Here is a 72,089-nt window from a genome sequence, read left to right on the forward strand (position 1 = left end):
ACAGTGGATGGGCAATGGCAGACATTTAGAGACCACATGGATGAACTACCAGAAATGTACATCCCTGTCTGGCATAAAAATAAAAATGGGAAGGTGGCTCAACCGTGGCTATCAAGGGAAATCAGGGATAGTATTAAAGCCAAGGAAATGGCATACAAATTGGCCAGAAATAGCTGCGAACCAGGGGACTGGGAGAAATTTAGAACTCAGAAGAGGAGCACAAAGCGTTTGATTAAGGCAGGGCAAATAGAGTACGAGAGGAAGCTTGCAGGAAACATTAAAATGGACTGCAAAAGCTTCTATAGATATGTAAAGAGAAAAAGGTTAGTAAAGAAAAACGTAGGTCCCCTGCAGTCAGAATCAGGAGAAGTCATAACTGGGAACAAAAAAATGACAGACCAATTGAACAAGTACTTTGGTTCGGTATTCACTGAGGAGGACACAAACAACGATCCGGATATAAAACGGGTCAGAGGGTCTAGTAAGAAGGAGGAACTGAGGGAAATCCTTATTAGTCGGCAAATTGTGTTGGGGAAATTGATGGGATTGAAGGACGATAAATCACCAGGGCCTGAAGCTCGGCATCCCAGAGTACTGAAAGAGGTGGCCTTGGAAATAACGGATGCATTGACAGTCATTTTCCAACATTCCATTGACTCTGGATCAGTTCCTATGGAGTGAAGGGTAGCCAATGTAATCCCACTTTTTAAAAAAGGAGGAAGAGAGTAAACAGGGAATTAGACTCCGGTCAGTCTGACATCGGTAGTGGGTAAAATGATGGAATCAATTATTAAGGATATCAGAGCAGCGCAATTGGAAAGAGGTGACATGATAGTTCCAAGTCAGCATGGATTTGTGAAAGGGAAATCATGCTTGACAAATCTTCTGGAATTTTTTGAGGATGTTTCCAGTAGAGTGGACAAGGGAGAACCAGTTGATGTGGTGTATTTGGAATTTCAGAAGGCTTTCGACAAGGTCCCACACAAGAGATTAAATTGCAAAGTAAAAGCACATGTGATTGGGTGTAGTGCACTGACGTGGATTGAGAACTGGTTGTCAGACAGGAAGCAAAGAGTAGAAGTAAATGAGTGCTTTTCAGAATGGCAGGCAGTGACTAGTGGGGTACCGCAAGGTTCTGTGCTGGGGCCCCAGCTGTTTACATTGTACATTAATGAATTAGACGAGGGGATTAAATGTAGTATCTCCAAATTTGCGGATGACACTAAGTTGGGTGGCAGTGTGAGCTGCGAGGAGGATGCTATGAGGCTGCAGAGTGACTTGGATAGGTTAGGTGAGTGGGCAAATGCATGGCAGATGAAGTATAATGTGGATAAATGTGAGGTTATCCACTTTGGTGGTAAAAACAGAGAGATAGACTATTATCTGAATGGTGACAGATTAGAAAAAGGGGAGGTGCAACGAGACATGGGTGTCATGGTACATCAGTCACTGAAGGTTGGCATGCAGGTACAGCAGGCGGTTAAGAAAGCAAATGGCATGTTGGCCTTCATAACGAGGGGATTTGAGTACAGGGGCAGGGAGGTGTTACTACAGTTGTACAGGGCCTTGGTGAGGCCACAGCTGGAGTATTGTGTACAGTTTTGGTCTCCTAACTTGAGGAAGGACATTCTTGCTATTGAGGGAGCGCAGCGAAGGTTCACCAGACTGATTCCCGGGATGGCGTTGACTGACATATCAAGAAAGAATGGATCAACTGGGCTTGTATTCACTGGAGTTCAGAAGAAGAGAGGGGTTCTCATAGAAACGTTTAAAATTCTGACGGGTTTAGACAGGTTAGATGCAGCAAGAATGTTCCTAATGTTGGGTAAGTCCAGAACCAGGGGTCACAGACTAAGGATAAGGGGTAAGCCATTTAGGACCGAGATGAGGAGAAACTTCTTCACCCAGAGAGTGGTGAACCTGTGGAATTCTCTACTACAGAAAGTTGTTGAGGCCAATTCACTAAATATATTCAAAAAGGAGTTAGATGTAGTCCTTACTATTAGGGGAATCAAGGGGTATGGCGAGAAAGCAGGAATGGGGTACTGAAGTTGCATGTTTAGCCATGAACTCATTGAATGGCGGTGCATGCTCAAAGGGCCGAATGGCCTACTCCTGCACCTATTTTCTATGTTGCTGTGTTTCTATGATTCCAGCCCAACAAGGTTGGAAGCAATGCGGAATCTGTTACCGGGGCATGGAATGGGGCGAATGCAGTATTATTCAGACAGAAAGCATTTAGGAAACAGAGATAACAATCTTATTAGGGGTAAAGTAGTTATGGAAATGGACACAGAACAATCAAGGAAGAAAATATTCAACTTGTGGAGGGTTAAAATCAGTGATTTTAATGGGATCGGGTCCAGGTGGACTGGAATGAAAGACTGACAGGTAAATCAGTAACTCAGCAAGGGAAGGCATTCAAATAGCAGGCAGCAAATGGTGGGGTGCCGCAGGGCTCAGTGCAGGGACCCCAGCTATTTACAATATACATTCATTATTTCGATGAAGGAATTGAGTGTAAAATCTCCACGTTTGCGGATGATACTAGGCTGGGTGGCGGTGTGAGCTGTGAGGAGGATGCTAAGAGGCTGCAAGGTGACTTGGACAGGTTAGGTGAGTGGGCAAATACATGGAAGATGCAGTATAATGTGGATAAATGTGAGGTTATCCACTTTGGGGGCAAAAGCACGAAGACAGAGTATTATCTGAATGGTAGCAGATTAGGAAAAGTGGAGGTGCAACGAGACCTGGGTGTCATGGTTCATCAGTCATTGAAAGTTGGCATGCAGGTACAGCAGCCGGTGAAGAAGGCAAATGGTATGTTGGCCTTCATAGCTCGGGGAGTTGAGTGTCGGAGCAGGGAGATCTTATTACAATTGTATAGGGCCTTGGTGAGGGCTCACCTGGAATATTGTGTTCAGTTTTGGTCTCCTAATCTGAGGAAGGACGTTCTTGCTATTGAGGGAGTGCAGCGACATTTCATGAGACTGATTCCCGGGATGGCAGGACTAACACCTGAGGAGAGACTGGATCAACTAGGCTTATATTCACTGGAGTTTAGAAGGATGAGAGGGGATCTCATAGAAATATACAAAATTCTGATGGGTTAGATGCGGGAATAATGTTCCTGATGTTGGGGAAGCCCAGAACCAGGGAACAAATTCTAAAGATAATGGGTAGGCCATTTAGGACTGAGATGAGGAAAATCTTCTTCACTCAGAGAGTTGTTAACCTGTAGAATTCTCTTCCGCAGAGAATCGTTGATGCCAGTTCATTGGATATATTCAAGAGGGAGTTAGATATGGCCCTTACAGCTAAAGGGATCAAGGAGTCTGGAAGAAAGCAGGAAAGGGGTACTGAGGGAATGATCAGCCACGATCTTATTGAATGGTGGTGCAGGCTCGAAGGGCCGAATGGCCTATCCTGCACCTATTTTCTATGTTTCTATGTTTCTATTCGATAATATAGGTACAGACTCGAAACATTTCCACGAGGCGGAATGGAGCTTCATCAAAAGCTAGAGCTATGTTGATGACTAAAGATATTGAGATTAAAATGAAGCATAAAAATGAGACTTTGATAAATATTGGAGTTAAAATTCAGTCGAGGAACAGACTGAATATTAAATGTACAGTTGGAACGTGAAACAGGAACTGAAAGGGGCAAAGATTGTGTCTGAGAAAACATTAGCAGCTGATGTAAAAGCGATGTCATAATCATTTATAATCATAAATACTACAAGGGTAGTCAAAGGATGGGTGGGGCCGATTAGCGACAACATTGGACATCTTCTTGTGGAGTCGGATGGGATGGCAGAGGACAAAAAATGAGTACGTTGCATGTCTTCACTAAAGTGGAAGGTGCTGCCAATTTTACAGTAAATGAGGGGGTAGTAGATAAATTGGATAGGATAAAAGTAGATAAATTGGAACTACTTAAAATGTTAGCATTCCTCAAGGTGGAAACATGACCCAGTACTGATGGGACATATCCTATTTTGGTGAGAGATGTAAGAATGGAAATTGCAGAGCATCTGGCCACAATTGTCCAATGCTCCTTCGCTGTGATAGTGCCAGAGGACTGGAGGATTATCATGTTACACCCTTTTCCAAAAAGGGGAGAAGGAAAAAACAGGCAACGATAGGCCAATCAGCCTAACGATCCGGTGGGAAAACTTTTAGAGACCGTATTCTGGGAAAAAAGTAATTGGTGTTTAGAAAATATGGGATAAAAAATGAACGCCAGCGCGGATTTGTTAAAGACAAATCATCTTTGAGTAACTTGATGGATCACGTTGATGATGTAAAGGTGTGGATGATGAAGATGGTGCGGGTGATGTGTTCTTCATGGATTTTCAAAAGAAGTTTCCTAAGGTACAAATAATAGATTTGCAAGCAACATTGAAGCTCATGAAATTAAAGGCGCCATAGCTACATAGATATGGCCTTGGCCAATGGATATAAAACAGAGAGTAGTGGTGAACGCCTGTGTTAAGACAGTAGAGAAGCGTGCAGTAGTGTCTCCTAGAGGCCGATGTTGGAACTATTGCACTTTTTGTTATTGATTGCTTTGATTTAGAAATATATATATATCTATTTGTATATTATTAACGTGGTTGCTGAGAGAAGTAAGGATGGAAAGTGCAAAGCATCTGGGTATAGAAAGAATAATTTCAAAGTTTGTAGATGAGACGAAACGTGGATATGTAATAAACGGTAAGGAGGTTAATAACAGATTTCAAGAAGAATTAGACAGACTGCTGAAATGAGCAGACAAGGCAATGCAGTTCGAGTGATACATTGTGGTATGACGCATGAGAAGATGCGATCTAAACTAAATGGTACACTGTTAAAGGAAGAGAGACAACTAGGGTGTATGCACACGGGTCTTTAAATGTGTCAGAAAATCTTGAGAAGCCGCTTAAAAGGCACAAGGGTCCTTGGCTTTTTAAATAGAAGGGAAGAGAACCAAAGCATGTGAGATACGCTAAACCTTTATGAAACAGCAGGGGTTTATGACCAATTGTGGACACCACACTTGAGTATCCATGTCACGGCCTTAGAGAGGGTTGCCTGTCGATGTACTAGATTGCTAACATAAATGAAAGAAGTCAGTTATGTGGAAAGACTTGGAACTGCGTTTGTTATCCTAAGGGCAGTGGAGATTAATGGGATATTGATCGAGAAATAATTCAGGAGAAACTGTTTCCAGTGGCAGAATGGTCGGTAAGCAGAGGACACAGATTTAAAGTAATTGGCAAAATAAGCAGATTTGAAATGAAAAAGGGAATTGCATAAATATTTGACAGGTAAAAATGCCAGGCTATGGGGAAAGAGCAGGACACTGGGATAAATTGTATAACTCTTTCCGGCACAGGCAGGTTGGCCCGAATGGTGTGCTTTTTGACTGTATCGGTCCAGCATTTTATGATTCTCGGATTGACTACATTTGGACAGAATCATAGTAACATACCAGTCCCTAAATTAAAGGTTTGCAGTATGTCCTTCTGTTTATATAATACTTTGATTTTATATCACTATTTATAGTTAAGTAGAAAAAACGCAATTGTGGATGCAGAGAAGTAGCTCTCCTCGGAGCTGATCTTCAGAACAGGCTGATTCTATGTGAGATGCAATGCTGAGCTTCGACAGCGCCACAAGTGGCGGGAGGGTGTCGTTATAGCGGGGCAAGTTTAAACAAGATAACATAAATACTAGCTTTTATATAGCGCCTTTTACGACCACCAGACCTCTCAAAGCACCTTTCAGCCACTGAAGTACTTTGAACTTTATAGTCACTGTTGGAATGTGTGAAACGCGGCAGACAAATTGGCAATGCAGAAAGCAAGCCCATGCAGTGGAAGGAGCCTGAAGGAGACCAGACGCCAATTTCCTTCAACCACTGTCTGCCCCACCTCTGACAGAGACTGTAATTCACGGAATGGAGTGTACAGTCACCTGAGAACTCACTTTTGGAATGAAAGCAAGTCTTCCTCGATTTCGAGGGCCTGACTCTGATGTGGATATACTGAAATAAACAGTCAAATTTCGAATGAAATTTCACAAATTCACTCTGCTATTGAAGGTCGGTTTTACCTTGTGGAACGTTACACATGTGCTATACACAATACTGAGAATAAACAGGATCACCAGAGCGATCACTGTTGAAGCGGTGCTGCCGTTCTCATCGAAGTTTTCTGATCCATCTTCCTCTACCACGTGGTCTCCTGGGTCTTCCCTTATTGGAGGGATTTCTAGAATGTAAAGATGGATATTGTTATAAATGTGTTCAGGTTGAAAACATAATAGATACAAAGCTGATGCAACAACACGGACCTGGCTGTCGCGAGGAACACGGAGCATGACAGGTTGTACTGAGGCAACTTGAAAATGTAATTCATACATTAACCAGCCCGATGTTAATGGGATTTTAACTGATAAGGGAATAAGAGGTTATGGGGAGCGGGCAGGCAAGTGTAGCTGTTTCCATGATCAGATCAGCCATGATCTTATTGAATGGCAGTACAGGCTCGAGGGGCCATAAGTCCAACATGCTCATATTTCTTATGTTCCTATGTTTTATGTGGGTGAAAGTGATTCTCAGGGCAATGGGGAGAGACTAGGTTGTGTGATGACAGTAGCGATCAGAGTATACATGGCAGAGGATTGAGTTTCTGCAACACATTTATCCAACATTTTTACCATTACGGAGAAAAGGCTTCATGATGCTGACAAGCGCGTTTGATTCAATATCATTTCTCACCGGGCAGCTGACAACAAAGATAATGACACTATATGTAAAGGAGTGAAATTTTTATCAGGAAAGTAGACTGATTATAGGATCAAATCCCTTGCGGTTCACCTTCTAAACTGATATAAATAAATCCGGGGAGGGTCATATTTCGGGCTCAAGATTTACCTCTCTTTGATCAGCGCACTTTGTGTTGGACTGTGAAAACCTATCGAGATTTTGCAACAAAGGTATCTCGCGGACACAGGCAAGTTGTGTGATGCGATTTCAATGGGTGGCAGTATTTTAAATTATCACATAGGCAGAGCGTTAGACCCGCCTCACTGTCATTAGGATTAGGTGTGACTCACGTTGATGGCGCTGCCATACACTTAGCTGTTGGGTTACTCTACTATTCTCTGTTACACCAATTATTATGATTTTTTGGAAACTATAACACGTGGTTTGGTATATTCCTGTATGGTGCCTCGAGATTTCTCCAATAGATACACGAGAGCCCTGAATTATCGGTGGCAGGATTCCGGTGGGGAAATGTGTCGGATCCGAAAATAAAATGCCCCTCTACCTGTTGGTCCGGGAGGTATGGAGATTCCGGGTCCTGGGCCGCCCCGGGTACCCGCGGGGAGAGGCTCAAGTTTCCCAGGACCGCAGCAGATTCGCAAACGTCCCTAGGATCATTATCCGCCCAACCAATAAAAGATGGGAATCCCCATACATGCTTATACCGTATGTATGGATGGAAATAACCTTAAAATACGTCTACACTTCAACTAAAAAAGACACATATTTAAAATTAATTTAAATTGAATGTAATTGAATGTAATTGAATATTTTTAGAAAAAATTTGTTTTGAAAAATAAATCTGCATGTTTTAAAGGGGCTGAAAAAAACGTTACTTGTTGTGTTGCCAGGACCGGGAGCCAAAGTAGGTCCCCGAGCACAGAGTTGATGGGTGAACAGGACTTGGTGCCAGATAAGATATAGGTAGCAGAGTTTTGGATCAACTCAAGTTGATGGAGGGTGGAAATTGGGAGGCTGGTGTGTAGAATATTGGAGTAGTCAGTTCCCGAGATAAACAAGGCACGCCTGTGAATTTCAGCAGCAGATGATCTGTGACTGGGCAATATTACTGAGGTAGAAGTAGATGGTAATGGTGATTGGGAGGATATGGATTCGGAATCCAAGCTCAGGGCCAGTTATGTTGTCAGGGTTCCAAACTGTCTGATTCAGGCTGCGACAAAGTTCAGAGAGAGAGTAGTCCGTGATTAGGAAATTGAATTTGTGGCGAGGTCCGAAGAACATGTCTTCGTTCTGCCCAGTATTTAAAGACAAAATCAATTCTGCTCATCCTGTATCAGTTAGCGTCAGAAATCAGAGGCAGTGCATGGGTTCAGAGGTGGTGGTGAGATAGAGCTTGGTGTTTTCAGTGTACTTGTGGTATCTGATGTTTCATGATGTCACCGAGGGGCAGCATGTAATGAAAGAGGAGGGTACTAAAGATAGATCCTTGAGGGACACCAGAGGTAACGGTGAGGGAGACGGAAGAGACACCAATGAAGGAGATTATCTGCCTACCAATGGCTAAGTAAGTGGCAATCGCCAGTCTTATTGCATAGTTGACATTGTAATGGGCAGCAGGATAATCGTTCACCTTTATTCATTCCTTTCTACAAATGGACATCTCATTGGCCAATTGCACACCACATGAGCTCTGTAAGCTTCCAAGAACGGTGAGGATCAGTGTAAGCTGATTCAAAGTACCAGTATTGTCTCCACAAAGTGGGGCAAAGGGAACGTGCTGCACAGGCGGAATATTACACAATGGTTCAACATGTGTCTGGATCAAGTTGTAAATCATCATCACGAAGATCACACGCATATAACCAAAAATGCGGGAAGACAGATGGTTTTTATTCTGCTTTTATTACAAGAAGCGGAGCCACCTACAGACTTCAGCTCAATTTCATATTTATCCAACAACATCACGCAACCCTTCAAGGGATCTTCAGAAATATTGCAGCTTTGTTATAAAACGGCACTAAGGTTATTCATGGTTATCGGATTTCAACCACAATTATGCAACATTGAGGGATATAGTTTGACATATTAGCGAAATACATCATCAATTGTTAGCTGATCTGGAGGGTGACAGTGACGGAGGGTAAATGGGAGATTCGCTGACTCAAACACAAACAATGATGAACATCACAGCAGCAACACTTCTATAGCAAATATCCACTCAACCACGGGTGGTTATGTACACGATGTAAAACTGTCGGTTAGAACAAGTGAAACGTTAACTAAAGTAGGTTTACCGTGAGATTTATTGATACTTCTGATTAAATTCATTTTGAGGGACGGGTGTCCCACTAAGCAGGAGTAAGTGTCGCCGCTGTTCCACTCCGCCGCGGCCAGCCTTAGCCTGCTGCCAATGGAGCTGGAACCGGGTTTATTCTCCATGTCCGGTTGGCTCGGGGAAGCTGAATCCAAAAGGGTGTCATTGACCATCCAAGCGATGTAAATCTCAGCAGGGTAAAAACCGCTGGCCAGGCACACCAGTGTAGCCGTCTTCTCAGTGTCAATCTCGTCTGGTGATGGAGGCAGCACGTAGACCTTAGGACGGTGCATTTCACCAACTGCAAAGAGAGCAATATTTATTAAACTGAGTGTATCCCTTGTCCGCTCTTCTCTTCCCGTCTCCCTCTTCCAGTGAAACTCCGCATTTGGGCATTTGGAGCCGTGTCCTATCTGTGAGAGTTTACACATTTCTCTGCCTGGTCCGGGGTGTCTTTAATGGGCTCTCATTGGTAGATTTATTGTGGTATGATGTTAGTTTGCAAAGGGTTGAAGACAGTCACCAATTTAGAAAATACTATCAGTGTTGGGACGCAACATGTTCAAACCCCTCATATTTCTCATTCTACTCTGTACCCGTGTGGTGAATAGCAGGAACCCAGGCTATATATCACTGACTAAAGGAGAATTTACAATAGACAGCGGATGAATCGTACCGACCAATGATCATCGGATCAGTATGCCAACGAGTATTATCTGTGCTTACCCTTTGTTTTCCTGGTGGAGATTTTCACTGGAGTCGGCAATTCTCTGTCCTCTACGAAGCACAGATATTCAACCCCACTGTCCCACTCGGCCGCGGAGACTTTCAGTTTGCTAACGATGGCGGATTTACTTCCGCTCCACTCTGGAGTTAGAGTCTCTACTCCTTCCGTTCTCCACCTGCCTCCCACTTGCCAGGACACACGGACGTTTTCTAAATCGCTGAACACGACTTCACACACAATGGTCGCTGTCTGCTGGGTCCAAATCTCTTCAAAGACAGGGTTCAGTATCTTTACAGAAATGCCTGCCTCATGACAATCTAGAAAAAGAGGGAATGGTTATTTCACACTGTCATGTTAAAACCACGCGAAGCAACAACAGTAACTCACTCAAAGAGATGTGAATAATTCCACTTACTGTAGTGAGTTATGGGTTTTCTCAGATTATTTCTTCTGAGCTAATAAGTTGGTTCCCCATTCTTGTCCAGTTGCTTTCGGCCTTCTGACTTCTTTGGGTGATGCGCTCAATAATATTTCCGATCATTTATTCCGAGCTCGAGCACTGCCTGCTATTTAATGGGGGCTGACTGTCCCCGCTCCGGTGATGGAAACATTCACCCTTCAGACTGACTGATACTGGAGGACAACCGCCGCCCTGTGGCCTGTATGTGGCAGGTCCCAGTACTGCTCATACAAAGTGAGCAAAAGTCATCTCTATTGCAATGATAAAGTCCGGGCAATGGACGGAACAGTGCCCTGAGCACCAGCACCAACCATCAGATGCTTTGTATCATTTGTCACCGCTCTGGCTGTCTCGCTTACAGAGTAGAAAGTGTTGAGGAACATAGCAGCTACCCCTCAGGGCTAGGAAGGAGCGCTGTTGGTAGGTTGGGGTTAAATACTCCATTGTTTGAAAAGTTTAAAGGGAAGAAACTATAATTTTATGATGAGATACCTGACCGGCAATGCTGGATATTGCCATTAGTGACAGTGGAAATGTCTTCTGATATCCGTACCTTGACAACATTAAGGGAATTACTACCAGAAATTGTAAAACATGTCTTAAATTTTTAACTTAAAATCGGCAACTTCTGTATGCATCAGATAAAATCTGACAGAATGAACATTCCCCCTCATTGTTTTCACGAAAAGCTAAAGTTTGAATGCTTCCCCGTCACTCGCAGTGTGGGGCTGAGACAATTATTGCACAAACATTTTGATTTGATTGAACAACAATTAGAAGCGAGAAGGTAATCACAAGGGTGGCTTTTGCACCCATCAAACCAGAGTGTCACATAATTGGGTTCAGTCCATGGAGACGGTATGTGTCTCCTCCTGTGACATGTAACACCGGTGGAGGAGAGTTCTCGAATACTTAAAATGTTCCATGGTGATGTACATCGATTGGTTGCGCCCATTGGTTGATTTTGTCTTTTACTTCACTGCCGGCAACCACTCAGGGTTGTGCTGGAATTTAATCAGGAAGTGCAGATTGAAACAAACACCAATCAAAATCTGCTGCTCAGAGTGAACATAGGAACACTCTGTCTTTAACCACTGCATATTTCTGCTTAAAGATAGCCCACAATCACCAGGGTACCGTGCCGTGAAATTAGACAAATGCTGATCCTGCCCCTTCTTACCTTTGGTCCACACATCCCTTGTGGCGGAGCACATATTGAGCGCTGATCATTTTATCGTCCACCTGCTGCCTGGGAGTTAGGGACGCATACATTTTGTTACAGCTAGAGGGATCTCATCACTGGGGCGTGCGTTGTTCAGTGCTGGCTTTAGATTAAAGAACTGAGTGCTGATTGTGTGATAGTACTTTGTGGAACTGTCCTTACCTTTCGGGCTGCTGATGGTCCCCGTCACAGAGGATTGTGAAGGTGGATGTGAGGCTGCACAGGTATACTTTGATCCTTTCTGCCATTCCGCTGATGGTAAAACAAGCAGGCTCCTTGTGCTGAAGGTCAGATCCTGTTCAAGAGCAGTAGGGAAATGGGTGACATTCACGCTCAATGCAGCTCCGTCTTTCTCCCAGGACACGGTGATGTTGTCAGGGTAGAATCCTCTGATCAAACATGAGAGAGTGGCAGTGCTCGTAGTTTGAATCTCCGCTGGCGATGGAGGCAGGAGGCGGAGCTTTGGTCTCACTGGCTCCACTGTAACAAAAGTTCACCCAGTGTTAGTGTCTCATCCACTGCCATTCGAAAACAAGGCTTTATATTGTTACCCACCTTTTGCTTTTCCTGTTCGTTTTGATACCGTCGTCGATGATTGACCCTCCTGTGCCGAACACACGAACTCTACCCCGCTCTCCCACTCTTCCACGCTGCATGTCAAACGGCCAATGGTCAGGTACTGATCTCCATACTTAGTAGCTGGTTCGGTCAGAACTCCTTCAGTCCTCAACTTTCCACCCATTGTCCAAGAGATCGAAACCTCAGTGGGAACTGTCGAGACCACTTCACACACCAAGGTGGCAGTTCTATTGATCCAAATTTGTTGAACGGATGGGTCTCTGAGAAATACTGCGAGCTCTGTCAGTGAGAAACCAGAGGTTCATAATCGGTACAATGTTTTTGTGTTCTCAATTTCGGCAGTTCAGCAAGATTTTTAATTTCATTGATAATTGTTTGCATGGCAAGATGTGATCTTGTCTCTCACTGATTATTGTTGAATTTAAAACATCATTCTGGTGTTTCCATGTATGTTCAGTCACATCATAACTTTGTAAAACAGATCTAAACAGAGAGGTAGAGAAAGAAAGGGAGATACAGAGATAGTGAGACAGAGAGATAGGAAGAAACATAAAGATAGAAGATAGGTAGAAAGAGAGACAGATATGAAGAGATGGAAGCAGAGATAGAGAGGCATAGGTAGAGGAGGAGAAAGACAGACAAATATATATAATATATATATATATATATATATATATATAGTGTGTGTGTGTGTGTGTATATATTACACATGCACACACATACATACATATGTGTGTGTGTGGGTATATTTGTGCGAGTATAGGAATACATATATATGTGTGTGTGTATATATATACACCCACCACACACACACCATCGAGCCTGTCCCAAACAATTGCGATACCTTGTGTATCACAACATATAAACTCCACCCCACCCGAAACCACGTGATCTTCTGGGTGCGGTAGAAATACAGCTAAAAAATCTCAAGTCGAGCATTTTCTAACTAGCGCATCGATCTTTGTATCGTCTGTAATTGTGCAAATTATGCACAAAACCCCAAATCGAAATCATTAATAAAAATAGTAAAATGCGACGTTCCCAGCACTGATCCCTGCGGGATCCCACTGGTGACCGCTCCCCAAACAGATCCGAGTACATCTCTCGCTACTTTTAGCCTGCATCCTGCCAGATAGTACTGAATCGATCTCAATATATGTCTACTAATACGAGAGAATGCGACCTTAGAGAGAAGCCTCTTATGCGGTACATTTTACAAAGCATTTTAGAAATCTAAGTAGACATTGTCTACTGGGCTTTCCTCATCCACCAACTTTGTAATTTTTCAAAAAATGTAAAATAGATTTGAGAGACATAATCTTATTTGTATGAAGCCATTTTGGGTGTCCTTAACTGGTCCATCCCGTTATATAAATATATATCTATAGAGAGAGGGAGAGTCAGAGAAAGGAAGATGGATTGAATGAATCCTACAGCATAGATGATCATTTGGTCTATGTCTGAGGCCACCATGGAAGTGCGCTCTTCTCGGTTGTTCCTGGCCCTTACCCATGACTATTTTTAAACAAAAGACCAGCTTATTGTTGAAAGGTATTGTGATCGAATCTGTCAGATTAATCTAATGACAGCTTTCTCTCACTCTCTATCTCTCTCTCTCTTTCTGTTATTTCTTTCTCCGTCCCTGTCTCATCCATTTCATTTCTGTGTGGATACCCTGTATCACTTACAATCCATCCTCCCGCAATTAGTGAGTAACAGAAACACACTGTTACAGTTTGATCCTCTTTGCCGAAGATAGGCTGTGCGTTTTTGTTTGGTTTTGCCTGGATTTGATTTGGTAAATTAATTATGTAAACTGTTTCACAATTCTTTATACATTGTTTGTAAGATCTTAAAAGTTTATGATCGATGTGTTTGTTGACCATAGTACAATGTTCATGTACGCGTTAACACATCTCAAACTACCATTTGTATCATCCGCGGAACAGCGAGCACCTTCAGGTACCTCAGGAATTACCGCTGCAACAGAAAATGATAGAATGATACCGCACCGAAGGAACCCATTCGGCCCATCCTGCTTGTGCTGGCTCATTGAACGAGCACCTTCAGTTATCGCGGCAATTGCTGCTAAAACATTCCAAACTATATTTACTGTAGTTTTACACTGTACCATAAGCTGTCGCCGATTTTACTAAGGCCGGGTTCAGGGCTGTTTAATCTTCATCGATAAATGATCACAATAACTTCTCATCTGATCCAACACTGGTCAAGGAATTGAGAATGTTTCACCTGTGCAGCCGTGTGAATTGGTTACATTTGCTCACCTGATGTGGACCGAATTTCTTTCCACTGGTTACTTTTGGTTGGGGGGTGTGAGACATGACAGCTGTACACGGAACCGCTCGACCATTCCTGGAGGGGCACCTTAAGGAGGCTCGTGGAGCTAAAGACTCCGTTGGAATTCTTAGCTGGCGACGAGGTGGTAAAGCCAGACGATATTGCGTTTCCGTTCTTCTCCCAGCTCACGGCAATGCTTTCTGGCTGGTATTCGCTGATGAGGCAAACCAGTTGCACAAAACCCTTTGCTCTCAGTTCGTCAGTTGCAGAGTAGAGGAGACTGATGATTGGTGGAGTAGGTTGTACTGCTAAAATTACAAAGAAGGACTTACTCTCTCTCTCTATAATGACGATTAGACAGTTTATAACAGGCGAGGGACAATATTTATCCTTCAACCAACATATAAAACAGATGATCTGATCATTTTCACATTGTTGTTGTGGGACCTTGCTGTGCGCAAATTGGTTGCCACTTTTCCTATATTACAAAAGTGACTGCACTTCAAAAATACTTCATTGGCTGTAACGCGCTTTGGAGCATCCCAGGATCTTAAAATGTTCAATATACATGCAAGTCTTATTTTATGTATTTTATATCTGTGGTTAATTATCGTTTAATTTACTTCCATTAACGTTGCTTTGAAATTTGACGCCACCTGAAATATATATTTTTCAAAGGGCCCATAATAATTTGATTGGCTCACAGCCTAGCGCTCTGCAGAATTTAACGCATATGGATGAAAAATCATAGAGGAGTTATAAAAGTAACCGCATCTAAAATGTCACTGCTCCGTTCACATTCAAAAATATATTATTGATTTGAGTAACCGTTTGTTGAGACTTATAAGAACAGAAGATCATAAAAACATAAGACATAGGAGCAGGAGTGGGGCATACGTCCCCTCGAGACCGCTCCACCATTCAATATCTTGGTTGATCATCGACCTCAACTCCAATTTCCCGTCCGTTTCCCCTCGACTCTAAAAATCTACCTATCTCAGCCTTGAATATATTCAGAGACTCAGCATCCACAGTCCTCTGTGTAGAGAATTCCAAAGATTCACTGCCCTCTGAGTGAAGCAATTCCCCCTCGTAACTCTCCTAAATGGCCCACCGCTTATACTGAGACTGTGCCCCCTATTTCCAGACGCTCCAGCTCGGGGCAGCAACCTCTCACCGTTTATCCTGTCAATCCCCTTCATAATATTGTATGTTTTAAGAAGGTCAACTCTCATTCTTCTAAACTCCAGAAAGTATAGGCCCATTCGAGACAATCTCTCATCATATGATAGCACTCTCAACTCAGGATTCAATCTAGTGAAGCTCCATTGTACTGCCTCCAAGGCAAGTATATCCTTCCTTAGATAAGGAGACCAAAACTGTGCACAGTACTCCAGGTGTGGTCTCAATAAGGCATTGTACAATTGTAGCAAGACTTCCTCACTCTTATAATATAACCCCTTGCAATAAAGGACACGATGCCATTTGCCTTCCTTATTGCTCACTGTACCTGCTTGCTACCGTTCTGAGTTTCTCACACACAAATCTCTCTGAACACCAACTTTTAAAGGTTTCTCAGCATTAAAAGAATCTGTTTTTTTATTCTTCCTACCAAAGTGAATGACGTCACATTTCTCCACTCACTGATTCTAGCTGTACCCCTTTGCAGACGGTTTGTGTTCTCACAGCTTACTGTTCGACCGAGCTTCGTATCGTCAGAAAACTTGGATATATTACACTCAATCCCTTCGTCAAGGTCATTTTCCCGAATTCACAAAATGTGCTGTGGGCCAGAGGGGGTTCTCATCCTGAACGTGCAACAGTGAATATACTACCTAACAGATATACTTTAAGTACACAAGGGATGAGCATAGGCAGGGCTGGAGCTGTGTCCTTGCAAGAGCCGAGAAAATAAAGGTAGCTGATAAAATGGAACAGTCAGAGAGGCTAGGTGAATCTCAAATTACCACTGATGACGTTTGACAAAATATTGAGTGAAAAAATGAAACATCAAAAGAGGAAGTAATGAAATAGCGAGATAGAAGCAAACAAGTCATTTAGCTCATCAACGACCATAAACGCAAACATTGAGTTCACAATCCTTGGCCAAGTTAAATGCTAATATAAAACGATTTCTCGATGATAGTGGTGATGTGAATACCATTGACAGAGGTATTAGTAGCACAGCTTCACTCGTTGTTTTCAGTCAGAGGAGAGAAGGAGGAAATTAACCCTAAAATCACCGTTGCCAATCTCAGGGAACTGGGCTTAACGCCTGACATTCCTTATTAAATGTTCCACTAGAGGGGCTGAGCCATGTTACATAGACCAGGTAGTGTCTGGGCTACTGTAACGGACAGAGTACAATGGCTGGCCCTGTAATGTCAGAAGACAAATGTTCCAGTGTTAGCTTTGTTTAAACTGGGGAGTCCCAGTTGTTTGGGGAGCGAATTCCCTGTGGGACAATCCACATGGTGCCCTGTAATAGAACCAAATGGCTTTTCTCGGCGCGCACATCCTGACGTCGTTAGGACGGGGTTCCTTTCAATCAGTGACGTATTCTGTCTCCCCGAAGAAACCCTAAAACCCAGCAATATTTTCAGTCCAATCTACGTCTCACCACCCTCTTCAAGTCAGTGTTGTTCTATGTTGCTGCCTGTCACATTTTGTGGGTTTTACGCCAGGCACATTCTCATGTCAGAGGCCACACTGGAGAACTGATGGGTCATCCTGTAACATTCACAGTGTACCTTCTCCTCGGGAGAGAGATTGAAACAGCCTGACCTAACCTGACCTGTAAGTTTTTGGTGGAATGATGTAGATCGGGTTCATATCTTATCGGATCCAGTGTCCGATTTCTAGCCATTAATGTGGAACTCTCTCGGATAACGAGCACATCCAATCAAGCGACAGGTGACAATAAACTCTTACTCTGCACATCCTCTACGGGATTCTCGTCTCTTCGAAATGCTGACTTAATATACAGGCCATCAAAACAAGACATAGGCCCTGATTAAATTCATTACTTCTTCAAATAAATTAAATCAAAGGGATTGAAAAGTATAAAGAGAGAGTCGAAGCTTTCACTATGCTCCTCAATGCATTAAATAACGAAGAGATCGCATATTTTTTATTTCTACACTCATGAGGCCTAGAAATTTCTGTGGTTGCGCGAAAGAATCGGAAATGGTTCGGCCGCCCGTTTTAGGCAGCGCCTGATATTCAGTCGAGCACAGTCAAAATGACTTTTTGCATGAAACCCACTGTGGTTTGCAAATGTTCTGCTGCTCGGTACATTCTTACACACAGACCGCCTCTGTTGTCTCAAATACGGCTTTCTCCGAGTTTGGCTTCCATGTACACAGGCTTCCACAGAATTGGAGTCTAGGGAATGAAAGTGGTCTACGCCGGGAGTGAAGCAACACACGGTGTTTCACTGTGTTAGATATAATTTTCACTGAAGTTCACAGCACAACAGGCCAACCTCTGTTTCAAGACTGGAAAAGTTTCACTGTCACTTTTAGTTGGTTTGGAATGAAAAATCTTGGCAACAGTTTTCCAATCAATGGAAATGAAAAGCTGTTGCAATGTATAATAGGCTGTCAATTCACGATCACTGGTTTCGCGTAACTGAGCGAGATCTATTTCATCCCCAGTGCCATTGTCTAGGTCACTGTAATGTGTCTGGTGATAGTCCAGAGTCACAAATGAATAGATTCGAAGGGACAATATAGTTACAAGACCTGTGCCAATATTAAGTTAACAGTTAAAGTTTTTATACAAGAAGTGATCTTAAAGGGGGAGAGAAATTCGGAGGCAACAATTAATAAAATGACACGTTATAATCTTTTCGTGTTTTCAGAAAACAATCCTCTACCCCGGAATTGTAATAAACCTTCAAATCAGAAACACTGTTTATCGGGGATATTCTGGGAGACCTCAGTAACTTTACCAGGCATGCTCCGTTTTAATTGTTTAAACTATTAGAATCTATGCAAATAAGCAGCTTAAATAAACCATGAGGGGCACGTTATACAATGAAATTGAGGTTTCTTTCGGCTTAAGATATATATTTAAATACAGGTTTGTCTGGAGGTAATTTATATAGTAAATACAGGTTTGTTTGTATATTTTTTTATACAGGTTAATTTTATTGACGAGGAAAATCTTTTTTCATTCTTTTTAAGCTAAAGCCAATTAAACTGTCAGCAAACCTAACCGACTTTCCAAAAAGAGCGTCAGCGTTTGCACAGTGCGCTTCAGATCATGTTAAACAGAACACTGATTCTTAATATCTTCTGTGAAAAGACAGTGAGAAAAGTAACAAGAGACGGCACTTACCAGGTTTCACAGTCAGCGTGGTGCCAGCTCCGTATTCATTGTAATAGCCACAGTAAGTCAGTCCCCAGTCAGCCCCGTCCAAAAAGGGTATTTGAGGCAAATGTCCGGTAATAAGTACACCAAAACAACTCCGCTTGAAGGAACTTTCTGATGTATTAGATTCATTCATACATTTCAATTTCGGTCAGTTTCTTTCCATCCAGATATTTACTATGTGCAGTGCGAAATCCTGTAACAGTGATGAAGTCAATCCATTGATTTAACATCAGACAGAGCTGAGAGATTTCAACCAAAGTTCCAAATGGAATTAATTGCAGACTTTATGTAGTAACAACCTTGAGTAAGACGCATATTGTAGAGCCACCTTTACGAGTAGGAACCAGATAACTGTTGGTGAGGTTTGTGCTATGGGCTGAGTCACTGTGTTATTCCATACACACATCATTTCACACCAGCACAAGAACTCCATTGTTGCAAACATCACAGATATTCCAAGATATTGATTGAAAGTTGCAGTAAATATGCTTCAAATCATTGCCTTTATATTGGGATCCCCGGAGATGTTCATAATTCTAAGCCACTCACAGAAATTTCTCAAAAAATATCAATATCCCACAAAGATTTTGATTTAACATTTATACAAAAATCACGTAAATGAATAGAGAAAAATCTTTAAGATATTATCCAGTGCCTGACAGAGGCAGTATGTATGTAACCGTGAGGTTATTAGCCACAGAGAGAATAACCTGTATTAATGTTGTATTAAAAGGTGTGGGGATAGTTTATGTATTAGGGGGATGCAGGATTCAATACTGTGGTATATCCATACACAGTGACAGAGACCAGTACAAAAAGGTCCCCTGTGCATTAATACATGAGCCTCAGGCCGAGACACAAACTGCAATCCAGATTCCTGCCTCAATACTTCTTGCAACAGATTTTCTTGTAAGAAAGGATGTTATCCTTCCAAAATACTGAGTGTCTACTCTTCATGTTCAAGCAACAGGTAAATATTGACCTTGTTCGTGTAACAAAGTGAGCTGATGGTTTGTGTATTGCAGGGACCTTCTCCTCCATTGCTGTGGTATCATAAGCTTGGCAATCATACGTGGCACTGTCTTCAACTTTCAGGTTATTGATTCGCAGAGAAAATGTATTTGCTCCCTTGTTGACTGTTTCAACATATCGTCCGCCAATTGTGATGCTGTTCCGATTTGATGAACCCGGATTTTTCCGGTACCAGTACGTGCTGTATAATCCATAGCTCGTATCAGTTAGGACACAGATGATGGTCAGGGAGTCGCCTGTCTCTTTTGTTGCCGTTCTTGGTGTTTGGTCCACTCTTACACCGTAGGCACCTGAATGGAGAAAATATATTTAATGCATCGTATCTGAAACAGAACACGAGTTAAAGGCGAGGCAATTTCCACAATGTAAACGCAGCCGCACAGTTTTATCCAAATTAACATTAATCCCTTTATTAAGTATCACTTACTCGGTACGCAGGCTAAAAGGACCGAAACGCAGAAAATATTCATTGTGTCTACACCAGCGGGGAACAATTTAACGAGAGCGAACTCCAGACCCCAACACCGACTGTTCTGTGTAACTGTGTGTGTCTGAACACCGACCTTATAAACCTCGAGAGACTGGGCTTATTTGCATGGGGCGGAAGGAGAGACCAATAGGAGTGAGTATAGCTCATGGGCTGTGATAGGCTGCATTGTGTTTTTTTTTTCTATTGTCACAATGGTGGTATTTGTACTGATTAATATGAACAGATAAGTAGAGAACTGCACCTAACCGTGTTTGGTTTGTTTGCATCTGTACAGATTGTGTTTCCTTACTTTCCTAATTTAATAATTTCGGAATATATTACTGCTGGATGAATAATCATATCTACGCTTATCCACTCGGGACCGAGTGTAACGTAGCCAGGTTTGCTGACGATACAAAGATGGGGTGATAAACAACAGTCTAAGTGAGTGGGCAAAAATAGAATTCTGCCTTTTAATGCAAAGGGGATGGAGTATAAAAGCAGGGAAGTCTTGCTACAGTTATACAGGGTATTGGTGAGGCCACACCTGGAATACTGCGTGCAGTTTTGGTTTCCATATTTAAGAAAGGATATATTTGCTTTGGACGCAGTTCAGCGAAGGTTCACGCGGTTGATTCTGGAGATGAGGGGATTGACGTATGAGGAAAGTTTGAGTAGATTGGGCCTCTACTCATTGGAAGTGAGAAGAATGAGAGGTGACCTCATGATCGGATCAGCCATGATCGTATTAAATGGCGGATCAGGCTCGATTGGCCGTATGGCCTACTCCCGCTCCTGTTCCTTAGGTTCTTATGTCAGTTTAACACAGCTTACTCAAATAATTACTGCTGAACCTCTAACTCCTTTACTGTGACAAACCGAGCATCCGCACCCTCTGTACCCCCCGCTCCGCGGACACTGACCAGCAGCCCCGAGCTCGACACCAGCCGCATTAATATAACCAGAGCTGCAGTCTGGGTTGTGCGGTGGTCTCGCGATCTTTGGTCATGTCGTTTGTAAAGTAATTGGACTTTAAGGAAGCCTTTGAAAAGTTACTAGCGCCAAAATTAAGTAAAGGCTAACGAGTACAGAATTAAAGAGTGGGGAGCATACTGCATTAATAGAGATTAGAAGAGAGAAACATCGCTCATTATATACGAACGGGTTGGAAGTGGATGAAGGGAACCCACAGGGAGCGATTCTGGGGACTCCACTGTTCACCGGGTATATCAAAGATATGGATCCACGACAAGGAGAGTGGTGCAGAAATTTATACATCACACCAAAATAGGAGGTATAGTTAATTATTTATTAGACCAACGGAAACTACAAAGGGCTATTGATACAAATGAAGACGGAGCTGAATAGTGTCAGATTTAATTCAATATCAGCAAGTATGATGTGATTGATTTCTGTAAATAGAACATTAATTATAACCTGAATGGAAGTAGGCTCCATGCTGTGGAAGTGAAGAGTGAAGCAGCATCTCAGCTTGAACAAGCTGTAAAAAGCTAATCGGATTCTCGATTTATCTCAAGAGATATAGATTATAAAAACCAAGAGGCCATGATAAGCCTACACAGGACTTGAATAAGACTACAGCTTGGGAGCTGTGTACAGTATTTGGCTCCACACTATAATATGGATATTGAGGATTTAAAGATTGTACAACACAGAATAAATAGCACGCTGGAGTGATGAGATATAAATATGCAAAAAGATTCGAAATTGCTCCGTTTTCTTTCGATCAATTAGATTACGGGTCATTATAATAAAAGTGTTTGAAATTATGAAAGAATGCGACAGTGTAGATATAAACAGATTATTTCCAATGATTGAGGGGCGGTGGGGTAGCGATACAAGATGAAATGGAAGAGAGTTAGACCAGTGATTAATAGAAACGGTTTCACACAGAGAATTGGGAGCCTGTGGCATTCACTTCCAGGGTTAATGGTTGGGGCAGAAACTTTGCCAACATTCACGATTGAATTGGATAAGTGGCTCTAGCACAAGGTGTTGAACGAATGTGGATGAAGACGGGTACATGCGGCTAGAACTATTTGCATGTGTGGAGGGTGAACACCGACACTGACTGGTTGGGTCCACTGGTCTGATTCCGTGTTGTAACCAGTAGATATTTCTATATATTCAGTGCATACCGCGGAGAGCTGTATATTTAATATTCTCACTGCATATGCGAATTTCATAATCACCCAAGTTTGGTGTTATCTGTGAATTTACTTACTTCGCATTGACACTTTAGCAGCCTATCATTAAAAATTAAATCAATTCAACCTCTGTGTACCAGCGACACATCCAATGCGAACATGGACCCCTGCTGGTTGACAGGGGGTTGTCCCTCCGTCTGAGTACCTGACAAGTAATGGAGCAGATGCCAGGTCGGTCCTCCATCAGCACAAAGCCGGTAACAGCCTTTCTCTAGTCTACAGCTGTCCAGATTGACAGCATGGGTTTGTCATTAAGGCAGAACACAAGGAGCCAACAAAAATAGCTTCGACTGAAACAACAGCAAGCAAGATGAGGCAAAAAGGAAGCTTATTTCAGATATCCAGAGCGAAATATTGCAGAAAACCTAGAGGAGAGTAGCAATTGCAGGGGTGAAATTAAAAAGAAAAGTAGGAAATTAAAAGAGAGGGCATGAAAATTATTACAATGTTACATCACGGAAAACCTAAATATGTTTTGCCTTTGTCTTCACAAAAGAAAGGGACGATGCAGGGACTGAAATTAAGGAGGTAATATTAGTTGAGAAAAACATTGTGCGAGAGGAAATATTATGGTGTTTAGCATCTTTGAAAGTAGATAAATCACCAGGTCCAGATGACATGCATTTCAGGCTGTTAAGCGAGACAGGTTAGGAAACACTGGAGACTGCGGTTATAAATTTCCTACCTATCTGTCCATACGCATGGGGGCAGAACCGCTAACATTGTACAATTATTTAAAACCCTACAAAAGATAGTCTGAGTAATTACAGGTCAGTTGTCCTAACTTCGGTGGCGGGCAAAGAAATTGATGACGGTCGTGCATTTGACGTAACATACACAGATTTTATCAAGGCTTCTGACAATGTCCAATATGGCAGATTGGTCAGAAAAGTGAGAGTCCATTGGGTCCAAAGGAAAGTGGCAAGTTTCAGCAAAATTTGGCTCAGTGGCAGAAAGCAAAGTGTAATGGGAGTCTGGTGTGTCTGTGACTTGCGGCTGGTGTTGCTCAGGGCTCAGCACTGGGTCCCTTTCTTTTTGTGACATATATCAATGACGTAAACTTCAATGTAGGGGCAAGATTAATAATTTGCAAATGATCTTAACATTAGCCATGTGGTTGATAGTGGAGAAGAAAGCTGTAAAGTGCAGCAAGATATCGATGGACTGGTCAGGTGGGCAGAACAGTGGTAACTGGAACTCAATCCGGACAAGTGTGAGGTAATGCATTTGTGAAGGGCCAACAAGGCATGGGAATACACAATAAATGGATGACAGTGAGACGTCTGGAGGAGCAGAGGTAACTTGTAGTGCTGGTCCACAGATCACTGAAGGCAGTAGGAGAGGTAGATAAGGTGGTTAAAAATGCATTCGGAATGCTTGCGTTTATTAGCCGAGGTATAGAATATAAGAGCCTGAGGTTATGTTTTGACTGTACAAATATCTAGTTAGTCTACAGCTGGAGTACTGCGCGCAGTTCCAGTCACCCCATTACAGGAAATAGGTGATACGAATAAAGACGATACAGCGGAGATTTACAAAGCTGTTGCCAGGACTGGAGCATTATACCTATGAGAAAAGATTGGATATGCTGGCGTTATTTGCTTTGGAACATAGGAGGCTGTCGGGAGATTTAAATGAGTTGTATAAAATTATGAGCAGCCTACATAGAGTGGATATGAAGGACCTATTGCCCTTAGAGAAGAGGTTACTAACCAGGGAATATAGATTCCAAGTAATTGGTATTTGGCTAATCGCTTGAAGTGCTGTAACCACGAAGGCTACGGACCAAGTGGGATTAGGCTGGATAGCTCTTTTCCGGCCGACACAGACACGATGAGCCTAATGTGCTCCTTTTGTTCGGATTGTATGATCCCAACATGCACTACTTTCTTAAAAGCAGCAAGCCACGTTCCCATTGGAAGGCACATGTGTAAATTTCTCTCCGGAGCAGAGATGTGTTCTCGCTGAACCCATCATGTTCAGCGAATCTACCGGTACACACGGAGCCGACAAGATCGATTTACACTATACACACTGGTCTATCTGCGAGCGTCAAGGGATTCGTGTTCCACTGCTGCCTTGTGCATGTGCTCCTGGAGCGCCAACATTGAAAAAGCGCCCCCTCTCGGCTTTTTCCGACCATGACTGTCCGTGGGGGATAAATCACTTGCTGGAAATGTTTTGATTGGCGTTCCCGGAGTGGACGATCTCATCGATTATCTGTTGTCACCATCCAAATTGTTTGTGCTTGTCATTTGCTGAAATAGCAACATAGAAATAAAAAAATTTACAGCGGAGAAAGAGGCCATTTCGGCCCATTGTGTCCGCACCGGCCGACAAAGAGCCACACAGCCCTTGGTCAACAGCCCTGGCGGTTACATGAAGCCTATGAATAATGAACAATGGCGGACAGATAAAGTGCCTTCAGTAATTCGATCCACGCCAGAATAACGATCATGTAATCAAAAGGGATGTCATCAGTTGGGAATTGTCTTTCATAAGCTTGGCCATCTCACCTGGGAACCTGAACGTGTTCATGGACCAGGGTAGATTTCACACCATGGCAGTGATTTCTGATCTGATATGTATTGATACTAACAGTCCGATTTCTGATTTATGAGCATTTATTCCAGCGGATATCACTGCCTGGAGATCAGTGTTGATGACGCTACCCAATCAGCATTTCCAAATTTGAGAAGCTTTTTCCAAACTTATCCAAACGTATAAGATTATGAGGGGGCTTGACCAGGTGGATGCAGAAAGGATGTTTCCAATGATGGGGGAGACTAGAACTAGGGGGCATAAGCTTAGAGTAAGGGGCCGCCCATTTAAAACTGAGATGAGGAGGAATTTCTTCTCTGAGGTTTGTAAATCTGTGAAATTCGCTGCCTCAGAGAGCTGTGAAGCTGGGTCATTGAATAAATTTAAGACCGAGTAAGACAGTTTCATAACGGATAAGGGAATAAAGGGTTATGGGGAGCGGGAAGGAAAGTGGACCTGAGTCCATGATCGGATCAGCCATGATCGTGTTAAGTGGTGGAGCAGGCTCGAGAGGCCGTATGGCCTACTCCTTCTCCTATTTCATATGTTCTTATGATCCATGTTCGCTGTTTATACAGAGATATTTATTGGTTTATTTTAATCGGGCGAGCAGCCCAATTCGCAAACGGAAAAAATGTTACACGAACACATTGATATAATCTTCAGTTTCGTCTCAATTATTAACCATCTGCTCCAAGCGGGAGCCGCAACATCAGAGATCGGGAGTACCCCGTACTACATATAGACTGAGGTTTTCATCTAACTTACAGAAAGTAAAACTAGGAGGCGAGTCAGTGAGTACAATTATACGACAGGTCGCAGCGTCAGATCACCCTGGGTGGGGTGATGTGCAGCTGGCTGAGTGAGATACACTGTCCCATGCACCTTGCTCAAAGTCCCGGGGCAAATGGACATTGTGTGAGCTCCATTCCCCTGGCAGGTAGTATGTAGTGTTAGAATAAAGCGGGAAGAATTTCCGCATGTACAACCTGGGCTTTTTGAATTATTGCTCCTCATTGGACAATAGTTATACTACGAATGGATCTGCCATTTGGAGCTGGGTTTTGCTGCTGTTTTGTGCATTGGCGATCTCACCCACATTCCCATCCAGAGAGCACTCTGCACACTACCCCTCATCATAGCACTCACCCTGTCGCTTCGAGTGCAAACCCAAACCACTTCACAGTCCTGTGCATGTGATTATACATCTGCATACCTTAACTATATGGGAATTTAAAACAATATCGATAAACGTAAATATTAGCCTAGTAATTAAAATGTACTCGAATGGGGAACGGGTAGTTGGTGATAATTGTGGCCGTGTGGTGCATCAATATTATAAATTGGGATTAATTCTCCTCATCTTGTTTTACATTGATGCAGCTGGCGCCGAATATCTCATAAAATGAGACACTGGTGAGAGGAAACAGATTGTGATCATGCTGTGCACAACTGGCTGCGTTTCCAACATTACATCAGTGACTACATTTCCAAACTAGTTAATTGGTTGTAAAGTGATTTAGAACGTCCTGATTTCGTGCAAGGCGCTATAGAAATGCAAACATTTTTTTTCTTTTGTAAACTCAGCCCAGACTTCAGTAATTGTACTTCCCCTTTCTCATGAAGCCTGTGTTCTCGGCACTGTATTCGACAGTGTCAGGGCTGAGCCATCCTACTGATTTTGAAGCTCAATTATCCCGAAATCCATTCCATTTCCCAGCTGGCTCACTTGCTCTTTGTCCATGTCACTGTTGTCTTACTGGCGTCACTGGGCTGAGCATTGCAAATAATCCAGCAGTTTCACTTCTGTACATTGCAGGATATTAACTTTACATAAAGGGCAAGTAAAGTGGTCTGGGAGATTGAGAGAAAAAAACAAAGGGACACAAATACAATATTAAGAGCTGTAAAAAGAGAATATGAAAACGCTTCCAAGTAATAGAAAGACTTACAGTGGAAGAGTTGATGAACATATCAGCAGTGAGGCAGTGGCGAAGCCAGTTGTAGACCCATTATAGACCGATAATACTGCAACAGATAACGACTTACTGGCAGATTTATTAAACGAGTGCAATGTATCCGTTTTCACAGTAGAGGAAGAGAATACAATAACAGGTGATGGAATGTAGACTAAATAAATGAACCAGAAGACATTTCTATATTCAGTATTTACAACAAAATCTGCAATGAAATAAATAATGAGACTTAGCATTGGTAGATCTGCAAGGGCTGATGGTTTCCACCGCAGCATATTAAACAAAGTAGCTCCGAAAATTGCAGATGTGTTAGTGAGAATCTGTAAAGCTCTCTTTATTCGGGAAGTGTGTAGTTAGATTGAAAAATTACTAAAATTACTCCATTATTTAAGAAGACATGGACAGAGGAACGGGTAACTACAGGCCCACAAATTTAATGTCAGTTGTGGTAAAGCTGCTAGAGACTGACATTTGGGGAAAGAGTGACTGAGTACGTCAACGGATGTCAGGTGATCAGAGAGAGCCAGCCGGGCCCTGTTAAGGGTAAGTCATGGCTGACTAAACAATTTAATTTTTGAGGAGGTCACTAATAATTTGAACAATGGTATGTCTATGGATGTTAATTATATGGACTTCCTGAAGGCAGACCTTTCTTTAAGGTATCAGAGAAAAGATTATCAGCAAAAGTGATTTATTACATTAAATTCCGAAGCTGGCCTAGTGAGATTTGAAACCAGGTCGCCGGATATTTGGTCGCAAGCCTCCGTATTACTAGTCCAGTAACAGAACCACTACAGTGCCGTTCCAGAAATGGCTATGAGCAAAGATTAAGGAAATGCTGGATTATTTGGCCATTAAATGAGGCGAAGGTATAAGTATCATAGGAAAGGTTAAACCACGACTGCAGGATGATGAGATCCAGGTACAAACTGGTAAAAGGCCAGTTCAGGTCCGATGGAAAAGATGTCTTCTATTCTGAAAGATTGGCCAATCACTGGGATGGACTTCCAAGTGAAAGTAACATCTTTAAATCATACAAGGAGCGGTTTGGATTTCTAATAATGGCTAAGTTAGAATAGGCAAATCGCTCTCTCACTTTTTACTTATGTCTAAACTCTATTTCATTGACAACAGCCGTGTTATTACTATCCCAGTGACAGTAGAACTGATGTATTCCGTTGCTTCATGCTCTGTAATGCGTATCCCCTCAGTTTCATGTTGATATTGGCATTAACATTAACATTACCCGCATTTACCAGCTTAATTGGAGCCACCCCTTGCAGCGCTCACTCTGACACGAATTTCAACATCCACGTCAGTCCGAAGCAAAACTGATGAAAATGTGCCCCCTCTTCTCCAGAAGGCGCTGATTCTGGTTGTACTGACCTTCCCATGCCATGGCGCACCATCTTGCCGTCCGTCGGAGGTGCTGGTCCCCAATGGAGTGCTCACTACGTGGGAGTGCTCCCTTTGTTTATTGTGGACTTGGTCTGGAGGGTGTTGCATGGGGCACTCCTAAGAAATCGATTTTTAATTCAGTTCACGGACACATGTGTATGTCGAATGTGTGAGGTAGCAGCCCCTCATTCAATATTATAGGGGGCTGCTCCTCAAATTCTGGTTGCACTTCAGTCCCACACTCTTGATCTTTGGGCACCCTGAGCGGAAGGGAGCGGGCAGTTCGAAGGCCTCCTCGTAGGACTGCTCCTGGGCCTCGCCAAGGGGGCCAGTAACAGTCCCGGTGGCAGACAGTCGAGGTGGCCATTCATCCTGACTGCCTGCCTCTCTTCCGCAGTTACATTTGAGCCAGGGTGTCCCTGGAGATGGAGCACCCGGTGTCCACCGGTATGCTCTGGGCCTTCTCCGAGAGGTGGGCGCTGGAGGGACTGGAATGCATCCTTTCAACTGGGAAGAGAAGTTTAATTTGATTTGACTTTACAAAGGTTACCTTAATGTTCAATTGTTAATTTTTGGATTTTTTAGCCTCAAAAAAACAAAGTGGCACTTGAATGAAAGTTTCTACCAAAATAGTTGTACTGTGGTCCATTGGGTGCTCCCAGTTCTTGGGATTTCATAGAAACATATAAAATTCTGAGGGGATTAGACACGTTAAAGGCAGGAAGAATGTTCCTGTTGCTGGGGAGTTCCAGAACCAGGGGTCACAGTCTAAGGATAAGGAGTAGGCATTTAGGACTGAGATGAGGAGAAACGTATTCACTCAGAGAGCAGTTAACCTGTGGAATTCCCTGCCGCAGAGTGTTATTGAAGCCAGTTTATTAGATATATTCAAAAGGGAGTTAGATATGGTCCTTACGGCCAAAGTGATCAATGGAGAGAAAGCAAGAAAGGCTACTGAGGGAATGATCAGCCATGATCTTATTGAATGGTGGTGCAGGTTCGAAGGGCCGAATGACCTGCTCCTGCACCTAATTTCTATGTTTCTATGAAGCCTAAACCAAGTAATTATTTCTCATGTATGACCCAAGCCGATAACCTAGCTCAAGGGCACCCAGCCCCGTGGCTAAAGAGAAACAACTTTATTTCATCAATAATGATTCAGTGGCCAAGTTGCACAGAACAAATTTTATTTCTGAACATTGCTCTGTGAATATAAATCAAGAAATGCGGGTCCAAGTGAAAGAAGGCCTCGTCTCTCACTCCAAGTGTTGGGATTTGAGCAATATACAGATACGTTTCTTATACAAAGTGCGACAGAGACTGGGGATCACTTTGGAATGGCATGAGGTAATGAAAGGCGCCATACAAATGCAAGTTCTATTACATATAATCAAGTTTATTTCTCAATTAGCTCGTCTGCTAATAGAGATTACATTTTTATAACATAAGAAATCAAACAGATCAATGCATAAATAGTATTGATGGAGTTTCAATCCAAATGGTGTTTAATAAGTAAATACTGCCTTGAGTTCAGCCAATCAATGCTGGCGGTTCTCACCGCAACACACAGGCGGGTTCGTCCCCGTGTCACTTATAGCGTGAAGTTCCATATCGTAAGGGAAATAAAACAAGGAACTGACTCATTTGTTGCATGTGATCGCCATTACCTCCCGCTTCCATATCACCAACTAATAATAAATATATGTTCCTCATATCAGTCACCATCCAGAACAACCTGCTCAACTTGTTAAATAAAATAGGATTGAAATCGACACGGAATCAGATGATTGCATATATCTAGAGCTATTATATATTCTGTCCTTATCACCGGATTAACAGTAATTGAGCTTTTAGCTGTTTGGGATTTACACATTACAAGTTATGGTTGAAACGGTGGAATCTGAGCCCAGATATTATGGGTGTACAGGGCACAATTTCAAAATTTGCAGATGAGACATAACTTGGGTCTATAATGAACGGTTTGGAGGATAGCGATAGTCTTCTAGAGCATATAGGTTGGCTGGTAGAATGGGCAAACACGTGGCAGATGTAATTTAATGCAGGAAAGTGCGAACTGGTACATGTTGGTAGGAACAATTAGGAGAGGCAAAATACACTAAAGGATACAAATCTAAAGGGGGTCCATGCAAAGAGAGACATGGGGATATATGTGCACAAATCGTTGAAGGTGACAGGGCACGTTGTTAAATCGTTTAATAAACCACACGGCATCCTGGGCTTCATAAATAGTGCTAGAGAGCACAAACCAAAGGAAGTTATAATGAGCCTTTATAACACACTGGTTCGGCCTCAACTAGAGTATTGTTTCCAATTTTGGTCATCACACTTTAGGAGGGATGTGACGGCCTTAGAGAGCGTGCAGAGAAGCTTTACAAGCAATGTTCCAGGGATGAGAGACTTAATGTAGGTGCATAGACTGGAGATGCTGGGGCAGTTCTCCATAGAACAGCGAAGGTTGTGAGAAGACTTGATAGCGTTGTGCAAAATCATGAGGTTTATAGACAGACAAAATAGAGAGAAAATATCTCCATTGGCGGAAAGGTTGGGAAACAGAGGACACATATTGCAGTTGACTTGCAGAAGAACCAAAGGCGACATGAGTAAAAATGTGTTTACGCAGCGATTGGTTAGGCATGGATTGCACAGCCTGAAAGGACGCTGGCGGCAAATACAATTGTGGCTTTCAAAAGGGATTTGGATAAATGCCGGAAGGAGATCAATTTTCAGGGCTATGAGGAAAGTGCGGGGAAGTGGGATTAGCTGAGGTGTTCTTGCAGAAAGCTGGCACGGGCCGAATGGCTTCATTCTGTGCTGCAACCATGCCATAATGCTATGGTTCATTTCCTCTTCCAACATTTCAGCCAGAATTTGTCTCAAAGCGAGTAGACGGTAAGGTCCAATATTTTCTGAGAGTACTTAGAGGAGCCGTTTGTGAAGCATCTCAGTCCTGCAAGTTCAATCCTGGAAAATGATTGAGGAAAGTGCAGAACATATTTGGGATCGGAACCTAATTAAACCTCATTCAGCGAGTGACTAACAGAGGCTCTGTCAGTTTTATTGATAGGAAGCACAGACTGATGACTATTAAAATAATAGTCACCTTGGCAATAGGTCAAACCATTGCAAACAGTCCGCTCAACATAGCCACGAAGAAATATTTTAAACGTTTCTCGGCACACTACTTGTATTATTTGTCTGTAGTCACAACCTACCGACAGGCTGCGGTTCGCTGGTCCGAGAACAGCGCTCAGTCACGGCTCAATAGTTGCATCCTGCGAGCTGAGCGCTATTCTGCAGCATACTAACACGGCTTTACACCTAAAAGTTAGATCCTAAATCAGAGTTCCTAATAAAGGCACACAGGTAAAACCACTTATCAACAACTCTTGCTGTCTGTCAACTGAACACATTTCAGCTGAATCGATTAGTGTAAAATCTGTATTGATAAATGGAATCTTCAGGTGAGGTTATATTTGTCACTAACTACTCAATTCTGATTTCCTGCAGACTTAAAAACATCAGTCATTATGTAAATTGGGGACGAACGCGCCCCACTTTGAGCAATGCAAACAGCTGCAGCTAAAATCGACAGATCTGGTCAGCCTTCTGCTGAACCGTGCGAAATAGAGGGTGTTGGTGGAGATGAGCACAAACAGGAAACTCCGAAAGGTGTAACGTAAAGATATCAAGGCTGACATCTCCAAAGGAGGACCATATGGTCTATAGTGACAAAATGATCAAAGCCTGCTGTGTGACCCTGAGGGGGTGCTCTGGAGAATGCTGTAATACAACTCGGTAATGTTAGGCGGTGAATTTTAAAACGGGTGCAAGAACAAGCACACATCTGTGAAGCTGCAGGACAAATTGAGAAGGTTGTTAATTAAACATACGATGTCTTTGGTTTTATTAATAGCGATAGAAAGTATAAACACGAGGAAGTTATTCTAAATCCTTGTAAATCAGAGATGAAGTCTAAGCTGGAGTATTGTGTCCAATTCATGGCTCCAGGTTATATGAAGTATATTTGACTTGAAGATGATGCTGAGGAATTTAACACAAAGATCTTAGGGATGAAGGAATCCTGTTATGTGGAGAGAATACAGAAACCGCGATTATTCTTCTTGGAGCAAAGTGGAATAAGACGAGAATTAAGAGGGGTGTTTAAAATTATTGTTTTTTTTAACAGGACAGATAGGGTAGTCTGCTTCCACTGGGAGGAGGGTCGTTACCATAGGACACATATTTACATAAAAACATAAGAAATAGGAGCAGGAGTAGGCCATATTGCCCCTCGAACCTGTTCCACCATTTAATACGATCATGGCTGGTCCGATTATGGACTCAGCTCCACTGTCCCCTTGTTCTCTTATCAGTTAAGAAACTGTTTCTCTCAGTTTTAAATTTATTCAATGTCCCAGCTTCCACAGCTCTCTGAGGCAGCGAATTCCACAGATTTACAACCCTCTGAGAGAATAAATTCCTCCTCATCTCAGTTTAAAAAATGGGCGGCCCCTTATTCTAAGTTTATGCCCCTAGTTCTAGTCTCCCCTATCAGTATAAACATCCTCTAGGCATCCACTTGTCGAGCCCCCTCATGATCTTATATGTTTCGATATGATCACCTCTCTTCATATTTAATTTATATGCCAAAAAAATAGCCACTGGGGAGATGAGGAGTTTTTTATGCACCATGTTATCATGATCTGGAATGCACTGCTCGAAACTGTTGTGGGGTCGGTTCAACGGTAACTTTGAAAAAGTAATTGGATTTATAGTTTAAAGGGAAACATTCACAGGCAATGGGGAAGGAGCACTGCAGTGGGACTAATGGGTAGCTCTTTCAAAGAGCTGACACAGGCATGATGGTCCGAATGACCTCATTCTGTGCTGTTTCATTCTGTGATTTGTTTTTAATGTAATAAGTTAGGTAATATATGACTTGGTTTAGTATTAATTGCTTTGGGTTACCGTCCTTCCGTTTACTGTCTTGTTATAAGGGATAGATTAGTGCATCGGGTAATGGTTTGGGGAATAATGTGAACATTGTTAGTAATAAAATCATTCATATCAGGCATGTGGCAAAAGCGACTAAAGAAAGATTTGTCTTTGTAGAAGCCTTGCTTAAGGGCCCAAATCGCTTTACAGCCTCTGAAGTACATTTTTCAAATGTTGGGATATAGGAAACAGTGCAGATAATTGATGCCCAGCAAGGTCCCGCCAAAAGGAATGAGAGAAATGAAGAGAAAATCTGCTTTAGTGATATTGTTTGTGGAATAAATTATGAGCAGGACATTGGAGAGAACTCCCTTGCTGTTTGTGTAAATAATGGCATGGAAGCTGAGCAAGTGGATGGGATCTTGATTTAATATCTCATCTGAAAGACCACACTGTGGGCAGGGCTGCACTCCCTCAGTACTGCACTGGAGTGCCAGCCTCGAGCATGAGCTGAAATCCCAGGTGTGGGACGCGGACCTCTGACCTGACTCTGAAGTGTGAGTGCTCTCACTGAGTCACAGCTGACACTTTGGTTACCAAATCTCGATGTCGAGCACTCACAGTCCGAATTATCATCCCTGGAGTCCCTGCTGGAGAAATCGGCTTGCTTTCTTTGGTTATTCTATGAATATCTTGCAGAAAAGATCAATGTTATTTTCGAAGCATCATTTGTTTTGTTAAACATACCATTGTTGGTAGCAGCGTATAGTGTTACTGGAACAGTACAAGAAAGGTCCACTGGTACAGGGTTATTTTCATTTATGTGTTTGAGGAATGTGGGCGTTGCTGGCAAGGCCGGCATTTATTGTCCATCCCTAATGGTCCTTGAGAAGGTGCTGGTGAGCCACCTTCTGGAACCGTTGTTCTCGGTACAACTGAATGGCTCGCTCGGCCGTTTCAGAGATCAGTTAGACCTCAACTAAATCTGGATCCACGCTCTTGGTCTGGAGTCACATATAGCCCATCTGGGGTACGGATGGTAGATTTCCCTGTACTGTAGGACATTAATAGATGGGCTTTTAAGAAAATCCATTAATCCACAATTACGGTAGCTTCATCGTCACAATTACTGGCACTATCTGTTTATTACAGAGTTATTTAAGTAACTGTATTTAAATGACCCAGCTGCGAGGGTGGGCTTTTATATCTCCAGGTCATTACTGGATTACGAGTCCAGTAACAAAACCACTATGCGACCGTTCCCAGTTATGTGAATTGAAGTGACTAACTGGCAAGAAACAGGTTAAAGATACCTGGGAACAGGAGCAGATAACGCGTCTGTTTATATTTCGCGGGATGTCAATAGCCTTGAGAATGAAGTAAATGTCGTTGCGAGTGAAGGTGGTGCTTTGCTCAGAGATTTAGCAATCTCGTTGTGCGAGGCCCCTTGGGGAAGAATGACCATAATATGGTGGAATTCTACATTAGGATGGAGAATGAAACAGTTAATTCAGAGACCATGGTCCAGAACTTAAAGAAGGGTAACTTTGAAGGTATGAGGCGTGAATTGGCTAGGATAGATTGGCGAATGATACTTAAGGGGTTGACTGTGGATGGGCAATGGCAGACATTTAGAGGCCGCATGGATGAACTACAACAATTGTACATTCCTGTCAGGCATAAAAATAAAAAAGGGAAGGTGGCTCAACCGTGGCTATCAAGGGAAATCAGGGATAGTATTAAAGCCAAGGAAGTGGCATACAAATTGGCCAGAAATAGCAGCGAACCCGGGGACTGGGAGAAATTTGAACTCAGCAGAGGAGGACAAAGGGTTTGATTAGGGCAGGGAAAATGGAGTACGAGAAGAAGCTTGCAGGGAACATTAAGACAGATTGCAAACGTTTCTATAGATATGTAAAGAGAAAAAGGTTAGTAAAGACAAACGTAGGTCCCCTGCAGTCAGAATCAGGGGAAGTCATAACGGGGAACAAAGAAATGGCAGACCAATTGAACAAGTACTTTGGTTCGGTATTCACTAAGGAGGACACAAACAACCTTCCGGATATAAAAGGGGTCAGATGGTCTAGAAAGTAGGAGGAACTGAGGGAAATCCTTATTAGTCGGGAAATTGTGTTGGGGAAATTGATGGTATTGAAGGTCAATAAATCCCCAGGGCCTGATGGACTGCATCCCAGAGTACTTAAGGAGGTGGCCTTGGAAATAGCGGATGCATTGACAGTCATTTTCCAACATTCCATTGATTCTGGATCAGTTCCTATGGAGTGGAGGGTAGCCAATGTAACCCACTTTTTAAAAAAGGAGGGAGAGAGAAAACAGGGAATTATAGACTGGTCAGCCTGACCTCAGTAGTGGGTAGAATGATGGAATCAATTATTAAGGATGTCATAGCAGCTCATTTGGAAAGAGGTGACATGATAGGTCCAAGTCAGCATGGAGTTGTGAAAGGGAGATCATGCTTGACAAATCTTCTGGAATTTTATGAGGATGTTTCCAGTAAAGTGGACAAGGGAGAACCAGTTGATGTGGTATATTTGGACTTTTAGAAGGCTTTCGATAAGGTCCCACACAAGAGATTAATGTGCAAAGTTAAAGCACATGGGATTGGGGTAGTGTGCTGACTTGGATTGAGAACTGGTTGTCAGACAGGAAGCAAAGAGTAGGAGTAAATGGGGACTTTTCAGAATGGCAGGCAGTGACTAGTGGGGTACCGCAAGGTTCTCTGCTGGGGCCCCAGCTGTTTACACTGTACATTAATGATTTAGATGAGGGGATTAAATGTAGTATCTCCAAATTTGCGGATGGCACTAAGTTGGGTGGCAGTGTGAGCTGCGAGGAGGATGCTATGAGGCTGCAGAGTGACTTGGATAGGTTAGGTGAGAGGGCAAATGCATGGCAGATGAAGTATAATGTGGATAAATGTGAGGTTATCCACTTTGGTGGTAAAAACAGAGAGACAGACTATTATCTGAATGGTGACAGATTAGGAAAAGGGGAGCTGCAACAAGACTTGGGTGTCATGGTACATCAGTCATTGAAGGTTGGCATGCAGGTAGAGCAGGTGGTTAAGAAAGCAAATGGCATGTTGGCCTTCATAGCGAGGGGATTTGAGTATAGGGGCATGGAGGTGTTGCTACAGTTGTACAGGGCCTTGGTGAGGCCACACCTGGAGTATTGTGTACAGTTTTGGTCTCCTAACTTGAGGAAGGATATTCTTGCTATTGAGGGAGTGCAGCGAAGGTTCACCAGACTGATTCCCGGGATGGCGGGACTGACCTATCAAGAAAGACTGGATCAACTGGGCTTGTATTCACTGGAGTTCAGAAGAATGAGGGGACCTCATAGAAATGTTTAAAATTCTGACGGGTTCAGACAGGTTAGATGCAGGAAGAATGTTCCCAATGTTGGGGAAGTCCAGAACCAGGGGTCACAGTCTAAGGATAAGGGGTAAGCCATTTAGGACCGAAATGAGGAGAATCTTCTTCACCCAGAGAGTGGTGAACCTGTGGAATTCTCTACCACAGAAAGTTGTTGAGGCCAATTCACTAAATATATTCAAAAAGGAGTTAGATGAAATCCTTACTACTAGGGGATCAAGGGGTATGGCGAGAAAGCAGGAAAGGGGTAATGAAGTTGCATGTTCAGCCATGAACTCATTGAATGGCGGTGCAGGCTAGAAGGGCCAAATGGCCTACTCCTGCACCTATTTTCTATGTTTCTATGTTTCTATAACTCTGCGCCCAGTTGGGGGAGCTCCGGGGCTGAAGCAGCTCCTTAAGTAATCTGTTACAACCCCTCATGTCCCCTTCCCCACCAATCCTGAACACATCAGTGCACTCCCGGACCATCACCGAACCCCTCTCACTCAAATACTTGGTACTTTATCGCTCTGTCCCAACCCACTGTATCCACCTGCAAGTATTGTGGTCCAGATAGGATTACATATTCTCCCTATGAAACAATGTCCTTCAAATGAAAACTTATTGAGTTGTATAATATTTTACACAAATACATGTAACTATAAACTCCAGGCTATAGATCATCACGTTCATAGAATCATAGAAATTAACAATACGGGAGGAGGCCATTGTTGGCCCATCATGTCTGCACCAGCCGACCAACAGCTATCCAGCCTAACCCAACTTTCAAGCTCTTGGTCCGTAGCCCTGCAGGTTACAGCACTTTAATTGCACAACCAAGTACTTGTTAAATGTCGTGAGGATTTCTGCTTCTGTGTCTCTTTCAGACAGTGAGTTCCAGACCCCCCACCACTCTTTGGATGCTTACATTTCACTTCACATCCCCTCTGAACCTTCTCCCAATTACTTTAACCTGTGCCCCTGGCTATTGGACACCTGCTAAGGGAAATATTCGCTCTATCTAATCCATTCATAACCTAAACACCTCAATAAAGTCTTCCCTCAGCCTCATCTGTTCGAAAGCAAATCACAGCTTATCCAATCTTTCTTCATAGCCAAAATTCTACAGTCCAGGAAACATCCTTGTAAATATCCTCTGTACCCTCTCTAGAGCAATCACATCTTTCCTGTAATGTGGTGACCAGAATAACATGTAGTACTCTCGCTGTGGCCTAACTAGTGTTTGATGCAGTTGAAGCATAACCTCTCTGCTCTTACATTCATTGGTGATACTGTCAGTGAGACTGTATTAAATGTTCGGTTCGGATATAGATGCAGAAGTTGTAAAGTAAATGATTTTGTCACTGTTTGCTCCGATTGGGGTACTGGTACCCGTATCACTGAGGGATTCACATGTCAAATACCAGCTGGCCTATTTATACAATTTTATAATTAACTATCTCTTTAATGAAGCAGATAGTATGAGTAATAACCGGTTATTTTGCTTCGGTGGAGGGGAGAAATCTCTAATCTTCCCCCATTGTATGTCCACCATTTATTGGGCCTCAATCTGACATCTTATCAGAAAGGCCAGCGACAATGAACTCACTGTCAGTACTGCGAGAGAGTTCCATTAAATGTTCAAGTTCAGAAAATGGCGTGAGTCATTGAGACATTTGAATACTTCCGTAGAGGTAAAGACACTCTGGCCCATCGTGCCTGCACAACACAATTCTGACACCTTGTGTACTACAATATATGTACGCTTACCCATCCGAACCTGTGTGATCTCCTGGGACAGGCAAACAAATGTGAAAACAAAACACACCCATTTTGTGGAAAAAGTCAATGAAATTCCTCTGCGATCCATCTAGGTCATAGAAACTTTGTGAAGGTGATCACTCTAAAACTGAATCCCTGCCGTTCAGGTCCAGCTCTCGCTTGAAGGGAATCAGTGAGTCTGCAGCCAGCACAGGAAACGGCAGCTTGTTCCAGAAGTTCATTATTCTCCCAGAAAATAGCCAGCTCCTGAAATCTATCCTAGTGCTAGCCTTATACAACTTAAATTTGTGTCTCCTGGGTCTGGTTCAGTCTGGCACATGGGCTGGTGAGGGAGGGGTTTTCCAGTGGGGGATGGGGCTGGTGTGGGAGGGGTTTTTAAGTGGGGGAAGGGGCTCCTGAGGGAGGGATTTTTCAGTGGGAGCAGGGGCTGGTGAGTGAGGGGTTTTTCAGTGGGGAATGGGCAGGTGAGGGAGGGGATTTTCAGTGGGGGAATGGGCAGGTGAGGGAGGGGTTTTTCAATGGGGGAAGGGGCTGGTGAGGGGGGGTTCAGTGGGGGAAGGGGCAGGTGAGGGAGGGGTTTTTCAGTGGGGGATGGGGCTAGTGAGGGAGTGGTTTTTCAGTGAGAGAAGGGGCTGGTGAGGGAGGGTCAGTCTGAGACCGGGACATTGACTGGAGATGGAGATCTGGTTCAGTCTGTTTCATTTTGGTTTAGTCTGGGACGGTGACCAGTGAGGGACAGTTTGGTTCAGTCTGGGACGGTGATCGGTGAGGGACAGTATGGTTCAGTCTGTGACAGTGACCGTTGAGGGATAGTTTGGTTCAGTCTGGGACGGTGACCAGTGAGGGACAGTATGGTTCAGTCTGGGGAGTTGACGGCAGATAGGCAATGGCAGACATTCAACGATCACTTGAATAAAACAATTGTACATCCCTGTGGGGCGTAAAAATAAAAAAGGGAAGGTGGCACAGCCATGGCCAACAAGGGAAATTAGGGAAAGTGTTAAATCCAAGGAAGAGGCATATAAGTTGGGCAGAAAAAAAGCAGCAAATCTGAGGACTGGGAGAAATTTATAATTCAGCAGAGGATGACAAAGGGTTAATAAGAATGGGAAAATAGTGTATGAGAGTAAATTGCAGGAACATAAACACTGACCGCAAAAGCTTCTCTCGATAAGTGAAGAACAAAAGATTAGTGAAGACAAATATAGATCCCTTGCAGTCAGAATCAGGTGAAATTATAATGGGGAACAAAGAAATGGCAGACCAATTGAACAAATACTTTGGTTCAGTCTTTAATAAGGAAAACACAAATGACCTTCCAGAACTACTAGGGGACCGGGGGTCTAGCGAGAAGTAGGAACTGAAGGAAATCCTTATTAGTCAGGAAATTGTGTTAGGGAATTTGCTGGAATTGAAGGCCGATAAATCCCGACAGCCTGAAAGCCTGCATCCCAGAGTACTTAAGGAATTGGCCTGAGAAATGGTGGATGCATTGGTGATCATTTTCCAACATTCTATCGATTCCGGATCAGTTCCTATGGACTGGAGCGTTGCACTTTTTAAAAAGGAGGGAGCGAGAAAACAGGGAATTATAGACTGGTTAGCCTGACATTGGTAGTGGGGAAAATGTTAGAATCAATTATTAAAGATGTAATAACAGCGCATTTGGAAAGCAGTGATAGGATCGGTCCAAGTCAGCATGGATTTATGGAAGGGAAATCATGCTTGACTAATCTTCTGGAATCTTTTGAGGATGTAACTAGTAGAGTGGAAAAGGGAGAACCAGTGGATGTGATTTGGACTTTGAAAAGGCTTTTGACAAGGTCCCACACAAGAGATTAGTGTGCAATGAGACCTGGGTGTCATGGTACATCAGTAATTAAAGTGTGGCATGCAGGTACAGCAGGCGGTGAAGAAGGCAAATGGTATGTTGGCCTTCTAGCGAGGGGATTTGAGTTGAGGAGCAGGGAGGTCTTACTGCGGTTGTACAGGGTCTTGGTGAAGCCTCACCTGGAATATTGTGTACAGTTTTGGTCTCCTAATCTGAGGAAGGACATTCTTGCTATTGAGGGAGTGCACCGAAGGTTCACCAGACTGATTCCTGGGATGGCAGGACTGACATATGAAGAAATTCTGGCTGGATTAGGCTTATATTCACTGGAATGTAGAAGAATGAGTGGGGTTCTCATAGAAACATATTACATTCTGAAGGGATTGGACAAGTTGGATGCAAGAAGAATGTTACCGATGTTGGGGAAGTCCAGAACCAGGGGACACAGTCTAAGAATAAGAGGTAAGCCATTTAGGACCGAGATGAGGAGAAACTTTTTCACCCAGAGAATTGTGAACCTGTGGAATTCTTTACCACAGAAAGTTGTTGAGGCCAGTTTGTTAGATATATTCAAAAGGGAGTTAGATGTGGTGCTTACGGCTAAAGGGATCAAGTGGTATGGAGAGAAAGCAGGAATGGGGTACTGAAGTTGTATTATCAGCCATGATCATATTGAATGGTGGTGCAGGCTGGAAGGGCCGAATGGCCTACTCCTGCACCTATTTTCTATGTTTCTATGTTTCTATCTGTTTTTATATTTCGTGCTAATTTACATTCATAATCTATCTTCCCTTTCTATATCATGTTTATAGCCGTTCTTTGCTGCCTTTTAAACGTTTCCAAAATCTCTGGCCTCCATAGAAACATAGAAATATAGAAAATAGGTGCAGGAGTAGGCCATTCGGCCCTTCTAGCCTGCACCGCCATTCAATGAGTTCATGGCTGAACATGCAACTTCAGTACCCCATTCCTACTTTCTCACCATACCCCTTGATTCCCCTAGTAGTAAGGACTTCATCTAACTCCTTTTTGAATATATTTAGTGAATTGGCCTCAACAACTTTCTGTGGTAGAGAATTCCACAGGTTCACCACTCTCTGGATGAAGAAATTCCTCCTCATCTCGGTCCTAAATGGCTTCCCCCTTATCCTTCGACTGTGTCCCCTGGTTCTGGACTTCCCCAACATTGGGAACATTCTTCCTGCATCTAACCTGTCTAACCCCGTCAGAATTTTAAAAGTTTCTATGAGGTCCCCTCTCATTCTTCTGAACTCCAGTGAATACAAGCCCAGTTGATCCAGTCTTTCTTGATAGGTCAGTCCCGCCATCCCGGGAATCAGTCTGGTGAACCTTCGTTGCACTCCCTCAATAGCAAGAATGTCCTTCCTCAGGTTAGGAGACCAAAATTGTACACAATACTCCAGGTGTGGCCTCACCAAGGCCCTGTACAATTGTAGCAACACCTCCCTGCCCTTGTACTCAAATCCCCTCGCTATGAAGGCCAACATGCCATTTGCTTTCTTAACCGCCTGCTGTACCTGCATGCCAACCTTCAATGACTGATGTACCATGACACCCAGGTCTCTTTGCACCTGCCCTTTTCCTAATCTGTCACCATTCAGATAATAGTCTGTCTCTCTGTTTTTACCACCAAAGTGGATAATCCTCACATTTATCCACATTATACTTCATCTGCCATGCATTTGCCCACTCACCTAACCTATCCAAGTCGCTCTGCAGCCTCATAGAATCCTCCTTGCAGCTCACACTGCCACCCAACTTAGTGTCATCCGCAAATTTGGAGATACTACATTTAATCCCCTCGTCTAAATCATTAATGTACAGTGTAAACAGCTGGGGCCCCAGCACAGGACCTTGCGGTACCCTACGAGTCACTGCCTGCCATTCTGAAAAGTCCCCATTTACTCCTACTCTTTGCTTCCTGTCTGACAACCAGTTCTCAATCCATGTCAGCACACTACCCCCAATCTCATGTGCTTTAACTTTGCACATTAATCTCTTGTGTGGGACCTTGTCGAAAGCCTTCTGAAAGTCCAAATATACCACATCAACTGGTTCTCCCTTGTCCACTCTACTGGTAACATCCTCAAAAAATTCCAGAAGATTTGTCAAGCATGATTTCCCTTTCACAAATCCATGCTGACTTGGACCTATCATATTACCTCTTTCCAAATGCACTGCGATGACATCCTTCATAATTGATTCCATCATTTTACCCACTACCGATGTCAGGCTGACCGGTCTGTAATTCCCTGTTTTCTCTCTCCCTCCTTTTTTAAAAAGTGGGGTTACATTGGCTACCCTCCACTCCATAGGAACTGATCCAGAGTCAATGGAATGTTGGAAAATGACTGTCAATGCATCCACTATTTCCAAAGGCCACCTCCTTAAGTACTCTGGGATGCAGTCCATCAGGCCCTGGGGATTTATCGGCCTTCAATCCCATCAATTTCCCCAACACAATTTCCCGACTAATAAGGATTTCCCTCAGTTCCTCCTCCTTACTAGACCCTCCGACCCCTTTTATATCCGGAAGGTTGTTTGTGTCCTCCTCAGTGAATACCGAACCAAAGTACTTGTTCAATTGGTCCGCCATTTCTTTGTTCCCCGTTATGACTTCCCCTGATTCTGACTGCAGGGGACCTACGTTTGTCTTTACTAACCTTTTTCTCTTTACATATCTATAGAAACTTTTGCAATCCGTCTTAATGTTCCCTGCAAGCTTCTTCTCGTACTCCATTTTCCCTGCCCTAATCAAACCCTTTGTCCTCCTCTGCTGAGTTCTAAATTTCTCCCAGTCCCCGGGTTCTCTGCTATTTCTGGCCAATTTGTATGCCACTTCCTTGGCTTTAATACTATCCCTGATTTCCCTTGATAGCCACGGTTGAGCCACCTTCCCTTTTTTACTTTTACGACAGACAGGAATGTACAATTGTTGTAGTTCATCCATGCGGTCTCTAAATGTCTGCCATTTCCCATCCACAGTCAACCCCTTCAGTATCATTCGCCAATCTATCCTAGCCAATTCACGCCTCATACCTTCAAAATTAGCCTTCTTTAAGTTCTGGATCATGGTCTCTGAATTAACTGTTTCATTCTCCATCCTAATGCAGAATTCCACCATATTATGGTCACTCTTCCCCAAGGGGCCTCGCACAACGAGATTGCTAATTAATCCTCTCTCATTACACAACACCCAGTCTAAGATGGCCTCCCCCCTAGTTGGTTCCTCGACATATTGTTCTAAAAAAACATCCCTTATGCACTCCAGGAAATCCTCCTCTACCGTATTGCTTCCAGTTTGGTTAACCCAATCTATGTGCATATTAAAGTCACCCATTATAACTGCTGCACCTTTATTGCACGCACCCCTAATTTCATGTTTGATGCCCTCCCCAACATCACTACTACTGTTTGGAGGTCTGTACACAACTCCCACTAACGTTTTTTGTCCTTTGGTATTCTGCAGCTCTACCCATATAGATTCCACATCATCCAAGCTAATGTCCTTCCGAACTATTGCCTTAATTTGCTCCTTAACCAGCAATGCTACCCCACCTCCTTTTCCTTTTATTCTATCTTTCCTGAATGTTGAATACCCCTGGATGTTGAGTTCCCAGCCCTGATCATCCTGGAGCCACGTCTCCGTAATCCCAATCACATCATATTTGTTAACATCTATTTGCACAGTTAATTCATCCACTTTATTGCGGATACTCCTTGCATTAAGACACAAAGCCTTCAGGCTTGTTCTTTTAACACCCTTTGTCCTTTTAGAATTTTGCTGTACAGTGGCCCTTTTTGTTCTATGCCTTGGGTTTCTCTGTCCTCCACTTTTCCTCATCTCCTTTCTGTCTTTTGCTTTTGCCTCTTTTTTGTTTCTCTCTGTCTCCCTGCATTGGTTCCCATCCCCCTGCCATATCAGTTTAAATCCTCCCCAACAGCACTAGCAAACACTCCCCCTAGGACATTGGTTCCGGTCCTGCCCAGGTGCAGACCGTCCGGTTTGTACTGGTCCCACCTCCCCCAGAACCGGTTCCAATGCCCCAGGAATTTGAATCCCTCCCTGTTGCACCACTGCTCAAGCCACGTATTGATCTGCGCTATCCTGCGATTCCTACTCTGACTATCACGTGGCACTGGTAGCAATCCCGAGATTACTACTTTTGAGGTCCTACTTTTTAATTTAGCTCCTAGCTCCTTAAATTCGTTTCGTAGGACCTCATCCCTCTTTTTACCTATGTCGTTGGTACCAATGTGCACCACGACAACTGGCTGTTCTCCCTCCGTTTTTAGAATGTCCTGCACCCGCTCCGAGACATCCTTGACCCTTGCACCAGGGAGGCAACATACCATCCTGGAGTCTCGGTTGCGGCCGCAGAAACGCCTATCTATTCCCCTCACCATTGAATCCCCAATCACTATTGCTCTCCCACTCTTTTTCCTGCCCTCCTGTGCAGCAGAGCCAGCCACGGTGCCATGAACTTGGCTGCTGCTGCCCTCCCCTGATGAGTCATCCCCCTCAACAGTACCCAAAGCTGTGTATCTGTTTTGCAGGGGGATGACCACAGGGGTCTCCTGCACTACCTTCCTTGCACTGCTCTTCCTGTTGGTCTTCCATTCCCTATCTGGCTGTGGACCCTTTCCCTGTGGTACGACCGACTCGCTACACGTGATACTCACGTCATTCTCAGCATCGTGGATGCTCCAGAGTGAATCCACCCTCAGCTCCAACTCCGCAACACGGTCTGTCAGGAGCTGGAGGCGGATACACTTCCCGCACACGTAATCGTCAGGGACACCGGAAGTGTCCCTGAGTTCCCACATGGTACAGGAGGAGCATAACACCCGACCGAGCTCTGCTGCCATGACTTAACCCTTATATACACTTAAATTGGCAACAACAGTGTTAAAAGTTACTCACTGATATAGAAGAGAAAAAAGAAAAACTACTCACCAATCACCAGCCAATCACTTACCCTCTTGGCTGTGACGTCACCTTTTGATTTCTTTCTACTTCTTTTTGCCTTCTCCCTGTAGCTGCACAAGTCCCGCCTTTTATAGACCACTCCACGCACCTCCTCGACGCTGCTCCCGACTGCCGCAGACGCTGGGCCCCGGACTCCCTGCTGTGCCTTTTATAGGCCTCTCCACGCACCTCCTCGACGCTGCTCCCGACTGCCGCCGACGCTGGGCCCCGGACTCCCTGCTGTGCCTTTATAGGCCTCTCCACGCACCTCCTCGACGCTGCTCCCGACTGCCGCCAACTAGTCTTGGCCACATTGTATGCCCTTATTTTTAATTTGATACCATCCCTTATTTCCTTAGTTAGCCACGGATGGTTATCTCTTCTATTGCAGTATTTCCTTCTCATTGGGATATATGGGAGAGAGAGGCTGGGAGGGCAAGAGAGAGAGAGAGATGGGGCATCGAAAGAGAGAGAGAGAGAGAGAGAGAAATAGGAACAGAGAGAGAGAGAGAAAGACAGATTGGAACTGATATGTCCTTACTGTACAGTATAAATGCGCACGAGGGCCATACTTGAGAGAAGGTCACTCTGTGGCCAGTTACCTTAATTACCAAGATCTCGAGATAGACGGTTAGTGGAGCTTCCCCTTTTATACCTGAAAGTCCAGGTTAGGAGTGTCTCCCACAAGTTCGCCCCCTGTGGTCAGTGTTCTCAAGGTGTACAACTTAGGTCAGTTTATACATGGGTTACAATGACAGTTGAATACATGACATCACCTCCCCCTCAAAGTCTTATTGGGATCACAAGTTAAATCTCTCTGGTGGTTTACGCTCCCTTGTAGAGCACCTGAGTTGCGGCTCTGGTTGTTGGGCGCTGGCCTGGGTGATTGCTGTTTGCGGTGCCTCAGGCCTGTCTGGACTGCCCACAGTGACTGGGCTCTCCTCCACTTGGTTCCGGTGTTCGGTCACCTGTGGTGGAGTAAACTCTACGTCGTGTTCTTCCTCTGCTTCTTCTATGGGGTTGCTGAACCTCCTTTTAGTTTGATCCACGTGTTTGCGGCAGATTTGTCCATTGGTAAGTGTAACTACCAAAACCCTATTCCCCTCATTGGCAATCACAGTGCCTGCAAGCTATTTGGGCCCTGCAGCGTAATTAAGGACAAAAACAGGGTCATTGACATCAATACATCGCGGCTTCGCATTCCTGTCATGATAGTCACATAGTGACTGATGCCTGCTCTCAACAATTTCTTTCATCGTAGGGTGTATAAGGGATAACCTGGTTTTGAGCGTCCTTTTCATTAGCAGCTCTGCGGGTGGAACCTCTGTGAGCGAGTGTGGTCGGCGTCTATTGGCCAACAGGAGGCGTGATAAGCGGCTTTGTAGGGAACCCCCTTGGATTCTGAGCATCCCCTGTTTGATTATCTGCACTGCTCGTTCCGCCTGGCCGTTAGAGGCCGGCTTGAACAGTGCCGTTCTGACATGGTTGATTTCATTGCCTGCCATGAAGTCCTGAAATTCAGTGCTTGTGAAGCACGGGCCATTGTCGCTGACCAAGACGTCTGGTAGACCGTGGGTGGCGAACATTGCCCGTAGAAATTCTACCGTGGGAGAGGATGTGCTTGAATTGAAAATGGCACACTCGATCCATTTGGAGTAGGCGTCTACAACAACCAAAAACATGTTTTCCATGAAAGGACCTGCGTAGTCCACATGGATGCGTGACCATGGCTTGGCGGGCCATGGCCAGGGGCTAAGGGGAGCTTCCCTCGGTGAGTTGCCCAGCTGAGCACACGTGTTGCACCTGCAAACATAAAGTTCCAGGTCTGCATCTATCCCTGGCCACCAAACGTGCGACCTGGCAATTGCCTTTCATCATGACAATGCACGGGTGCTCATTGTGAAGTTCGCTGCCCTTCTGGAGCATGACGACTCGGTTTCCCCACAGTAGGCAATCGGCCTGAATGGAGAGTTCATCCTTGTGCCTATGAAACGGTTTAAGTTCCTCAGGGCATGCCCCGTATGTGGCTGCCAAGTCACCATTCAGGACACATTTCTTAACTAAAGACAGTAGCGGTTCTTTATTTGTCCAGACTTTGATCTGACGGGCTGTCACAGATGAGCCTTCACTTTCGAAAGCTACAACAGCCATGACCATCTCAGCACCATGTTCAGCTGCCCCCTCAGTGGTGACTAGTGGGAGCCTGCTGAGTGCATCTGCACAGTTTTCAGTGCCCGGTCTGTGCCGAATTGTGTAGTCATAGGCGGCTAACGTAAATGCCCATCTCTGTCTCCGGGCCGATGCATTTGCATTTATGGCCTTGTTGTCGGCCAAAAGGGACGTTAGGGGTTTGTGATCCGTCTCCAGCTCAAATTTCCTGCCAAACAGGTGCAGATGCATTTTTTTTTACTGCATATACACATGCTAGCGCTTCCTTTTCTACCATCCCCTAGCCCCTTTCTGCCTGGGACAGACTTCTGGAGGCATAAGCTATCGGCTGTAACTCACCATTGGCATTCACATGCTGCAACACACACAAGTCCCCATAGGATGATGCATCGCACTTTAAAACTAGTTTCTTACATGGGTCATATAACGTTAACAGTTTGTTGGAGCATAACAAATTGCATGCTCTATCAAAAGCCCTTTCCTGGCTGTCCCCCCAGACCCAATTATGTCCTTTGCATAGGAACACATGTAGTGGCACTAGCAGCGTGCTCAATTTGGGAAGAAAGTTGGCAAAATAGTTCAGGAGCCCCAGGAACGAACGCAGCTCCGTCGTGTTACGGGGTCTGGGTGCTCTCTGGATCGCTTCCGTTTTGGACACAGTAGGTCTGATCCTGTCTGCTGCTACCCTCATCCCCAGGAATTCTACCTCTGGAGCTAGGAAGACGCACTTCGCCTTTTTCAGTCGCAGACCTACCCGGTCCAGTCTGCGTAGCATCTCCTCCAGGTTGTGGAGGTGTTCTGCAGTATTGCAACCCGTGATGAGGATGTCGTCTTAAAAACCACCGTCCTTGGAATCGACTTGAGGAGCCTTTCCATATTTCGCTGAAAGATCGCGGCGGCCAAACAAATCCCAAACGGACATCTGTTGTACTCAAACAACCCCTTGTATGTCGTGATGGTGGTCAGCTTCTTCGACTCACTCGCCAGCTCCTGGGTCATGTAAGCTGAGGTCAGGTCCAATTCACATTCTATCTTTTCCCGCATCATGTACGACACCGCTCTGGCCTTGTGGTGTACTGGCCTGGCGTCCGGGTTTATGTGAATCACTACCTTGGTCCCCATGAAAGTGCCGATGCTGGGTTGAAATAATGAATCAAATTTGTCCAGGACCTGTGAGCATGATACTCACTCCACAGAAGAAATTGCATTGACATAGCCCCATTTCCAGTTCATGACAGGCAGCCAACTCCTCCTCAGTTGTGCGGGACCATCCCCCGGGACAATCCAGAGTGGCAACCTGTTCTCCGAATCTTTATGGGTCATGACTACCGTGGCGCTGCCTAGTACCGGAATTATCTCCTTTGTATATGTCCGTAGCTGTGCGTCAATCAGCAATAATTTTGGCCTCCTGGCCTTGGACACCCACAACCTTTCGAACTGTTTGATACTCATCAATGACTGGCTGGCCCCCGTGTCTAGCTCCATTAATACTGGGATGCCATTGAGGAGCACTTTCATCATTATCGATGGCGTCCTGGTATATGAGCTGTATATGTGCTCCACATGAACTCGCTGAACTTCAGCTTCCAGCGAGTTTCCCCAGTGTCCATTTGGCCTCGTAGGGCTTACATCGGGCCCGTCCTCCTCGTACATCAACCTGGCTGCAGGCTTCCTGCATATACGGGCCAAGTGACCGCTGACGGTGCAGTTTCTGCAGGTATATTGTGATACCTGCAAGCTCTTGCTGGCTGTTTGCCTCCACACCTCCAACATGAGCTAGAGGCCCCATTGTTGGAAACAAAAGGTCCATTACCAGTCGATCATCTCTGACTGTCTCTGTAACTGTCCTTAAGCGCACCATTAACAGGTGTTGATGGCCCCATTACTGGCCGTCTTGTCCCTTGCAATGGCATGAATCGCCGTTCAGCTAGCCATTGTCTCTGTTGAATTCCCCCTTGGGTTCGACTGCATGCTAGGGCATTTCTGATTGCCCTTGTCTGCCTAGAGAACTGTGTGCTGCGTTAACAATGTTGACTCCCAGGTTGTTTGCCGCATTTGAGCCAAGATTTTTGCCATAGATCATTCTGGTCTCTTCCTCCCCTGAGATAATTGTCTGGGCTATCAGAGCCGCCGCTTCCAAGGTCAAGTCTTTGGTCTCAATCAGTTTCCTGAAAACACCAGCATGCCCGATGCCCTCAATAAAAAAGTCTCGCAGCATCTCCGCTCTGCATGCATCTGGGAACTTATATAGGCTCACCAGTCGCCGGAGGTCTGCCACAAAGTCTGGAACGCTTTGCCCTTCTCACCGCCGGTGTGTGTAAAACCGGTGACTCGCCATGTGCATGCTGCTCGCCAGTTTAAGGTGTTCCCCGATCAACTTACTGAGCTCTTCAAAAGTCTTGTCCGTCGGCTACTCTGGTGCTAGATGGTCCTTCATCAGGGAATACGTCCTGGATCCACAAACCGTCAGGAGATGAGCCTTGCGCTTGTCAGCCAAATCCTGTTCCAGCCATTCCTTAGTGACAAAACTTTGCTGCAGTCTCTCAATAAAGTCGTCCCAATCATCACCAACACAGTACCTCTCTTCTGTGCTGCTAGTGGCCATGCTCGCGTGGTTTAAATCCCAGTTTCTCGTCGCCAATGATATGTCCTTACTATAAAGTACAAATGCACACGAGGCCCATACTTGAGAGAAGGTCACTCGGTGACCAGTAATCTTTATGACCAAGACCTCAAGAGACAGACGGTGGATGGAGCTTCCCCTTTTATACTGGAAAGTCCAGGTTAGGAGTGTCTCCCACAAGTTCGCCCCCTTGTGGTCAGTGTTCTCAAGGTGTACAACTTCGGTCAGCTTGTACATTGGTTACAATGACAGTTCAATACATGACAGGAAAAGGCAGAACCGTACAAACAGGAACAGACAGTTAGAGAGAGGGAAAGATGGAGGGAGAGACACAGATGGATGAGGCGAGGGTCAGAGGGAGAGCGAAGTGAAGAGAACGGACAGCGAACGTGGGAAGGACAGAGAAATTCAGCAACTGATCGATAAAAAAAAGGCAGGGAACGAAATAGAGAGACAGAGAGAGAAATTGTCAGAGGCGTGACAGGGAATGAAAGATTAAAAGAGAGAGACAGAGCGAGAGGGAGAGAGGGGGGAACAGACAGCAACAGGGCAGAGAGAAAGAGAAAAACAGAAAGACAAAGAGACACAGAGAGAGGGACAGATTGAGGGACAGAGAGAGGGCCAAATGTAGAAAGAGGGAGGAAGAGAGACAGAGAGGGACAGAGGGAGAGTGACCGACATAGACAGAGGGAGGGAGAGGGACAGAGGGAGAAACAGGACAGCGAGAAAGTGAGAAGGAGAGAGAGATGGAGGGACAAGGAGAGAGGGACACAGTGAGAGAGGGACAGGGAGAGAGAGATAGGGAGAGAGAGACAGGGAGAGGGACACAGAGAGAGGGATAGGGGGAGAGGGGGACAGAGAGAGAGGGACAGAGGGAGAGAGGGATAGAGAGAGGGATAGAGAGAGGGATAGAGAGAGGGACAGAGGGAGAGAGGGACAGAGAGAGGGACAGAGAGAGAGGGACAGAGAGGGAAAGAGAGAGGGAGAGGGAAAGAGAGAGGGAGAGGGACAGAGGGAGAAAGAGGGACAGAGAGAGAGGGACAGAGGGAGAGAGGGATAGGGAGCGAGGGACAGAGAGAGAGGGACAGGGAGAGAGGCACAGAGAGAGAGGGACAGGGAGAGAGGGACAGAGAGAGAGAGGGACAGAGAGAGAGGGACAGGGAGACAGAGAGACAGAGAGAGAGGGACAGAGACAGAGAGAGAGGGACAGAGAGAGAGAGAGAGGGACAGAGAGAGGGTCAGAGAGCGAGAGACAAAGAGAGGGATAGAGAGGGGCACAGAGAGAGAGAGGGACAAAGAGAGGGACAGAGAGAGAGACAGAGAGAGAGACAGGGAGAGAGGGACAGAGAGAGAGGGACAGGGAGAGAGGGAGAGAGGGAGAGAGGGAGAGAGGGACAGAGAGAGGGACAGAGAGAGAGGGACAGAGAGAGGGACAGAGACAGAGAGAGAGGGACAGAGAGAGAGGGACAGGGAAAGAGGGACAGAGGGAGAGAGGGACAGAGGGAGAGAGGGACAGGGAGAGAGGGACAGGGAGAGAGAGACAGAGAGAGGGACAGAGAGAGAGGGACAGAGACAGAGAGAGAGGGACAGAGAGAGAGGGACAGAGAGAGAGGGACAGGGAGAGAGGGACAGGGAGAGAGGGACAGGGAGAGAGGGACAGAGAGAGAGGGACAGAGAGAGAGGGACAGAGAGAGGAACAGAGAGAGAGGGACAGAGACAGAGAGAGAGGGACAGAGAGAGAGGGACAGAGAGAGAGGGACAGAGAGAGGGGGACAGGGAGAGAGGGACAGGGAGAAGGACAGAGAGAGAGGGACAGAGAGAGTTAGAGACAAATACAGAAAGGAGAGGTCAAGAATCAATCTCGTCAATATCTCCAAAATTAAAAGGAAATGTGAATTGTTGCTTTTTTAACTGGGAATGTTTGATGGGACAGTGCAGAGGGAGTTTTACTCTGTAACTAACACCCTGTATCTGCCCTGGGCGTGTTTGATGGAAATATTTCAGAGTTTATTTCAATCAAAATAAATTCAACAGAGCATGAAAGGAGCATCAAACACTCCCAGGGCAGGTACAGGGGGTTAGTTACATAGTAAACCTCACTCTACACAGTCCCATCAAACACTCCCAGGGCACGTACAGGGATTTAGTTACAGAGTAAAGCTTCCTCTACACTGTCCCATCACACAGTCCGAGGGCAGGTACAGCATGGGTTAGTTACAGAGTAAAGCTCCCTCTACACTGTCGCATCAAACACTCCCAGGGCAGGTACAGCACGGGTTATATAAAAAGCAAAGCTCCCTCTACACTGTCCCATCAAACACTCACAGGGCAAGAACAGCACGCGGTTAGCTACAGAGTAAAACTCCCTCAACACTGTCCCATCAAACACTCCCAGGGCAAATACAGAGGGTTAGATACAGAGTAAAGCTCCCTCTACACTGTCCCATCAAATACTCCCAGGGCAGGTACAGCATGGGTGAGATGCAGAATAAACCTCCCTCTAAACTGTCCCATCAAACACTCCCAGGGCAGGTGCAGCACGGGGTTAGTTACAGAGTAAAGCTCCCTCTACACTGTCCCATCAAACACTCACAGAGCAGGTACAGGAGGTTAGTTACAGAGTAAAGCTCCCTCTGCACTGTCCCATCAAACACTCCCATGGCAGGTACAGGGGGTTAGTTACAGAGTAAAGCTCTCTGTACACTGTCCCATCAAACACTCCCAGGGCAGGTACAGCACAGGGTTAGTTACAGAGTAAAGCTGCCATTGCACTGTCCCATCAAACACTCCCAGGGCAGGTACAGCACGGGTTATATAGAGAGCAAAGCTCCCTCTACACTGTCCCATCAAACACTCCCAGGGCAGGTACAGCACGGGTTATATAGAGAGCAAAGCTCCCTCTACACTGTCCCATCAAACACTCCCAGGGCAGGTACAGGAGGGTAGTTGCAGAGTAAAGCTCCCTGTACACTGTCCCATCAAACACTCCAAGGGCAGGTACAAAGGGTTAGTTACAGAGCAAATCTCCCTCTACACTGTCCCATCAAACACTCCCAGGGCAGGTACAGGGGGTTAGTTACAATGTAAATCGCCCTCTACACCGTCCTATCAAACACTCCCAGGGCAGGTACAGGGGGTTAGCAACAGAGTAAAGCTCCCTCTACACTGTCACATCAAACACTCCCAGGGCAGGTACAGGGGGGTGAGTTACAGAGTAAACCCCCCTCGACACTGTTCCAGCAAACACTCCCAGGGCAGGCACAGCACGGGAGTTACAGACTAATGCTCTCTCTACACTGTCCCATCAGACACTGCCAGGGCAGGTACAGCACCGGTTTAGTTACAGAGTATAGCTCTCTCTACACTGTCCCATCAAACACTTCCTTGGCAGGTACAGGGGGTTAGTTACAGAGTAAAGCTCCCTCAACACTCTCCGATCAAACACTCCCAGGGCAGGTACAGGGGTTTAGTTACAGAGTAAAGATCCCTCTACACTCTCCCATCAAACACTCCCAGGACAGGTACAGCACGGGGTTAGTTAGAGAGTAAAGCTCCCTCTACATGGCCCCATCAAACACTCCAAGGGCAGGAACAGGGGATAAGTTACAGAGCAAATCTCCCTCTACACTGTCCCATCAAACACTCCCAGGGCAGGTACAGGGGGTTAGTTACAAAGTAAATCGCCCTCTACACTGTCCCATCAAACACACCAAGGGCAGGAACAGGGGATAAGTTACAGAGTAAAGCTCCCTCTACACTGTCCCATCAAACACTCCCAGGGCAGGTACAGGGGGTTAGTTACACAGAAAAAGCTCCCTCTCCACTGTCCTATCAAACACTCCCAGGGCAGGTACAGGGGCTTAGATACAGAGTAAAGCTCCCTCTACATTGTCCCATCAAACATTCCCAGGACAGGTACAGAGGGTTAGTTACAGACTAATGTTCCCTCTACATTGTCCCTTCAAACACGCCCAGTGTAGGTACAGGGGGTTAGTTACAGAGTAAATCTCACTGTACACTGTCCCATCAAACACTCGAAAGGCAGGTACAGGGCGTTAGATACAGAGTAAATCTACCTCTACTTTGTCCCATCAAACACTCCCATGGCAGGTACAGTGGGGTTAGTTACAGAGTAAATCTCCCTCTACACTGTCCCAACAATCACTCCCATAGCAGGTACAGGGGGTTAGTTACAGAATAAATCTCCCTCTACACTGTCCCATCAAACACTCCCAGGGCAGGTACAGGGGGTTAGTTACAGAGTAAATCGCCCTCTACACTGTCCTATCAAACACTCCCAGGGCAGATACAGGGGGTTAGTTACAGAGTAAAGCTCCCTCTACACTGTCCCATGAAATACTCCCAGGGCAGGTACGGAGGGTTAGTTACAGATTAAAGCTCCCTCTACACTGTCCCATCAAACACTCCCAGGGCAGATACAGGGGGTTAGTTACAGCGTAAAGCTCCCTCTACACTGTCCCATCAAACACTCACAGGGCAGGTACAGGGGGTTAGTTACACAGAAAAAGCTCCCTCTCCACTGTCCTATCAAACACTCCCAGGGCAGGTACAGGGGCTTAGATACAGAGTAAAGCTCCCTCTACATTGTCCCATCAAACATTCCCAGGACAGGTACAGAGGGTTAGTTACAGACTAATGTTCCCTCTACATTGTCCCTTCAAACACGCCCAGTGTAGGTACAGGGGGTTAGTTACAGAGTAAATCTCACTGTACACTGTCCCATCAAACACTCGAAAGGCAGGTACAGGGCGTTAGATACAGAGTAAATCTACCTCTACTTTGTCCCATCAAACACTCCCATGGCAGGTACAGTGGGGTTAGTTACAGAGTAAATCTCCCTCTACACTGTCCCAACAATCACTCCCATAGCAGGTACAGGGGGTTAGTTACAGAATAAATCTCCCTCTACACTGTCCCATCAAACACTCCCAGGGCAGGTACAGGGGGTTAGTTACAGAGTAAATCGCCCTCTACACTGTCCTATCAAACACTCCCAGGGCAGATACAGGGGGTTAGTTACAGAGTAAAGCTCCCTCTACACTGTCCCATGAAATACTCCCAGGGCAGGTACGGAGGGTTAGTTACAGATTAAAGCTCCCTCTACACTGTCCCATCAAACACTCCCAGGGCAGATACAGGGGGTTAGTTACAGCGTAAAGCTCCCTCTACACTGTCCCATGAAATACTCCCAGGGCAAGTACGGAGGGTTAGTTACAGATTAAAGCTCCCTCTACACTGTCCCATCAAACACTCCCAGGGCAGGTACAGGGTGTTAGTTACAGAGTAAAGCTCCCTCTACACTGTCCCATCAAACACTCACAGGGCAGGTACATCACGGGATTAGTTACAGAGTCAAGCTCCCTCTACACTGTCCCATCAAATACTCCCAGGGCAGGTACAGGGGGTTAGTTACAGAGTAAAACTCCCTCTACACTGTCCCATGAAACAGTCCCAGGGCAGGTACGGAGGTTTAGTTACAGAGTAAAGCTCCCTCAACACTGTCCGATCAAACACTCCCAGGGCAGGTACAGGGGTTTAGTTACAGAGTAAAGCTCCCTCTACACTGTCCCATCAAACACTCCCAGGGCAGGTACAGGGAGTTAGTTACAGAGTAAAGCTCACTCTACACTGTCCCATCAAACACTCCCAGAGCAGGTACAGCACCGGGTTAGATACAGAGTAAAGCTTCCTCTACACTATCCCATCAATCACTCACAGGGCAGGTACAGCATGGGTTAGATACAGAGTAAACCTCCCTCTACACTGTCCCAGCAAAGACTCCCAGGGCAAGTACGGAGGGTTAGTTACAGATTAAAGCTCCCTCTACACTGTCCCATCAAACACTCCCAGGGCAGGTATAGGGTGTTAGTTACAGAGTAAAGCTCCCTCTACACTGTCCCATCAAACAATCCCAGGGCAGGTAAAGCACGGTATTACATACAGATGTAAAGCTCCCTCTACACTGTCCCATCAAACACTCCCAGAGCACGTAGAGCACGGGGTTAGATACAGATTAAAGCTCCCTCTACACTGTCCCATCAAACACTCCCAGGGCAGGTAAAGTACGGTATTATATACAGAGTAAAGCTCCCTCTACACTGAACAATCAACCACTCCCAGGGCAGGTACAGGGGGTTAGTTACAGAGTAAAGCTCCCTCTACACTGTCCCATCAAACACTCCCAGGGCAGGAACAGCACGGGGTTAGATGTAGAGGAAAGCTCCCTCTACACTGACCCATCAAACACTCCCAGGGCAGGTACGGAGGGGTAGTTACAGAGTAAAGCTCCCTCTACACTGTCCCATCAAACACTCCCAGGGCAGGTACAGGGTGTTAGTTACAGAGTAAAGCTCTCTCTACACTGTCCCATCAAACACTCCCAGGGCAGGTACAGCACACGGTTAGATACAGAGTAAAGCTCCTTCTACACTGCTCCATCAAACACTCCCAGGGCAGGTACAGGGATAAGTTACAGAGTAAATCTCCCTCTACACTGTCCCATCAAACACTCCCAGGGCAGGTACAGGGGGTTAGTTACATAGAAAAGCTCCCTCTACACTATCCCATCAAACACTCCCAGGGCAGGTACGGAGGGTTAGTTACAGATTAAAGCTCCCTCTACACTGTCCCATCAAACACTCCCAGGGCAGGTACAGGGTGTTAGTTACAGAGTAAAGCTCCCTCTACACTGTCCCATCAAACACTCACAGGGCAGGTACATCACGGGATTAGTTACAGAGTCAAGCTCCCTCTACACTGTCCCATCAAATACTCCCAGGGCAGGTACAGGGGGTTAGTTACAGAGTAAAACTCCCTCTACACTGTCCCATGAAACAGTCCCAGGGCAGGTACGGAGGTTTAGTTACAGAGTAAAGCTCCCTCAACACTGTCCGATCAAACACTCCCAGGGCAGGTACAGGGGTTTAGTTACAGAGTAAAGCTCCCTCTACACTGTCCCATCAAACACTCCCAGGGCAGGTACAGGGAGTTAGTTACAGAGTAAAGCTCACTCTACACTGTCCCATCAAACACTCCCAGAGCAGGTACAGCACAGGGTTAGATACAGAGTAAAGCTTCCTCTACACTATCCCATCAATCACTCACAGGGCAGGTACAGCATGGGTTAGATACAGAGTAAACCTCCCTCTACACTGTCCCAGCAAAGACTCCCAGGGCAAGTACGGAGGGTTAGTTACAGATTAAAGCTCCCTCTACACTGTCCCATCAAACACTCCCAGGGCAGGTATAGGGTGTTAGTTACAGAGTAAAGCTCCCTCTACACTGTCCCATCAAACAATCCCAGGGCAGGTAAAGCACGGTATTACATACAGATGTAAAGCTCCCTCTACACTGTCCCATCAAACACTCCCAGAGCACGTAGAGCACGGGGTTAGATACAGATTAAAGCTCCCTCTACACTGTCCCATCAAACACTCCCAGGGCAGGTAAAGTACGGTATTATATACAGAGTAAAGCTCCCTCTACACTGAACAATCAACCACTCCCAGGGCAGGTACAGGGGGTTAGTTACAGAGTAAAGCTCCCTCTACACTGTCCCATCAAACACTCCCAGGGCAGGAACAGCACGGGGTTAGATGTAGAGGAAAGCTCCTTCTACACTGCCCCATCAAACACTCCCAGGGCAGGTACGGAGGGGTAGTTACAGAGTAAAGCTCCCTCTACACTGTCCCATCAAACACTCCCAGGGCAGGTACAGGGTGTTAGTTACAGAGTAAAGCTCTCTCTACACTGTCCCATCAAACACTCCCAGGGCAGGTACAGCACGCGGTTAGATACAGAGTAAAGCTCCTTCTACACTGCTCCATCAAACACTCCCAGGGCAGGTACAGGGATAAGTTACAGAGTAAATCTCCCTCTACACTGTCCCATCAAACACTCCCAGGGCAGGTACAGGGGGTTAGTTACATAGAAAAGCTCCCTCTACACTATCCCATCAAACACTCCGAGGGCAGGTACGGAGGGTTAGTTACAGATTAAAGCTCCCTCTACACTGTCCCATCAAATACTCCCAGGGCAGGTATAGGGTGTTAGTTACAGAGTAAAGCTCCCTCTACACTGTCCCATCAAACACTCCCAGGGCAGGTACAGTACGGGAGTTACAGACTAATGCTATCTCTACACTCTCCCATCAGACACTCCCAGAGCAGGTACAGCACAGGTTTAGATACAGAGTAAAGCTCACTCTACACTGTCCCATCAAACACTCCCAGGGCAGGTACAGGGGTTTAGTTACAGAGCAAAGCTCCCTCTACACTGTCCCATCAAATAGTCCCAGGGCAGGTACAGCATCGGTTAGTTACAGAGCAAAGCTCCCTCTACACTGTCGATCAAACACTCCCAGGTCAGGTACAGCACGGGGCTAGATACAGAGTAAAGCTCCCTCTACACTGTCCCATCAAAAAGTCCCAGGGCAGGTACAGCACGGGTTTGATACAGAGTAAACCTCCCTCTGCACTGTCCCATCAAACACTCCCAGGGCAGATACACGGGGTTAGTTACAGAGTAAAGCTCCCTCTACACTGTCCCATCAAACACTCCCAGGGCAGGTACGGAGTGTTAGTTACCGATTAAAGCTCCCTCTACACTGTCCCATCAAACACTCCCAGGACAGGTACAGGGTGTTAGTTACAGAGTAAAGCTCCATCTACACTGTCCCATCAAACACTCCCAGGGCAGGTACAGCACGGGGTTTGATACAGAGTAAAGCTCCCTCTACACTGCTCCATCAAACACTCCCAGGGCAGGTATAGGGGGTAAGTTACAGAGTAAAGCTCCCTCTACACTGTCCCATCAAACACTCCCAGAGCATGTACAGCACCGGGTTAGATACAGAGTAAAGCTCCCTCTACACTGTCCCATCAAACACTCCCAGGGCAGGTACAGGGGTTTAGTTACAGAGTAAAGCTCCCTCTACACTCTCCCATCAAACACTCCCAGGGCAGGTACAGGGTGTTAGTTACAGAGTAAAGCTCCATCTACACTGTCCCATCAAACACTCCCAGGGCAGGTACAGCACGAGGTTTGATACAGAGTAAAGCTCCCTCTACACTGCTCCATCAAACACTCCCAGGGCAGGTATAGGGGGTAAGTTACAGAGTAAAGCTCCCTCTACACTGTCCAATCAAACACACCCAGAGCATGTACAGCACCGGGTTAGATACAGAGTAAAGCTCCCTCTACACTGTCCCATCAAACACTCCCAGGGCAGGTACAGGGGTTTAGTTACAGAGTAAAGCTCCCTCTACACTCTCCCATCAAACACTCCCAGGGCAGGTACAGGAGGTTAGTTACAGAGTAAAGCTCTCTCTACACTGTCCCATCAAACACTCCCAGGGCAGGTACAGGGGGTTAGTTACAGAGTAAAGCTCCCTCTACACTGTCACATCAAACACTCCCAGGACAGGTACAGGGGGTTAGTTACAGAGTAAATCTCCCTCTACACTGTCCCATCAAACACTCCAGGGCAGGTACAGGGGGGTTAGTTACAGAATAAAGCTCCCTCTACACTGTCGCATCAAACACTTCCAGGGCAGGTACAGCACGGTTTAGATACAGAGTAAACCTCCCTCTACACTGTCCCATCAAACGGTCCCAGGGCAGGTACAGCACGGGTTAGTTACAGACTATTACTCTCTCTACACTGTCCCATCAGACTCTCCCAGGGCAGGTACAGCACGGGTTTAGATACAGAGCAAATCTCCCTCTACACTGTCCCATCAAACACTTCTTCGGCAGGTACATTGGGTTAGTTACAGAGTAAAGCTCCCTCTAAACTGTCCCATCAAAATCTCCCAGGGCAGGTACAGGGGGCTAGTTACAGAGTAAAGCTCCCACTACACTGTCCCATCAAACACTCCCAGGGCAGGTACAGCACGGGGTTAGATACAGAGTAAACCTCCCTCTGCACTGTCCCATCAAACACTCCAGGGCAGGTACAGCATGGGTTAGTTACAGACTAATGCTCTCTCTACACTGTCCCATCAAACTCTCCCAGGGCAGGTACAGGAGGTAGTTAGAGAGTAAAGCTCCCTCTACACTGTCCCATCATACACTCCATGGGCAGGTACAGCACGGGTTAGTTAGAGTAAAGCTCCCTCTACACTGTCCCATCAAACTCTCCCAGGGCAGGTACAGCATGGGGTTAGATACAGAGTAAAGCTCCCTCTCCACTGTCCCATCAAACACTCCCAGGGTAGGTACAGGGGGTTAGATACAGAGTAAAGCTCCCTCTACACTGTCCCATCAAACACTCCCAGGGCAGGTGCAGGGGGTTAGATACAGAGTAAAGCTCCCTCTGCACTGTCCCAGCAAACACTCCCAGGGCAGGTACAGGGTGTTAGTTACAGAATAAAGCTCCCTCTGCACTGTCCCATCAAACACTCGCAGGGCAGGCACAGCATGTTTTTGACACAGAAAGAGAAAATATCAGGAGAACAGACATGGAGAGAGAGAGTGTTAGAAAGACAGAGATTTAAAATATCAGGTCCTTCTGTCTTCGTCCTAATCTGCTCCCTCTCCCAAAGCACACAGAAAGAGAGAGAGATGGAGAGAGAGAGAAAGAGAGCAAGGGACTGAGAGGGAGAGTGAGCGAGAGAGTGGGAGAGAGAGAGAGAGACAGAGAGAGAGAGACGGAGAGACAGTGAGAGAAAGACAGAGAGAGAGCGGGTGTGTGAGAGACGGAGAGACATTGATGGAGATACAGATGAGAGCGGGAGTGAGAGGAAGACAGGGAGTGAGAGACAGAGAGACAGACAGAGTGCCAGTGGGACAGAGAGAGACAGAGATACGAGAGACAAAGTGAGATACAGAGGGAGCGGGGCAGAAAGAGAGAGGCAGAGAGAGAGGTATAGAGACAGCGATAGAGAGAGATACACCTAGAGAGAGAGGCAGAGAGAGACAGAGAGAGAGAGAATGACAAAATGGGACTGTGTGGGAGAGGGACAGACAGACTTTGTGTGTATTTTACTGTGTATGCAAACCCTGCTCCACCTGCCCTGGGAGTGTTTGATACGGCAGTGCAGGGAGTTCTCTGCGGCCACTCTGTGTCTCAGTATCTTCATGTCTCTCTCGATCACATTTCCAGTACGTGACTTAAACGATCGGGTCCTGCTCTACCCGGCCAAAACTGTACAGCCCCTGTGTGTCTCAGTGTCTCCTGTACATGTAAAGTACACAGGGGGTAAAGGGGAACGATTCACTCCCATCTGGTACTGTACACCCCGTGTGTGTCTCACTGCCCCCTGTACATGTACAGTGTGCCCAAGATGGGTAGACGGAGTTATGGTAGAAATCAGTAATGCCCCAGTTGAAAGTTGGAGCAGGCTCGAGCGGCTGGAAAACCTCCTCCTGTTCCTAAATTCTGAAGCGCTCTCTCTGCTCACTGTCATTTGCATTTGTTGTTCAATGTGCTCCTGTGGCCTTTTGGAGATCTGACCTGTGATATGATATGGCCAGATCATTGTTCTCAGTCTACGACAAACTTTTTAAAGGCAAATATAGTCTCACATCCAGCTCACATCAAACCACATTCAAGTCGCTGAGTCAAAAAGGATTTCTATTGTCATGTATTCAACCAACATTGTAACCCATGTACAAACTGACAAGTTGTACACTGTGAGAACAATGACCACTAGGTGGTGAACTTTTGGGAGACACTCCTCACCTGGAACTTCAGGTATAAAAGGGGAAGCTCCACCCACTTCCATCTCTTGAGTGCTAAGAAATAAAGGTTACTGGTCATAGACTGACCTTCTCTAAAGCATGGGACTCGTGTGCACTTATACTGTATAGTAAGGACGTATCAATGGTGACAAGAAACTGGGATTTAAACCACGCAAGAATGGCCACTAGCAGAACAGACGAGAGGTACTGTGTTAAGAAATAGTTGGGACAGAAATTCAACATTGTTAAAGCAGCACACAGTTCTCCAGGCAGACAAGGGCAGTCAGGCATGCCCCAACATGTAGTCGAATCCAGAGGGGGAGTTCGACAAAGACAATGGCAAGCTGAACAGCGATTCACGCCATTGCAAGGGACAATGCGGCCAGTATTGGGGCCATCAACACCTGTTAATGGTGCACTCAAGGACAATAACAGGGGCAGTCAGGGACGATTGGCAAGGGACCTTTTGTTTCAAACAGCAGCTCATACTGGAGGCGTGGAGGCATACATTCAGCCGGAGTTTGCAGAGATGAGCAAAATACCTGCAGAAATTGCAGAAATGAACGCTGGGGGAAATCGCTGGAAGCTGAAGTTCAGCGAGTTCATGTGGAGCACGTATACAGTTCATACACCAGGACGCCACCGATAATGATGGAAGTGCTCCTCAATGGCATCCCAGTATCAATGGAGCTAGCCAGTCCCTGATGGGTATCAAACAGTTCGAAAAGTTGTGGGTGTCCAAGACCAGGAGAACACAATTATCGCCGATTGACGCACAGCTACGGACATATACAAAGCAGATCATTCCGGTGATAGGCAGCGCCAAGGTAGTTGTGACCCACAAAGATTCGGAGAACAGGTTGCCACTCTGGATTGTCCCAGGGGATGGTCCCGCACTACTGGGGAGGAGCTGGCTTGCTGTCATGAACTGGAAATGGGGCGATGTCAATGCAATTTCCTCTGTGGAGTGAGTATCATGCTCACAGGTCCTGCACAAATTTGACTCATTATTTCAAACCGACATTGGCACTTTCATGGGGGCCAAGGTACTGATTCACATAAACCCGGACGCCAGGCCACTACACCACGCTGTACATGATGCGGATAAGTTAGAACGTGAATTGGACCGCGTGTTGAGGGATGACATCATCTCGCCAGTCGAATTCAGTGACTATCGAGCCCGATTGTGCCGGTGCTCAAGGCGGATGGGTCAGGATATGTGATTACAAGGCCACCATCAATCGGGTGTCACTCCAAGACCAGTACCCGCTACCAAGAGCGGAGGACCTCTTTGTGACGCTATCCGGTGGCAAACATTTTTCAAGATTGGACCTGACCTCAGCTTACATGAGCCAGGAGCTGGTGAGTGAGTCGAAGAAGCTGACCACCATCACGACACACAAGGGGTTGTTTGAGTATAACAGATGTCCGTTCGGGATTCGCTCGCGCCGCGATCTTCCAACGAAATATGGAAAGCCTCCTCAAGTCGTTTCCAGGGATGGTGGTTTTTCAAGACGACATCCTCATCATGGATTACGACACTGAAGAACACCTCCACAACCTGGAGGAGGTGCTACGCAGACTGGACCGGGTAGGTCTGCGACTGAAAAAGGCGAAGTGCGTCTTCCTAGCTCCAGAGGTAGAATTCCTGGGAATGAGGGTAGCAGCAGACGGGATCAGCCCGAATGCGTCCAAGATGGAAGCAATCCAGGGAGTACCCAGACCCCGTAACACGACGGAGCTGCGTTCGTTTCTGGGGCTCCTGAATTATTTTGGCAACTTTCTTCCCAAAGTGAGCACGTTGCTAGAGCCGCTACACATGCTCCTATGCAAAGGTTGCGAATGGGTCTGGAGGGACAGCCAGGAAAGGGCTTTTAATAGAGCACGCAATTTGTTATGTTCCAACAATCTATTAACGCTATATGACCCATGTAAGAAACTTGTGTTAACGTGCGATGCGTCGTCCTATGGTATCGGTTGTGTGTTGCAGCATGTCAATGCCAAGGGTCAGTTACAGCCGGCAGCTTATGCCTCCAGAAGTCTGTCCCAGGCAGAAAGGGGCTACGGGATGGTAGAAAAGGAGGCGCTCGCATGTGTATATGCGGTAAAGAAAATGCACCAGTACCTGTTTGGCAGGAAAATTGAGCTGGGGACAGATCACAAACCCCTAACGTCCCTTTTGGCCGACAACAAGGCCATAAATGCAAACGCATCGGCCCACATACAGAGGTGGGTACTCACATTAGCCAACTATGACTATACAATTCGGCACAGACCGGGCACCGAAAACTGCGCTGATGCACTCAGCAGGCTCTCACTAGCCACCACTGAGGGGGCTACCGAGCATGCTGCTGAGATGGTCATGGCTGTTGAAGCTTTTGGAAGCGAAGGCTCACCCGTGACAGCCTGTCAGATTAAAGTCTGGACAAATAGAGACCCGCTATTGTCTCTAGTCAAGAAATGTGTCCTGAATGGGGACTGGGCAGCCACGTACAGGACATGCCCTGAGGAATTTGAACCATTTCACAGGCGCAGGGATCAACTCTCGATTCAGGCCGATTGCCTACTGTGGGGAAACCGCGTAGTCATGCCCCAGATGGGAAGAGAGGTGTTCATCAGAGAACTCCACAATGAGCACCCGGGCATTGTCATGATGAAGGCAATTTCCAGGTCACACGTTTGGTGGCCAGGGATGCACGCAGATCTGGAACTTTGTGTTCGCAGATGCAACACGTGTGCCCAGCTGGGCAATGGGCCCAGGGAAGCCCCCCCTTAGCCCCTGGCCATGGCCCACCAAGCCATGGTCACGCATCCATGTGGACTACATAGGTCCTTTCATGGTAAACATGTTTTTGGTTGTGGTAGACTCCTACTCCAAATGGATCGAGTGTGACATTTTAAATTCAAGCACATCCTCTGCCACGGTAGAAAGTCTACGGGCAATGTTCGCTGCCCACGGTCTACCGGACATCTTGGTCAGCGACAATGGCCCGTGCTTCACAAGTACTGAATTCCAGGACTTCATGGCAGGCAATTGAATTCACCATGTCAGAACGGCACCGTTCAAGTCGGCCTCAAACGGCCAGGCAGAACGAGCAGTGCAGATAATCAAACAGGGGATGCTCAGAATCCAAGGGGGTTCCCTACAAAGCTGCTTATCACGCTTCCTGTTGGCCAATAGATCCCGACCACACTCGCTCACAGGGGTTCCACCCGCAGAGCTGCTAATGAAAAGAATGCTCAAAACCCGGTTATCCCTTACACACCCCACCATGAAAGAAATTGTCGAGGGCAGGCGCCAGTCACAATGTGACTACTATGATAGGAATGTGAGGGCGCGATGTATTGATGTAAATAACCCTGTCTTTCTCCTCAACTACACTGCAAGGCCCAAATGGCTCGCAGGCACCGTAATTGCAAAAGAGTGGAATAAGATTCTGGTAGTTAAACTTACTAATGGACAAATCTGCCGCAAACACGTGGATCAAACAAAAAGGAGGTTCAGCAACCCCATAGAAGAAGCAGAGGAAGAACACGATATAGAGTTCACTCCACCACAGGTGATCAAACACCAGAACAAAAGGGAGGAGTGCCCAGTCACTGTGGGCAGTCCGGACAGGCCTGAGGCACAGCAAACAGCAGACACTCAGGCCAGCGCCCAATAACCGGAGCCCCAACTCAGGCGCTCTACAAGGGAGCGTAAACCACCAGAGAGACTCAACCTGTGATCCCAATAAGACTTTGTGGGGGAGGTGATGTCATGTATTCAACCAGTATTGTAACCCATGTATAATCTGACCTAAGTTGTACACTGTGAGAACACTGACCACTAGGTGGTGAACTTTTGGGAGACACTCCTAACCTGGACCTTCAGGTATAAAAGGGGAAGCTCCACCCACCTTCATCACTTGAGTGTTATGGAATAAAGGACAGGTCACAGATTTACCTTCTCTCAAGCATGGGCCTCGTGTGCATTTGTATTGTATAGTCAGGACGTATCATAATCCATTGGAAGGTAATGCACCTAATTGCTTACCTGCCAAATCCCAGTTATTTGCAGTGGGCACGGTATATCGTATCATTTTTAAATGAACGAACAGCAGCCTTGCCTTCAGCTGCCTGGGCCCTAAGCTCTGGATTCCCTCCCTAAACCTCTACAGCCTCTCTACCCTTCTCTCCTCCTTTAAGGCGCTCCTTAAAACTTACCTCTTTGACTAGCTTTTGGTCACCTGTCTCACTATCTCCTCACGTGGCTCGGTGTAAGATTGTGTTTGACACCAATTTAAGATGATTCGATAGAGAACCCGGGGCCACATAAAACATTTTCTTACAAAGTGAGTTATTGTGATCTGGACTTACTTTTAAAGTGTAGTCATTGTGGTAAGGTAGGATACACAGCAGCCAATTTGCTCACAGCAAGCTCCCACAAGGAACAATGTGTTAGCGACCAGATAATTTGTTTTTTGTGATGTTAGTTGGGGGATAAATATCAGGCGGAACACTGAAGGTAACTCCCCTGCTCTTTAATATTGCCGTGGGATCTTTTACTTCCACCTGAGAGGGTAGAGGAATGCTCGGTTAAAGTCTTGTCCGAATGACAGCGCTCCCTTAGCACTGCACTGGAATGTCAGCCTAGATTTTCGTGCTCAAGGTTCTGGAGAAGGACTTGAACCCTCCTCCTTAGTGTTTTATAAACAATTGTTAATACAGTAAAATAGACAGGAGGAGTTGGGGGCAGTTGGTGCAATTATCACCCTCCTGTCACACTATATAAAGGGGCCATTTTTAGAAATTACTTTATCCAGAGAGTGGTGAGAATGTGGAACTTGCTACCGCATGGAGTGGTTGAAACGAATATCACAGATGCATTTAAGGGGAAGCTCGGTGAACAGAGAAAGGAATAGAAGGATATGCTGATGGGGTGAGCTGAAGAGGGTGGGAGGAGCCCCGTGTGGACCAGTTGGTCCTAGCGACATATTTCTGTGCTGTAATTCCATGTTAGCTCGCTGTAATAGGGAGATATACAAAGCCCATTTCAAAAGCAGCTCTGTGCAAGTGTTAAGTGATGCGTCATACTATATTTCTGTCCAGATCTCAGAAGGAACATGTCTCATTGCAAGCACTTTGCCAAGCAAGTTAAACTTGTATGTGTGCCTTTTATTGCTGATTCTGTCTGGTATTAAATCCTTACTCCAGCACGGTGAGCTGCACCATGCCACACAATCAATGCTCTACCACTTGCACAGTCTTTCCTCTTCCCCCTCGCGAATGAAATATCATTTAATTTGTATTGGGAAATTGGTTGAAGCTGGAACTTTTGCCTTGGTTTTGCCATTTCAAAGCCTGCAGCTTTATTTTAACCGAGGATGCAGGCTGCCGGGAAAAGATTACACCTGCAGCCGGCTTGACCTTTGTGTCTGCATCAATATTTTTTTAAATTGTAAGGTTGGTCGTTTCACCGCTCTGAGGAATCGTTTCCTCTGTATACGTTTTAAAAATAAGAAAATAAGAAATAGGAACAGGACTAAGCCATATGGCCCCTCGAGCCTGCTCCACCATTCAATACGATCATGACTGATCCAATCGTGGACTCAGGTCCACCTCACTACCCGCTCCCAATAACCCCTTATTCCCTTATCGTTTAAGAATCGGTCTATTTTTCTCTTAACTTTATTCAATGTCCCAGATCCCATAGCTCTCTGAGGCAGCAAATTCCACAGATCCACAACTCTGAGAGAAGAAATTTCCCCTCATCTCAGTTTTAAAAGGGCGGCCCCTTCTTCTAAGATTTTGTCTCGAGATCTAGTCGCCCCTAGCAGTAGAAATATCCTCTCTGCATCCACCTTGCAAGCACCTTCATAATCTTATACGTTTCGATAAGATCACCTCTCATTCTTCTGATTTCCAATGAGTAGAAGCCCAATCTACTCAACCTTTCCTCATAAGACAACCCCCTCGTCTCCGAATCAACCGAGTGAGCCTTCTCTGAACTGCCTCCAAAGCAAGTATATCCTTATGTAAATATGGAAACCAAAACTGCACGCAGTATTCCAGGTGTGGCCTCACCAATACCCTGTATAACTGTAGCACGACTTCATACTTCAGACTGTTATACTCCATCCCCTTTGCGATAAAGGCCAAGATACCATTGGTCTTCCTGATTACTTGCTGTATCTGCATACTAACCTTTTGTATTTCATGCACAAGTAACCCCCAGGTCCTGCTGTATTGCAGCACTTTGAAATCTTTCTCAATTTAAATAATAACATGCTCTTTGATTTATTTTCTGCCGAAGTGCATGACCTCACACTTTGCAACACTGTACTCCATCTGCCAAATTTTTGCCCACTCACTTAGCCTGTCTATGTCCTTTTGTATATTTTTTCCACCCATCTTTGTATCGTTGGCAAACTTGGCTACGTTACACTCAGTCCCTTCCTCCAAGTCATTAATATAGATTGTAAATAATTGGGGTCCCAGCACTGATCCCTGGGCACCCCACTGGTTACTGATTGCCAACCCGAGAATGAACCATTTATCCCAACTCTCTGTTTTCTGTTTGTTAGCCAATCCTCTATTCATGCTAATATATTACCCCAACCCTGTGAATTTTTATCTTGTGCAGTAACCTTTTACGTGGCACCTTGTCAAATGCCTTCTGGAAGTCCAAATACACCACATCCACTGGTTCCCCTTTATCCACCCTGTTCGTTACATCCTCAAAGAATTCCAGAAAATTTGTCAAACATGACTTCCCGTTCATAAATCCATGCTGACTCTGCCTGACTGAATTTTGCTTTTCCAAATGTCCCGCTACTGCTTCTTTAATAATGGACTCCCAACATTTTCCCAAGCACAGATGTTAGGCTAACTGGTCTATAGTTTCCTGCTTATTGTCTGCCTTTTTAAAATACGGGCATTACACTTGCTGTTTACCAATCTGCTCGGACCTCCCCAGAATCCAGGGAATTTTGGTAAATTACAACCAATGCATCCACTATCCCTGCCGCTAATTCTCTTAAGACCCTAGGATACAAGCCATCAGGTCCAGGGGATTTATCTGCCTTTAGTCCCATTATCTTACTGAGTACCACCTCCTTAATGATTGTGATTGTGTTAAGTTCCTCCCCCCCCATAGCCCCTTGACTATCTACTGTTGGAATATTGTTAGTGTCCTCTACCGTAAAGACTGATACAAAATATTTGTTATAAGTTCCTGCCATCTCCACGTTCCCCATTACTAGTGCTCTGTGTTGCAAGAGCTTTTTAACCTTGGTAACACTGCACAAAGCACAAAGTGGTAATGGGCACTCATGAACAAATGAACATCCGGTGATTTTCCTGACCATCAGACATCCCAACGTGCTGTGCAACCAGCGAAGTGCAGTCACTGGGGTAATGTAGGAAATGCAGCAGGCAAATTGTGCCAAGCAAGTTCCCACAAACATGGATGTGATAATGACCAGATAATCTGTTTTTGTGATGTTGGTTGAGGGATTGGCCAGAGAACCAGGATAACTACGCTGCTGTTCACAATGGTGCCATGGGATGTTTTATGTCCGCCTGAGAGATGAGATGGGGTTCTCAATTTATCATTTAATTCGAAAGACAGCACCTCTGACAGTGCAGCACTGCACTAGGAGTGTCAGTCAAGATTTTTGTGCTCAAGTCTCTGGAGTGGGACTTGAACCCACAACCTTCTGACTCCGAGGTGAAGGTGCTGCCCACTGAGCCACGGCTGACACAACATGCAGGACACCACAAACGCAGTTCTGCTGACTTTCTCTCCCGGGGCTTTCGCTGTGCGATTTGAGCAGAGGCACGACACCTGCACTTTTCACCCTCTTGGAGATTTGGAGTGTTACTGTGAGATCGGCCAAGAGTGAGGTGGTTTTACTCACAAATAAACCCGTTCCACAGGGAGTGTGGATGTGATGGAAAGTTTCAATGTGATGTTCTCTTGCCCTTCTGCTACTCTCCTATATAATTGGCCTATTTTTTTTAAAATTCATTTGTCTGGCAATGTTGGATTAATGGAACTATTCAGGCACTGTCCAGATTTGTTTTGAACTAACCATTTACCACAGGGAGTATATTTTGCGTGTCTGCTGTGTTGAATCCATGGTTCTTGTGCATAATACTCAACAAGGGACCATAAGAACATAACATAAGGATTAGTAGCAGGAGTCAGCCATACGGCCCTTCGAGCCTGCTCCGCCATTCAATAAGATCATGTCTGATCTTTGACCTCAACACCACTTTCCTGCCTGTTCACCATATCCCTTTATTCCCCAGTGTCCAAAAATCTATCGGCCTCAGCCTGAAATATACTCAGCGACTCCGCATCCACAGCCCATTGGGATAGAGAATTCCAAAGATTCACATCCCTCTGTGAAGAAATTTCTCCTCAGCGCAGTCTTAAATGGCTGGCCATTAATCCTGAGATTAAGTCCCTTAATTCTAGACAAGGGAAACAACCTCTCAGCAGCTACCCTGTCAGTCCCCCTCAGAATCTTGTGTTTCAATGAGAACACCTCCCTTTCTTCTTAATTCCAGAGTATGTGCCCAATGTATATTGGGGAGGGGATGGGGTGAGGAGGGGGGATGGGGTGAGGAGGGGGGATGGGGATGGGGTGAGGAGGAGGGATGGGGTGAGGAGGAGGGATGGGGAGAGGAGGGGATGGGGTGAGGAGGGGGGATGGGGAGAGGAGGGCGGAGAGGATGGGGAGGGGATGGGTGAGGAGGAGGGATGGGGAGAGGAGAAGGGATGGGGTGAGGAGGAGGGATGGGGTGAGGATGGAGTGAGGAGGGGATGGGGTGAGGAGGAGGGATGGGGAGAGGAGGGCGGAGAGAATGTGGAGGGGGATGGGGTGAGGAGGTGGGATGGGGTGAGGAGGGGGGATGGGGTGAGGAGGGGGGATGGGGTGAGGAGGGGGATGGGGAGAGGAGGAGGGATGGGGTGAGGAGGGGAATGGGGTGAGGAGGGGGAATGGGGTGAGGAGGGGGGATGGGGTGAGGAGGAGGGATGGGGTGAGGATGAGGGATGGGGTGAGGAGGGGATGGGGAGGGGAGATGGGGTGAGGAGGGGATGGGGAGGGGGAATGGGGTGAGGAGGAGGGATGGGGTGAGGAGGAGGGATGGGGTGAGGAGGGGATGGGGAGGGGGGATGGGGTGAGGAGGAGGGATGGGGTGAGGAGGAGGGATGGGGTGAGGAGGGGGGATTGGGAGAGGAGGGGGATGGGGTGAGGAGGGGGGATGGGGTGAGAGGGGGGGATGGGGTGAGGAGGGGGGGTGGGGTGAGGAGGGGGGTGGGGTGAGGAGGGGGTATGGGGAGAGGAGGGGGGATGGGGTGCGGAGGGGGGATGGGAAGAGGAGGGGAATGGGGTGAGGAGGGGGGGATGCAAATAATCCCCATGATATAATGGTGGGTAATCTTAGTCATGGGTTAAAGATAATCTGTGCATGGGATCTTCTGTTTTGTGTGATGGGGGGCTGTCATCTATGGTAAGGTGTGTATGTGTGTGTTTAAATTAGATTGAAGTGTAAAGAATCTGCTGAAAGCCGGAGTGTGGTAAGAAATGATGGAATCAGCAAGGGCAGGAAATGATGCTGGATCAGGACTATCTCAGTCACACACTGTCACTGACTTGTGTCTGACAGTTTCTAGCAGAGGGCATGTCATGCTGCAATAATGGTGTGTGTTAGTCCCATAGAAAGAAATACTGCATTTATACAGCACCATTCACGAGCTCAGGATGTCCTGGAGCGCTGGGATTGGGACAGTCATGCCACTTACTGTGTGTTGATGCAAAGCAGTTTGAGATTGATGGCGAGGGGAGATGTGCAGAGTAACTCTGAAGATCAATAGTTTCCATTGACCGTGGGCCAGGAGAGAGTTTGACTCCACTTCAGCTTTGCACCAGCTGTAACCATTATGAAGTGAAGTTAAAACAGTCGGTCCAGCTAAGAATTTATTTTAAAATTCACTCGTTAATCTTTCTAATTTGAGCAGATTCCTGACTCTGTTGTCAGCGCCTAGAATCATAGACACACACAGCTCAGGAGGAGGCCATTCTGCCCATTGTGCCTGTGCTGGCTCTTTGAAAGAGCTCTCCATTAGTCTCACTCCCTGCTCTTACCGCAGAGCCCTGTGAATGTCTCCTACTCAACTATTTATCCAATTCCCTTTTGAAAGTTACTATTGAATCTGCTTCCCCTGCCCTTTCAGGCAGTGTTTGCTAGTGCTGTTGGGGAGGAGTTAAA

At 45.7% G+C, this 72,089-nt stretch overlaps 1 gene segment (V, D, J or C); it reads right to left on the bottom strand.

Annotated features, from left to right (window-relative positions):
- Positions 1 to 8,966: 8,966 nt before the first annotated feature.
- LOC139248770 (Ig heavy chain C region-like) lies at positions 8,967 to 20,253 on the bottom strand. The segment is given in 8 exon segments: positions 8,967 to 9,389; positions 9,815 to 10,132; positions 11,660 to 11,977; positions 12,053 to 12,355; positions 14,362 to 14,682; positions 18,716 to 18,783; positions 19,809 to 20,073; positions 20,211 to 20,253. Coding segments are annotated over 8 exon segments (2,019 nt in total).
- Between the last annotated feature and the right edge of the window lie 51,836 nt (positions 20,254 to 72,089).

Source organism: Pristiophorus japonicus, unplaced genomic scaffold (assembly GCF_044704955.1).
Source record: "Pristiophorus japonicus isolate sPriJap1 unplaced genomic scaffold, sPriJap1.hap1 HAP1_SCAFFOLD_293, whole genome shotgun sequence".
NCBI classification, from domain to species: domain Eukaryota; kingdom Metazoa; phylum Chordata; class Chondrichthyes; family Pristiophoridae; genus Pristiophorus; species Pristiophorus japonicus.